General features: G+C 35.6%; 2 protein-coding genes across 2 annotated transcripts; one reads left to right on the plus strand and one right to left on the minus strand.

Moving 5' to 3' along the window:
• Positions 1-15,085: 15,085 nt before the first annotated feature.
• LOC103453789 (disease resistance protein At4g27190-like) lies at positions 15,086-47,103 on the plus strand. The gene is made up of 7 exons (XM_029091120.2): positions 15,086-15,425; positions 34,302-34,386; positions 34,495-37,180; positions 44,382-44,771; positions 44,857-45,504; positions 45,675-46,531; positions 46,743-47,103. The coding sequence occupies exons 3-6, from the start codon at positions 34,538-34,540 to the stop codon at positions 46,422-46,424; spliced, it is 4,431 nt and encodes a 1,476-aa protein (XP_028946953.2). The 5' UTR covers positions 15,086-15,425; positions 34,302-34,386; positions 34,495-34,537; the 3' UTR covers positions 46,425-46,531; positions 46,743-47,103.
• LOC139190825 (protein FAR1-RELATED SEQUENCE 5-like) lies at positions 24,162-26,603 on the minus strand. Its single transcript, XM_070811313.1, has 7 exons — positions 26,333-26,603; positions 25,886-26,063; positions 25,555-25,690; positions 25,287-25,452; positions 24,974-25,189; positions 24,569-24,736; positions 24,162-24,235 (listed from the first exon to the last, which is right to left on the minus strand). Exons 1-7 carry the CDS (start codon positions 26,601-26,603, stop codon positions 24,162-24,164), a joined length of 1,209 nt encoding a protein of 402 aa, XP_070667414.1.
• Positions 47,104-72,089: the final 24,986 nt, after the last annotated feature.

Consider the following 72,089-nt stretch of genomic DNA (forward strand, 5'->3'; position numbering starts at 1 on the left):
CAGCCGCAACCCAGCTTTAATCTACCTTAAATCTGTTCCAAACTCCAGCTCTCTCTCTCTGCCTCCCTTCCCCTTTCTTTCCATTTTCAATGCGTGCAACAGCCAACCCCTCTTTCCCGCTTGCTCTCTGTTTCCCTCCCCCAGACAAAACATCCCAACTGAATAAAAAAAATTATAAATTAAATGCACCAGTCACAATAACTCGATTCTGCTCGTGAGCTCGTCCATTCTCAACCGTAAGATCCTTGTTCACATGGATGGTCTGCTCGCTTTGTCCTCACCTTAGAAACAACAATGTAACTCTCATTTTATATAGTGAAACCAGATTGACACCAATGTGAACGTAGCCGCAACTTGGGGTGAACCACGATATATCTGTGTGTTCTTGTGTGTGTGTGTGTGTGATTTGCGATCGAATTTTACGTTGTTCCAAGAACGTAGCCGCAACTTGGGGTGAACCACGATATATCTGTGTGTTCTTGTGTGTGTGTGTGTGTGTGATTTGCGGTTGAATTTTACGTTGTTCCAAGATCGATCGATTTTGTGCATCAACACTTTCAGTTGCTTGCAACATCTTGAACTTTCTGATCTACCAACTCTGCAAGGCTTTTGCACAGGAAATTGCATTGTCAAAGTTCCACCCTAACACACTTTGATTGTCGAGGACTGCCAGCTGATCAAGTTAAATATTTCTTCTAATGGGTTATTCCAAAGTGATCAAAAACCAAAAAGACCACAAGTAGCAAAGACATTGGGGAAAGAGGAAGAAGAAGAACATGATAATGACGGCGATGCATGATTAAGATGGCAATGATGATGAAATGGTTAGCTTCCATATGCTAACTTTGATAATTCATAGTTTCTATTACCACTTGTTAGTATTCACTTACCGACACAAAATTTGCAATACTCCGTACATATAGAGTGAGTACTGATAGGATTTTTACCACCTATAAAAGTAGGGATAAAAACACAAAAATATTTGCAAGAGTACAAGGTTATCATAGTATAGCAACTCAAGAAAGTCGTTCTCCATAGGAATTGAATGAATAATTTGTATTTAAACTAATTCTTAATTAACTATTTAAAATAAAGTTTAGAAACAGTTGATTTTGGAATTTAAATTATTAAAAACGATTTTAATAAAAACAATTTAATAAATTGGTAAGAAAGCAAATTTAAGGAAACCAAATTAAAAGAAAATTGTTTTTTAGAATTAAATTGTAAAAGTACTAAGGTTCCACCGTCATCTTAACAATTCTATATAGTTTTACTAATTACTTATGACTTATAGATACATATTTTGAATGTTAGGTTTTCCTAAAGTATGCCTACTTGGACCCTCAACATAGAGCGTATATCAAACATGCAACCTGTACGTGGTGTCTAGATCGAATGTAAACATGAGAGACTCATTAAACTTTGTAAAAACCTTTTGAAAAACCATGCAACTTTTAAGACATGGTGTCCATCCTAAGTGAAGTTACACATATTAACCACAAGAAGCCTTAGTCAAATTCAAGGACAGCCCTCCGCCAAAATTGTATCAAACTACTTTTCTAAATATCCTAATGGTGGCCAATCATCAAGACAATTAGATAGTTTCAAACACGGTGATTAATAATTCAAAACATGTATGCATAATATCATAAGTAAATTGAAAAGAAACTACATATTCTTGCTAAGGCTCGTAGCCTCGCCCTAGCAAAAGGAATTAGTTACTAACAATCATAAAACAAAATATTCTCAAGAACATGGATAGAAAATACATTGAAAGAAAAGTACAAATCCTTAAAGCCTAGCAAAGTTCTCTAAATGGATCTCCCCTTTAACACTACTAAAAAGGGATATCACTGGAGTTATAAAACCAACAAAAAACACCACTTACTGTCAGATTTTTGGTAAAAATCCGACATTAAATCGTGCAATGTTAGATAGTGGAAGCGACGCCAATACTACCATCACAAAAGGGTATTAACATCGCTTATCTCCCTTAATCCGCCACCAAGAAGGAAAGTAATATAAAAGAACAACAACGTCGCTTAAAAGCGACATCGGTTCTTACGTCGCTTAAAAGCGACATGGAAATCTGATATAATGGCGGTCCAAACCGACATTAAGTAACAAATAAACAATTAAAATATCACACTTACTGTCGGTTCAAACCGACATCACCTAACTTAAATAAATAAAATAGTCAAGCTCCTATCGTCGTAACCGACATTACCTACCATCTAGATAAATAAAATAATTAAGCTACTGTCGTCCATAAGCGACACCAAATATATTAATAATAAAAAAAAATTCCGTTTTTAATTAATAATAACCAAAATGACCAAACCCATATGAAATTGGTAGCCAAAACCAGGTCTATTGCTGGCTAGGTTTTCTCATAGTGGGTAAAGAACAAAACCCAACAATAATTCACAGTAAATCGCAAAACCCATATGAAATATAGAATCTTTAACAACATTTCACAGAAATTCGAACCTAATTTCATAGAAAATGAAAACCCATTTCTTAAATTTTGAAGGGAACAAAGAATCTAAACAAGAAAACCCCATCGGAAGCAGATTGAAGAAGAACCCGCATGGGGAACCCGCTGACTTGCTCAAAATGAGTGTGAAGTCGAAATGGGTTCACTTGAAGTTGTTCGACGGGGACAGGGCTATGCCGCATTTCTTCGAGTTCGTCTTGTTGTTGGGCAGTCTTCTGATTGCTTTGCTGCTCCATTGCTCTGCTGATTGTAGCTCCGCGAAGACGAAGACGATGATGTCTACTGACGCGAAGATGCAGAAGGAGAAAGAGAATCTCGCTGACTCTCTGAGCTATACTCTTTCAACAACATTTATGCAGTAAAAACAACAACAGATTGCTCATCGCTTACCAGTAATTTGAAGAAGCACATTTAACACATAAATTACGCGTATGCTTCGAAAAAGTTTCAAAATTTAAGATCTAAGCTTATATGATAATCCACCCCTCTTAACAAAAGTTCCATGATTCTATCTTTGCTAGATTTTAACATTTTACTGACATTAAACAATTAATGTGAATTGGGTCAATTAGCACTAAATCCTCAGTTAATTATTCTTAAAAAACTCAGAAACTCAATTCCGATGAGCAATTCCCAATGCCATGCAGAGCCTTTTCGATCTCGATTTCGAAAATTTTTCCATATGGGTTCTGATGAAAAGAAAATTCAAGCACAAACTAATCTGGAAATGCAGTCACATTGAGCTGGAATCAGTTTAAATTTATGTTCTTTCAGCTCCCAAATTACTAATATAAATGAAAAAAAAAACCCTTTTATTTTCTTCTCAATTTCTTTCATTTTCCCGCATTTTCTCGGCAACCAAACAGACCACGATTTTAAAATTTCACCGGCAACAAACGAAAATCAGTTGAGATATTGACGAGGGTGAAAATATTGGATCGAGGATTCTATTCATACCTTGGATGTAATATCCTGAAAATTTTTAGTGGGGATTAAGAGTGAATCACTTGTGGTCTTTGTTAGCAAAAATTGATTTGCCATATTTGAGGTTAGATCAATTGGCCTTTGGCCATTAAAAAAAAACAAAAAAGATATATATATATATATATATATATATATATATATAAAGAAAAAAAAAAGAAGGTAAAGTTGACGTTTGGGATATAAAAAAAAAGGATGCGTTCTAGAAATCCCTACTTTCCCTTCCTGCCTTCCCTCCAGCCGAAAGTAATGAAAGGGGTTTACCCCTTTTAGCTCTTCACTTGTCAAAAAGGAAATTTAAGGAAGAGGAGTTTAGTTTTCTTCGCTTGTGAAGATTAGAACAAGTGAGGATCTTTCCTTTGTCTCCATTTAAGGTATCTATTTCTTACCTTTGGGATCTATTTGATTTTTTTTGTTTGTTAACCCATGAATTAGTTTGGGTGGGAGTAAAAGAACATGAAGGTATCATAGTTCATGTTATAGTTTTAGAGTTGAGCACCAAGTGTTTGATTTAAGTCCCCAATTAACCTTGAATTAGGGTATGTTGTTAGATATTTGTATAAGTGGTGTGTGATGATTTTTCTTGTTTATAGATAAGGAAGAGAAGGACAAGGGGACGACACAAGTCGACGAACACCCTGGAAGTTGAATATCAAGAAATTGTGTCGAGGTAGGGGAGTTTTAATCAAAAAATAAAATATTTTGGTTTTTCATTTTAACTTGATCAAGGATTGATGGCATTTGAACATTTTTTTGAAGCTTACTTAAAATGTTTTCTTTTTCGATTATGTGAAAGAAGTGGAGAAAATATTTCACTATGGTTTGATCTTAATGATTCGAATTCCGTTACTTCAACTTTGGTGAGTTTAAAGTGATTGAAATGATTTTTCAAGATTTTGTTTTGATGAGCATGCCTCTTATTTTACTCAATACCAAATACTGAAGCATCTTAATACGAATGTTCAAATTGTAAAAGTAGATGGAAAGTAGTGTAATACCTGTGCAGTTGAGAATGTTGAGAAATGTATGAATGGGCACAATGACCCGTGAAGTTGTTTGATTATGGGCACAATGACCCAAGGTTCCCCGGGGAAAGCTCCATGTGTGGGGGCTGTGAGAATGAGTTACGAAAGTGATAAATACATGTGATATGTGTATTGGCCAGGTATATTATGGTTCTTTCCAATCTGCTTGTCACTTGTTTGGGATAAAAGAAGATCTTTGTGATTTGGTGTGCTAGTGATTCTTTAAATGATAATGGCTTTGTTATCCTTATGACAAAAGAAGTGATTTTTGAACTTGTGTGTGTACCATTGTTATCACTTTTATTACTTTCGGCATGCACTAGAGATTTTAAATGACTACGGACTTACCCCTACTGGGCATTTTATGCTCACCCAGTTTTTCTACACATGTCCTTTTAGGTGTGTAGAGTCGACTAGCTGATTTTCAAGTGGCAGTTCTAGTGTGGGTTAGTTGACGGGAGTCCAGGCATACACTTCTTTTGGGTGAGCTGCCAAAGTGTTTGTATAGTTAGTTTCTGTTTGTAAATGATCCTTTTGTGGCGTAGTAGACTAAAATGATGTCGACCTCGGTGGGTTGGAGATTCTACTTACCTGGGCTAAGAAAAACATGTATATATAACTACTCGTCTTTTGGCTTGTATAGTTTTGCTCATGTACATTTTCCTCAAATAGCCTGAAAATGTTTTCTTTTTAGAAGCCCTAAAGGTCTTTTGTGAACTTATTTTAATCTGTAAGGTTTTATGAATGGCTCTTGAAGAACCACTATGAACTTGGTTATGTTTAAAATTGTGGGTGTGTATCTATTACCTAAGTGGTATGTTGCAAAAATTCAGATTTTTGTTCTTTGGAATATAGATAGTTTTATTTGCAAAGTAATTTGGAGCTGCTGAAATTGTTCTTACAGGAAAACAGCAGCATGCCTGTTTTAGTTTTAACATTTTCCGATACTTCCCGAACTCGAAAATCAATGAAATTTTGACACAACTTAGTTTCATGGGTCTACTTTGGATCTAGAAATTTTCACGCATTTTGGTTGAACGAGCTATTTTCGGTGAATTTTATGGTTCAGGTCGCTTTTGTAGTTTGTATTACCATGAGATCTTTAACTCTATTTCTTTAAATTGACTTTTGTAGTTTAACTTTATGGAAATTGGGGGATTTATAATTTCGTCGACATAATCTTAAAATGAGATTTGTTTTGCATCCTTAAACGACCACTTTGTTCTATTTATTTTACTTAATCTCACACCTCAAGTTTTGGGGTGTGACATTGGACGACGACGTTTTAGTCATTTCTCGGCTGTCCATTTCGTGCTTCGCCCTCCACATAAAAATTCTCTCTTTTTCCGAATCTTGCCGAACAGCCGGAGGAGGAGGATGACACCGTATGTGCTCAATTCGGTTCCTCCGTTTATATTTGGGAAGAAGGTGGAGGGAATTGGTATTTTATTGAAAATACGGCGTCGGTTTAAATAAATGTTGGTGTCGATCTTAACCGACAATAACTTCTGACACACTTTTTGTGATTCATGTAGCGTCGGTTAAAACCGACACTAAGTCTGACACCCATTTACTCGTTCAAAACAAGCGGGAATTTCTCGCCGTTCAACCAAAAGAAAAAAAAAATTCAACCCAAAGTTTAAATTTCCTGCCTAGTTTAAAAAAAGAAATGTTCAACCCAAAGGAAAAAAATAACCAGCTCTTTTTTTTTGTGTTATCTCATATAACATTTTAAGATTTTAATAAATAAAATTTAACTTGAATAAAATACGTAATAAAAAACATAAATATAATTTTATTATAAAATATCATCACATACTAATTGAAACATAGTCTAATTAATTCTTAAAATACATAAAATAATTAATATATTTATTCCAAGTCATCATCTGTTAAGTCGTCTTCGGTATTGGCATAATTAACGAACTTAGTAGGCAACGGTAATGATTCATGAAAATGAGTCTCTTCCATGCCAACCCTTGTAAGGAAATTTTCATTGTCAAGTATCTGATCATCCAAATTGGGTATGACATAATCATCAAATCTCTCAGCTGCGTTCGAACAACTAAGTGCCAATCTTTTTCAATTGTGTCGTCGACGTAAAATACTTGTAATGCTTGTGATGCTAATATGAAAGGATCCTCTTTAAATCCCAATCGATTGAAGTTCACCATAGTAAATCCATATTGATCGGTCTTCATTCCTCGTTGACTTTCACTATTAACCCATCAAAACGATATATTCAGTAACACTTAGAGTTTATTTATACTTTCATTAGCTAGTACTTGTTTGAGTTGGTTTTTATTTATTCGTATTCTCTATTATTGTTATTGCTTCCGCACAGTGAACATGGCTACGTCACTCTCACGTGACGGCCAGCATGCCTCGATCTCGGTCGGAGTGTGTCACAAGGAGTGTTGCTATAAAAAAATAATCAAAATCGGAGTTAAAATAACCGTTAAATCATGATTTTTCGTTTATAATCGTCAAAAAGTTTTGTCCCATTACTTGATCTCTGAATGTTTGTTTTTTGTGGTATCCACTAGTGTAAATATTTTAAATTGAAGATCGAATTCGTTCATTGTATTCATATAGGGTCAAAGAGTGTAGCTATAATTATATATATATATATATATATATATATAATATTAGAAATATTAAAATATTAAATATTAAAATTAATGTCGGTTATAAGCGACATTAGTATTAAAAATATTAAAATAGTTTTTTTAATGCGACACTAGTATTAAAAGTATTAAAATTAATGTCGGTTATAAGCAACATTAGTATTAAAAATATTAAAATAGTTTTTTTAATGCGACACTAGTATTAAAAATATTAAAATTAATGTCAGTTATAAGCGACATTAGTATTAAAAATATTAAAATATTAAAATAGTTTTTTTAATGTGACACTAGTATTAAAATTATTAAAATTAATGTCGGTTATAAGCGACATTAACAGTTTATGTCGGTTGACAGTAACTCCGACACCATATTAAGTGGGTGTCGGAATGTCTAATCCGCCACTATGTTGTATAAAAGTGACACCACCCACCGACACAATAAGGCCCTTTTGTAGTAGTGTAACCTAATGGCTAAATAGTGTTATATATATTACTACATTATTGATGGGAATTGAATATGTCCAGCCTCTCTCCATGATAGTTTACATCTTATTTGGGGTCAAATTTGTTCAATTTGTTTGCCTAAGACTACTAAAATTGATGATACTTTGATTTTGACTAATTCTTCTGATGGTCATATCACGCTTTCTCGTGCCTATGATATTAAACGAAGCAAGCAACCTTTGGTGGTTTGGGACCTTTGGGTTTGGAATTCTTGTTTTCATAGTAGAAATTCTCTTTTTCTATGGAAATTCATGCATGGGAAAATTGTTACAGATTCTTTATTACATGATAGAGGTTTTGCTTATCCCTTCATGTGTTCGCTTTGTTGCTCACATGTGGAAACCCCGAGACATTTGTTTTTTTAATGTTCTTTCTCACGTCAGGCTTGGTCTTCATGTTTAAATTGGTTTGGGGTGATCTCTCCTTTTGATGATATTATGACCTTCTTCACTTATCCTATTCGCAAAGGCTATGGCTCCTAGATTCAACTTCTATGGTGGGGTTTAATTGGAGCCTGTTTATATTGTCTATGGATAGCACGTAATAAGCTTTGTTTTGACGATAGTCGACCTTCCATTACTGTTATTGTTCACTCAATTAATGTTAGCTCCTTGAAATTGATTCGCTGAGCAAGGGAAAACATGAAAAATTCTATGGAAGAAATTTGCACACTTCGCGCGATTGGTTTGTTTGGTCATCCTGCCAAGTCACCTTATGTTATTGAAGTTTTATGGAAACCACCTTCTCTACATTGGGTCAAGGTGAATACTGATGGTGCAACTTGTGGATCACTAGGATTGGCTGGTACTCGCGATATCTTTTGTGATCATTTTGGTTCATACGTAGGATGTTTTGCTACTTCTTTAGGGGTGGCTACCTCTTTTGAAGCTGAATTACATGATGTAATTCATGCGGTAAACTTAGCTTGGGAGAAAGGTTGGCGTTCCCTTTGGATTGTGTGTGATTCATCCTTGGCTGTTTTTTTTCATTCCTGCTTCTAATAATCGTGTTCCCTTGCATTTGAGGGTTCATTGGTTGAATTGTCGAGCGTTGCTCTCTTCTATGTGCATAAGAGTTACACATATTTTTCATGAAGGGAATCAGGTGGCTGACTGTTTGGCAAATTTTGGAGTGGACCATCTCGGGATTTATTGGTGGGACTCTTGTCCTCCTTGTGCTATTACTGCGTATCATCATAATCTTTCTCTTCACCCCAATTTTCAATTTTGTTATGATGGGTTTTACATTTTTTTTTTTTTTTTGTAATTGGGTTTTCTTGTTTCAAGCAGTTTTCTACTTCTTGTTAGGGTTTGGCTTCAAAAGTTGTTTTTAGCGGGTATTGGCTTAGTTCCCCCGCTTGTATTACTTTTCCTTTTTTTTCTTCATATTATTAATAAAATCTAGTAGAGAGGGGACGGGAGGGGGGTTTCTGGGTGCAACGGTCCTTTCTCCTTCGGGAGAGGGTTGGTGCCTCACACACGACTGTTGACAAAGAGCTAATCTAGCCTAATCCATCTCTACAAATTATAATAAAAAAATTAAAAAAAAAGGATAACTATGAAATACATTCCTATTCTAACTTTGGGAAATCTGCCCAGCCACAAAGAATCCCAGGTTTCTGGATCTTCAAGGCTTCAAAACAGGCCCAAAACAACTTGATTATAGCTTGAGATGTCCCGAACATAATTGCAGAAGGCTTCGAACCCAAAAGACACCATCTTAGATGCCAAAAGCCCAAATAAGCCCAAAACGTCACTTTGACAGCATTGCGCGCTGCTCCTTTATTTCATCGCCATAAATTATCCGCTTGGTAGAAAAATCTGAAACTTTGATATAGACAAACTGAGAGAATCACGAACATCCTCCAATTAGAATCACTCCAAAATTCATCAGTTTGATCACTTTTTGCTCAAGAAGAAGTCGCATGTCCTACATTGGAAATATACTTCAAAGTATCAAAATTCATACCAAATAACCAATAATTAATACTAAGATTATGGTAAAATATATAGTATAATATCGACTCATCAAGTACCATCTAATTTCTCTTATTACTTTCTTTGACAATTCTATGTTCTCCCCTCAATGGTCTGTGCCCAGCCTTGCTTCCGTGGTTGATCTCATCCGGTTTGATATAAGCCTGCAAGCTGCGTCCTCAATGGAAAAGCTATCCCAGAAACTTGTGTGATTTGGGTAGGCACATATGCATATTCCGAGTCAGTTTATGCTTGTGTTGACTTGTTAGTGTTTCGTGGTAAAAGTGTGATTTGTATTTGGAGCTTTACTCACTACATTTTCGGTTTGGTGTTTGGGAAATAATGCTTGTGTGGTTTCTGTAAACATTGATGCATTTGAAGTGGTGCTTGTGTGCACTTGTATACTGAAACTACCTTCTTATTTCAACTCTTTACTAAAAAAATTTCAACAACCAGTATAACAAGTATCTCGGTCCTCTGTAATTCGAATCAATCAATCCGCATCTCTAACTGGATTGTTAATTTCTATTATGTGTGTATTTGTGTACATATTCCTTTTTCTTTTGGAAAGAAAGCTATATTTTGTGTATATAATGCAGGCTGAACTCATTTAAATAATTTTGGGCCTCTCTATCCATAAATTAGTTATGGGGTGAACCTCAACTTCCATAAATTTCTTCGAACTCTCTCCCAAACTTAATGAAATACTCATTTTATTTCTTCCCATGTTGTTTTGCCACCTTTTTTTCTTTCTTGTATTTTGCTTCCTGTGACATATGAAAAAAATATCATTTCTAATCTTCTTAAAAGCATCTCCAACAGGCTCCCTAAAAGAGCTCCTAACTAAATTTAGGTAAGATTCCAAAAAAAAAATCAACTCCAATCATGCTCCCTATCTACCTTTGAAGATAGGGATTCATCTAGGAGCTCTTAAATATAGGGAGGGAGAAAATAGCTCCTAGTGACGCTATAATTAATGCTAACTGTTTTAAATAAATAATTAATTGATATTGGCTAATTATTGTGTGACAACCCATCCCAGATTTTATTAATTTATAAATTTTAAAATGTGAAATTACGAAAACGCCCTAGAGACAAAAGTTTTTACTTTCATTGACTAGCGTGTTATGAGATGTACTAAATATTCTTTTAGCGTATTCTTGAGGGAATTGACGATACGAACGAGTATGCGCAAGCGGAAGTGAAATTGGAGTGACAAACCGAAAGTATTTTGACGAAATAACCTTTCTAATTATATTATATTATGGCATACTAATTAAGAGGACAAGTGTATGTGTGTGAGGGGGTGGGGTGTGTGTATGTGACGGGAAAGGGGGAAGAAAAGAAAAAGAAAGAAGAAGAAGAAGAGGAAGAGAGAAAGAAGAAGGGCTGATGCCCAATCAGAGGGGAGGAAGGGAGAGACTGCCCAATCAGAAGCAGAAGCGAGGAAGGGAAGGAGGGAGAGTGGCATGCGGGGGAAAAAGAGGGAAACGGGTTCCCCAACCCGCGACCCGTGTACACCCATTCCCATTTCTTCATATTTTTCCGGTGGTTTTCCATCGGATTTCTCACGAATTGGACCAAGTTATCACTCCCAATCATCATCTAACTCTTCCTTTTTCCCATTATCATCCAAAATTGGAAGGAAATTGAGGGTAATTGAAGGGTTTTTCAAAGGATTGCATCGAAGGTGGGGTGGCGACAATCCACCATTTCTGAAGCAAATCCCATCAACCACCACCACCATTAGACCCCCCCCCTTGAACCCAGGAACAAAGCCCAAGCAGTGGTGGAAGCGTCGGAAAACGTTTGGAGGTCGAATTGAAACACACCCAGTTCTAGGGTTCTGACGGGTTTTAATGAAATTGGAGCCTTTCCAGGCCAAATTGGCCTTGGTCACAGGCGCCGATCGTTTATGACGCCTCGATGTTCGTAATAGGAAGTTGTAACGCGGATTCCAGGTGAGTGGATCTTTCCTTGCTCATCTTATGTTTCATGATTGATAATTCTATAAATGCTTTTAAATAAAACTGAGAACTTATGCCATGACATATATATATTTATATGTTATAAAATACTATGAGATGGTTGAGTTAGATTTCATTGTGATCTATCCATATGTGTATTACTATAAATGATTAATGCGAACTCCGAATGGCTTGATCCCTGTTTAGGGTACGTAGGCAGTCTAACGAGACGTTAGATGCAGCCATATAAGAAATGAGATTAAATAGTCGAGACCATAACCTTGTTTAAGGAATTGAACAATAGGTGTGGGCTTTTGGTTTTTAGGTATATATGTATCCACTTGATGTTTTTCCCAGAAAATGCGATTATATGATTTAAACTTTAAAAATACCATGCCTATTGAATAATGCATAAACGATGAGTTGAATTGATTGCATATATATATAATTGTGGTGTTGTGAATGCTCTGAAGTGCAAAGGTGAATGTAGGACACTCAGGTAAGTTCATTTAAGTTCAAGTAAGTTTAGGTAAACTCAAGTAAGTATATGGTATTAAATTGATTGATGAGATATGTGATGAGATATCAATATGTCGTATAGGTCACTAGAGGTGACTCCGACTATTATATGCTAGCCATAACTGATGAGATATGTGATGAGATATAAATATGTTGTATAGGTCACTAAAGGTGACTCCGACTATTATATGCTAACCATAACTGATGAGATAAGTGATGAGATATGAATATGTCGTATAAGTCACTAGAGGTGACTTCGACTATTATATGCTAGCCATAACTGATGAGATATGTGACGAGATATCAATATGTCATATAGGTCACTAAAGGTGACTTCGACTATTATATGCTAGCCATAACTGATGAGATATGTGAGGATATATGAATATGTCGTATAGGTCACTAGAGGTGACTCCGACTATTATATGCTAGCAATAACTGATGAGATATGTGATGAGATATGAATATGTCGTATAGGTCACTAGAGGTGACTCCGACTATTATATGCTAGCCATAACTGATGAGATATGTGATGAAATATGAATATGTCGTATAGGTCACTAAAGGTGACTCCGACTTACATGCTAGTATATTTAATGAATATATGTGATGAGCTAACATATGTGGTGAATACGTGATGAGTTAGTAGACGTGATGAATATGTGATAAGTTAACATATGATTATAAATATGTGAAGCATGACTTGAATCAATATATGTATATAAAGATGTATATTTTTATATTCTAAGTCTAGAAATTATACAAGTGTTGTAGCGAGGGGTTATAGCAATTTATATGATTTCTATTAAAATTTTAATTACTGGGCCACTCATCTTTGTTTTATCTTCACCCCCCAGGTCTTCTTAGCTGAGTTTTCTTATCGTTGAGGAATCGTGGTGATTCTTAGTATTGAAGATTATTCGAAAGTACAATTCTTAATTCACTCTTCTGTACTTGCTTATGCTCTAACGTCACATGTGAAGTAGATTCATTCCTGCTCACCAATGTACTCTGGTATTTAGGCACTCTTAGGTTTAAATTTATTCACAATATTTCCACATCATCACACTTTATGGCTTCATCACCTCCCAGGTGTCGGTCAGCACAGCTCAATTCAGAATTCTAGTGGACATTCCGGGTCGGGGTGTATCATATTGACTCGTAGTCACTACGACTCTCTAAAGTACTATTGTTGGACTTGTTGGAGTACAACTTTTATAGAGAACTCCCAAAATAACCTTTTAAAAGTTTTAGCTAAAACTTTGCTATAAAATAGAGAGCCAAAATTCACACAAAAAGCAAGATTCGTATGAAAGTTGTTAAAGTGAGAAAGGAATTTCCATTAAAAAAAAAAAAAACCAAAATTCACAAGCGCAACTTCTCCTTGTCAAATCTCGAACATCGCGTAATTTTGAAAGCTTGAAGAGACAAATTCGTATGCTAGTTATCAAAATGAGAACGGAATTTCACACAAGTAGTGGGTGCATGGTTGGAGTGGTCGTGAAAGCAAATAAACACATACAATGGAAGAAAGGAATTTCACACGAGTGTAGAATTTGTTTGATGTTTTGAATAGACAAGTTTGACCTTATTACGCTGGCCGTTGCGAGTGAGGATTTTGTCTATGTGTGTTTATGAAACTTAATGGCACTACAGTGTTTATGAAATTTACTACACTGTTTATGAAACTTATTACACTGTTTATGAAACTTAACTATATTATACTGTTTATGAACCTTAACGGTACTACATTGTTTATGAAACTTAACGGTATTATACTATGTATATACGTATATTATTTATTTTTCCTTAAGTAGGTACAAGCGAATTCTACATATATCACATATATATATTATTTATTATTTATTATACATATGAAAATACACCTTACGAGATTATAGTACTAAACGTGTGTTTGTGTTATCTTACTTTGTCAAAGGCTAAGTTTGTGAATGAAAGTGACATGTTTTGCAATGCAAGATAGAAGTTAATTCCAAGTATTGTTGAAGGATATTGAATGGTCAAGTACACGTACGTTGGAATAAAAGCTTGCCTACTAAGGAAAGTTGTATCTTGTAATATATGAGACAAGCCAATTTCCTAGAGATTGATGTAGATATTGGACCATAATTTGTGGCAAGGATATCATCATTACTAATCATCTTTGATTTTTATCAAAAACTTGATCACTGCAATGACGAAGAAGAAATGTGGTTTTTTATTGATGGTGGGGTGGGGGAGTAATGGTGGGAGGCGCTGGGCCAACGTCTCTTTTTTTTTTTTTTTTTTTATTCTCTAATCTTTATCATTATATAAAGTTATTTAGGTGTTTTTTTTTTTTGTTAAAATGTAAAGTTTTGAAGTCCTTTTAATTAGTTTTATTTATTTATTATCATTGGTGAATAGAGTGGTGAATATCATCATCACTTAGGAGGTGAGCAAATATATGGATTTTGATCCTCGCCAGATCTCCTCACTGGGGATCCTAGGGATCAACGCACGTGGACAGTTGATCTAAAATCGTGAGGCCATAATTTTTTCTTTTTTTATATCTTACACGGAAAACGAGATTACTTTACTTTTAAAAATATAAAAAGCATTTAATTGTGATCGCACGATTTTTAATCAACGATTTATGTGCGTTGATTTTTAAGATTCCCATGAAAGGGATCCGGCAAGGATCCAAATCCCAAATATATTCCCCCGCTCACAAAGGACACGAAAAACGGGGCAAAGATATTTTTGTGCCGAAGAAGAAGACGTACGAAAAGCAAGAGACAGACAACATGGTAGGGATGGTGTAGATTCCCACGCCAAAGTGCTAAATAATTGCCATGAAAATTAAGTTATCCTTTAAGATTGACGTCAACTAATACAGCCATTTCTTACCAACCAAATACCAGACTTAAGTCCTAACTTTTTGTCCTTTTTAATTGCATTTCTCTATCGTGCCGCGTTATCTCTCTCTGCATTATATATCTCATCTTCTTATGCTAAGAGAGTTCTTCCCATTGCCCTTCTCATCTTACTCCATCTTCTAATTACACACACTCGTCTGTTTTTGGTTTATTCATCACAGCAACCTTCTTTTGCTTAATCTACTTTCCTTTACTTCTAAAAAGTGAAAAATCGACTCAGAAGTCAGAATACCAAAAGGACAAAAGAAATTATGTTTTGCCATTTTCGTTGTTTTCTTGTGTCTCTTGATTGTATTTTCTGACAATTTCAATTTTCTGTTGATCGGTTTTACTTGGAAAGGGAAAAAAGGCATACAAACCAATTGTACACCGGCATTTTGTAGGCAAAGGAATCTGGAGAGCTAGGTATAAGGTACGTCTTTTGATTTTTCCTTGTTTTTATTTCATTCCTCTGCTCTTTATGAGTTTTTTTAGTTGTTTATATGCAGATTTGTCCATTTTGAACCCAAATTATTGCTTTACAAGTCAAGTTGAGATTCAAGTCTTACAATTGTCAAATCTGAGTTTTACACTTTAACTATGACATACTATGATGCTATGATGAACGATGATAGGGAAGTCAACCTTTTGGTCGAAATGCGCCCCTAGGGTCCTAAACCCTAAAATATTTGATCTAAAGTCTACGAATGACATACCCGACCTGAAATGTTTACCTGAACTTCGAATTGAGTTGTGTTAGCCAACACCAAGAAGGTGATAAAGTCATAAAGTGTACTGATGTGGATAAATATGAATAAATTAAAACCTAAAAGTGACTAAATATAAGAGTGCGCATGTGAGCAGGATTGAACTCATTTCACACGTGATGTCAGTGCGTAAGTAAAGTACAATAAAGGTAAAATAAGAATTATACCATCGGAAGTAATCTCCTACATCAACATTTGCCAGGAATCCTTGTTGACACAAAAGCTTTGCCACTAAATTTTGAAGGGGCGAAAAATAAGGGTAAGTGGACCTAACCTTTTCAAAAAACGTATAACCCCTCATCGTAAAACAAGTATAGTTTGAAATATATATATCATACTACATATAATATGAGAAAAACTACTGTAAGCAGCAACATTTTTGAAATACGGTAAATCACAATATTTCACATATAAAACATATAACATCTTTTAACCACACTATCTCACATAAACGAACATATAATATCTACTGCACATCGACATATGCTGATACACAAGCTCATGTAGAGATATTCTGACATGAACAGGACTGGGTGTAACAATGATTTACACTCTAGTACTACAATCACGTGAAGATTGACGTCATTCATGTCACATTCAAGGATCCAAAGTGAGCATATTGGTGCGATGTGAACTTACACGAGAAGATGCCCGGGCAAGTACTAACACTAGTGTAGCATGCATGATGAGCAATTAGCATAAATATGACCATGTTGCGGTAATTCGATAATTCTAATCAACATAATACTATTCATTGCTATAAATATAAATAAGGTATTCAATAATACTATGGTTAATAAAGGAACTATATTAAAACGATCAAATTTCAAAAAATGGAGGGCTGATTCGGATTCGACAAGTCGAGAAACCTAAAGAGGGACCTCAGGTTCCTCCACGCGTTGTTGCTTGAACCAACACAAGGTGGCTGCACTGGCAGCCACGCACCGACCATCCACGGGCATCCACTCGCGCTCACGGGCCCACGAGTACAGGCGTACTCGCCTTCCTCGCGAAGCATAGGTTTGGCTTGTTTTCTAGGCTTATTTCTAAAGCTAATTTCTAGCTCGATTCACCACCTTTTTTCACGTTTTAAAAACCAAAATGAAGCTTGTAACTAGGTAAATAGATCCATACCAAAGTAAGGTGTCATAGTCGGTGTTGGCCGAAAAAATGGCCTGAAGATGGCCTGACAACTACGGTTTTACTATTCCAAAAAGTTGGGAAATCTTCCTCCAGGTGTTTCTACACTTAAATGCTACCAAAACATGCATGTAGGTTCAGAGATAGACTCAAGACAACGAGAAGGGAATGATTACGGAAGTCCTAAGGCTTACCTTGGTCAAAAACTCGAGAAACTCGCAGGGAAGGTGGTTCAATTTACTTTGCAAAGGAGAGAGACAAGCAAGCTCAAAGCTTTACACCTCGATTATGGTCGTACAAATGGGTGGTGATGGCAACAATGTAGAGGTGTTCTGGATTGTTAGGCTTGCCGGAGTAGGCGAGTGGTGGTGGCTCAATGTCTTTGTTTATAGAGAGCAAGGAGAGAGTTTGAGAAGGAAAGAGTTTAAGATGAGAGAGTTAGGAAGAGAGAGTGAAAGGAGAGTGTTAAAGAGAGAGATCGAGAGTTCTTGAGGAAGGGGACACGAGGACAAGGTAGGAGTAGGGTGTGGGCCCCACATGGCTCATAAAACAAAACACAGAATATCTCCCCAACATGAAATTACCAATTTACCGTCAGTATTTGGTACTTCGTAAAATCTTCATGATAGATTCGAATTTGGTTCCACTTGAGCCTACACGTTCATATCATCGAATACTATAAGAATATGTGTGTGTGTCTTTGGGTCAAGCCCAAATAATATTAATTAGGCTCGAGACCTAATTAATAAAATACTAACATGGACGAGCCTACTTGCCCACTTGTTTAACGAACCCAACGAATAAGCCATCGATATTACAGTCTGTAGCTCGCAATACCGATAACTCACCGTTGTCTTGGTAAACAAGTAATAAATTCTTGAGAGTGCAAAACTGTCATTTTGCCCCTCATTGGGAAACATGCATAAATCATTTGACGCCTCGTTCACACTCATGTGTTTGTAAGAACACGTGCTACTGCTACCTAGGAAGATGTGCGAAGAACCAAAGAGTGACAAGGACCAGAATGCCCACGAAAGATTTCCACTCATCAGGGGCATTTTCATAATTTTTCAAGGATAAGGAATAAAATAATATTAAGTTCGGGACAGGATGTCAAAACGAACTTCAGGTTCACAAACGTAAGTTTTTGCAAGTCACACATAGCACCATCAATAACATTTTTAAAATTGAAAACTGCATTTTAATCCATCAAAAATATAACTTTTAGACTAAAACCTTGCGTGAGATTAAAATCTAATTTAGTTCCTTGATACATTTAATAACCTTATAATTATATTTTGATGTCCACATTAAATATGAAAATGAGTATATTAATAAATTCAATATTTAATGGGAGACACTGAATATTGTACACATTAAATATTAAAACAAAATATGAATTAGAATTTGATTATAAGTACACATCAAAGGACTAGAATAAATATGTAATTTAACACCAGATTTTAATTTGGATAATGCTAGAGAGATCAAATTATTTAAACTAAATTTGCAAATCAAATAACGTGGTTATTGATGATTGGATTATTACTAAAATGTTGATTAACGTGCTTATTTTCTAATAGTAACACAACATTTGGTTTAAATTTTGGTCTCCCTAACATAGTACCCTTTTAATTAAATTTCAATTTTTCAAATGATTAAACTTCATAAACCCCTATTTAAAATTCATGACAATCCAACGATTATATGCCACTGTTCACAAAATGGAATGGCGGTCAATTACTATTTCTCCGACCAAATATTTGGATCTGGAAAAATAGTTCTAAAAATAGGTTCATAATATAGAGCGCAATTCATTGACACTGGAACATGCTACAATTATTAGCCCACGCATCACACAACTTGCAGTTGTTTGGCGATCGGGGTGAATCCTTGCCATTTCCAAATTAGGATTCTTTGAGTTTTCACGAATTACTGAAGCCCCCTCTCCTGAATCTTTGCTCCCGCTCCAATATCTCTGCTTCATAAGGTTTTTCTTTTGGGGTCGCATGTTTCACTTTGGTGGTGGTGACGCTAGTCGTCTTCGCCGAGAAAAGGCTGGTTGATGGCTAAAGAGAAGAGAGAGAGATTTGTATTCAATCTTTTGAAGCACTACTTTAGTTTTGATAAGGTGTTATCACCCTAGACTCTTAATCTTATTCACCCCAGACTCTTACTCTTAATTCCTATACACCCAAATTGAAAACCCACTAGGCTTTTTATACAAAGAAATGTGTTCATTCAGTACAACGTCGATTTCAACTTCACTCTCCTCTTTGTCTATCTCTCCAACGTTGATTTCAACTTTTAATTTTAAAAACCAATTGAAGCTAAGACAAGTTAAGGAGACTCCCACAAAGTAAAACTCTCTATGGACTCTCCGTCACCTCATATTTTTGCACAATTCTTGTGTCAACATTGTGCCAAAACTTGACTAAACCAAGTTTGTAGCTAATCAACAAGACAAAAATCAAACGTATAATGAAAACAAAAGAGACTCAATACAACAACAACAACAAAGCCTTATCTTACTAAGTGGGGTCTACTGTATGAATCCTAGTACGCTATTGCACTCGCGACTGTGCCACGCCTTCCATTAGATCCAAGTACTCCAAGTCTTTTCTTAGAGTCTCTTCCAAAGTCTTCCTAGGTCTTCCTTTACCCCTTCGGCTTTGAACCTTTGTCTCGTAATCGCATCTTCTAACCGGAGCGTTTGTAGGCCTTCGTTTCACATGTCCAAACCACTGTAACCGATTTTCTCTCATCTTTCCTTCAATTTTGGCTACTCTTACTTTACCTCAGATATCCTCAATCATAATCTTATCCTTTCTTGTATGCCCACACATCCAGTGAAGCTTTTTAATCTCCGATGTACTCATTTTATGTATGTGTTGATGCTTCACCACCCAAAATCTGTGCCATAAAGCATTGCTGGCCTTATTGTCGTCTTATAAAATTTTTTTCTTGAGCTTTAGTGGCATACAACGGTCACATAACACACCCAATGCACTTTTCCACTTCATCCATCTAGTTTGTATTCTATGGTTGAGGTCTCCATCCAACTCTTTGTTCTTTTGCAAGATAGATCTTAGATAGTGAAAGCAGTCGGTCTTTGGTACTTCCTGATCTCCAATCCTCACCCCTAACTCATTTGAACCTCCGTTTGCATTGAACTTGCACTCCATATACTCTATCTTTGACCGACTTAAGTGAAGACTTTTATATTTCAACACTCTCTCCAAAGGTTAAGCTTCGCATTTACTCATTCATGAGTTTCATTAATCAACACTATATCGTCTGTGAAAAGCACATACCAAGGAATATCATATTGAATATGTCCCGTTAACTCATCAATTACCAATACAAAAAGGTACGGACTTAAAGATGAGCCTTGATATAACTCTACAGTTATGGGAAAGCTTTTGGTTTGTCTTTCATGAGTTCTTATGGCAATCTTTGCTCTATCATACATACCCTTTATAGCTTTGATATATGCTATTAGTATTCCTTTTTTCTCTAAAATCCTCCAAAGAATGTCTTTTGGGACCCTATCATACGCTTTTTTTCCAAATCTATAAAGATCATGTGCAAATCATTTTTCATATCTCTATATCTTTCCATCGATCTTCGTAAGAGATAGATTGCCTCCATGGTTGAGAGCCCTTGTATAAACCCGAATTGGTTGTCCGAGACCCGTGTCTCTTGCCTTAATCTATGCTCAATTACTCTCTCCTATAGTTTCATTGTATGACTCATTAACTTAATACCCCTATAGTTCATGCACTTTTGTACATCGCCCGTATTCTTGTAGATAGGCACCAAAGTGCTATTTCGCCACTCATTTGGCATCTTCTTCGTTTTCAAAATCTTATTGAAAAGGTTTGTGAGCCATGCTATACATGTCTCTCCCAAGACTTTCCACACTTCGATCGGTATATCATGTGGGCCCATTGCTTTTCTATGCTTCATCTTTTTCAAAGCTACAACCATTTATTCCTTCCCAATTTGGTGGTAGAATGAGTAGTTTTTACACTCTACTGAGTTACTCAACTCGTCCAAATAAGTACTCATTTCAGGTCCTTCACTGAAAAGATTATGAATATAACCTCTCCATCTGTCTTTGACCGCGTTCTCTGTAGCATGACCATTTCCATTCTCATCCTTGATACACCTCACTTGGTTCAAGTTTCTTGTCTTCTTTTCCCTTGCTCTAGCTAGTTTATAGATATTCAACTCTCTTTCTTTGGTATCTAGTCGCTTATACATATCGTCAAAAGTCACTAGCTTCGCTTCTCTTGCAGCTTTCTTCACCTCCTTCTTCGCTATTCTAGACCTTTCACCGTTTTTGTCGGTTCTATCCTTGTATAAGGCTTTACAACACTCCTTAGCCTTAACTTTTGTTGTACCTCCTCCTTCCACCACCAAGATTCCTTTTTGTGTGGAGCAAACCCTTGGACTCTCTTAATATCCGTTTTGCTACTTTTCGGATACAACTAGCCATAGAATCCCACATTTAGCTAGCTTCCCCCTCTCTATCACAAACGCATTGGGTGATTACTTTCTTTTTGAAAATGACTTATTTCTCCTTTTAGATTCAACCATCTAGTCCTTGGGCACTTGAAGGTTTTGTTCTTTTTTCCCTCTCTTTTGATATGTACATCCATTACCAACAAACGATGTTGATTAGCCAAGCTCTCCCCCAGTATAACTTTGCAATCCTTACAAGTTATATGGTCTCCTTCCTCATTAGAAGAAAATTCAGAAATAACAAAATTGAGGAATTAAGCAATCATAGTTAGGCTACATCGTAGCTCTAGCGAAAATAATTATTTCCAAAATATAATCATGTTGTCACTAAATCCATAATAAAATTAAGAAAACCAAGTTTAGAAAAAGCCTGAATCTTTCTTGCTCTCCGGCACCTTTGTTCGTCGAACTTGTCCTCTCATGAATGATGATCAGTCGTTCTCTTCTTTCCCCTCTTCTGTTTCCATTTTCTTCTATGTAATCGAGAACGGCTTAAAGCCCATTTATTGACAACATTAGAAGGGCAGAAATGGAAAAACTCTTCAATTATCTGCTTGCCACTTTGTACATTAAACACGCCTTGATTAATTTTGTATTTGCCAATGTCTTCTCTTGTGCCTTTGGTCTACTTGCTGCTGATTACCTCAATGTTGCCTTCTTTAATTATCCGCTGCTCTCCTTCTCTGTGTGTGCTTGCCTTCCCCTTCTTTCATCTTTTCTGTGTGTGTTCGCTCTAGCTATTAGTGGATCTCTCTTCTATATAACTTTCCTGTGTCTTGTACCTAAACTTGCTCTACAAAAGGGTCCTATTTATACTAGGAGAACAAGATAATAAAGGATTGCATGCAATACACCTCCTGCTTCTAAGTTGGTAAGTATTGCATGTAGCTATTCTTTGTCATCGGCTACAGAGTGCTGATGAAGCATGCACCTGGATACAATGCCACCTTAACCCAAATTAGATAGGAAGCTATGAAGATATCTAATAACATAATACTATGTTTGGTCCTATCCTATGGAACAAAGTATCACGTGGTGCAAACAATGGAAAACAAACACACACATCTATATTTATGTAATATAAAAAAAATCAAAAGGCTTTCGTAAAGTAATAATAAATATGTATTTTTTAAGACACAAATCTCACAATCATAATGGGGTTGTTTTATAATAGGGGTGTGATATCCACACACCCCATTTTACTTCTCACACACCCTTTTAATTTTCGGTCGTCGGATCGGATGAATTGAAGAAGATCAACGGACAGAAATTAACAAGGGGTGTGTGGGAAGTAATTTGGGGTTTGTGGATAGCACACCCCTTATAATATTCAACACTATAAAATTAATTTTTAAGGTACAACTATAACTGCTATTACTACCACCACCATTGCAACTCTGCAACCACCACCGCCGCTGCTATCTCCACGCCATCACCTCCGCCACCATGTCTACCACAACCTTCACCATCTTTGCCATCATCACCAACCCCACCTCTCAATCAACGTTGCCGATACCAACCCTCTCCATCATTGTTACCACAACCACCTTCTACCACTATCATCATCACCACCACTCATACCCCTTTCCCACCCCATTATAGCCACCACCCAATCGGCATGTCCCCACCACTACCACCACCAATCCAACCACTGTTGCTTCCAACACAAGGGTGCATTTTTGCTCACCCACACTAACTCTAGGGTATGCTCACCACCCCTCTCAATGCTTGCCATGTGTAATTCATACTAACTCTAGTTAAGCCTTATTTTTATTTTATTTTTACTTTAATTAATAGGTGAGAGAATCCAACTTTTATTTATTTACTTCCATATATATCCTTTCTTTTTAAATATTTTATTAAAACTTTAAACTTCTTTTTGAATACAAACCGACTCAATCTTCTCTCCTTTTTGAATACATACCAATTCAACCTTGCATGCGTATCTGGATTTTCCATCTGCTATGCCTTTCCATCTGCTACATATCTGGATTTTCCAAAATCGTAAAAATACAATTGTTTTAGATGAAACTCGTGAAAATAAAATTGTACAAAAAGCTAGTCCAAAAAATACAATTGTTTGATATGAAACTCATCAATATCCAACAAAATACAATTGTCTTAGATGAAACTCATCAAAATAAATTTGTACAAAACTAGTAGGATGAATATTCTCCACTTCAAAGGTTGTCGTTCCAAAAAAATTTCTCTAAATTCTATTACAACTTGATCTAAGATGTTGATGGATTTGAAAATTTCAGTTCAAGAGTGGTTCCCAGAGGTATCGGTTGAATGTTTGATGTTGATGGATTTGAAAATTTTAGTTGAGGAGTGCTTCCAAGAGATATTGGTTAAATGTTTTCCTGCAAATTAATAAAAAGGAAAAAATTACTTATGAAACTAGAGAACAAAAATATAGTACACTATATATAGTACACTCAGTGAAGATACAAACCCGAGGATTCATAAATGAGTAATTGGACATCATGGGACTTATAGCTTGAAATCCAAGTTGGTGATTTTGAATCCCTTGAACACAAGGAACAATTGGAAATCCATAAGGAAAATGTGTGACTTGACTTACGGGTGCCATATTGAATTGGTTTTGACTTGGCATTCCAATATCACCCTAGATATCAATTCCAATTGATCCATCAGAAATATATTAAAACAATGGTAATGGACAAAAATATAAATAAATAAATAAAACATTCATGACAAAAAATTGCTAAACTTTAAACTTGAGTTTGTGCATATCTTGTTGATGGTCCGTTCATCTCGTATGCATTTGAATTGGATTTTTTAAAAGCTATTAAACAATTAAAATAATAATTACATTGACAATTGCAAATTGTGAATCAAATAGTAAATAAAAACAAGCCAAATATGTGCTAACCTTTTCTCTTGTATGGACCTTTCTTTTTAGGTTGATTAGATTCCAAAGCACTCTTCATTTTACCGTTGCCCCGACCTTTGGACTTCTGAACTTTTGGATCTTGGATCTTAGATTTTTCTCAGCTTCAGTCACATGCTTAACATAATTTACATCATCTTGTTCTCCAAAATTGGCATGCTTTTCCATTTTTTTCTCCAACTTTAACAACTCAAATTAAAAAACTACAATTTTGACTATTTTTTGCACCTTTTACTATGATTCTTTGTGCTATATTAGATAGCTCACTGTAATGAACCAAGGAAGATGAGTCCAAATTACTCACAGCCAGTTCGCCATAAGAATCAAATCCAATACCACATTTAGCATCCTTGCTCAATCTTTTCAAATAATAATTGGATGGTATACTTGATAAGTCTAAATCATAGTATAACTTTAGAGCATGTGCACAAAGAATCCCCTCAAACTCAAACTTTTTGCAACTGCACAAAACTATTTGATTTGCAAGGTCATATATAAGTGTTCTATTAATTCTTTGTTTTCCTGAGTTCATTACTGTGTATGTACGTGTTAGCCCATCATCACTTTCTAATTTCAGTGGCCTCAAATTTAAAACTTTCTTAACCTCCTCTTGGAAATAATAAAAAATCTTACTTGTATACTGCTTTGATGCTTCAATCTCCACATTCCAATCAGAATACAAACTACGCCATTTCTGTTTAGTTGCATTTTTTGCTTGCCTTTCATTTTCTTTTCGATCCGCTATTGTTTTATCATATTGGATGACGAACTCTTGCACAAGGAGGTTTCGACCAAAATACTTTTTCAAAAACTTGTTCAAGCTTTCAATTCTTTGTGTTGTTGTCATACCTAAGAAAAAAAATGGAAATTGATCATAGTATAGTGGAAAAAGAAACTTGTGAATAATATATATAAATAATATAATAGGAATTGATTAGAGTAATACTTGCACAAAAATGGTCTCGACCATAAACTTGTGCCCATTTTTCACGTACTAGATATATCCCTTCTAGCCAATCATTTCCTCTCAATTCATAATCATCAAGTAATTTATTCCAATTTGATTCAAATTCTTCAATAGTCTCCGGATCATATATGCATCTTTTGAAATCCTGTGTAAATGATTTAAACTCACTGAAAACACGATTCAAGTTCCTTGCAGCATTCTGATATATGTGCCACAAACAAAGTCGATGGTGGCAATTAGGAAATACTTCACTTATCGCAGCAGCAATTGATTGGGCTTGATCTGTAAATATGGTTCCTGGTGTTTTTCCATCCATGGCTTGTAAAAAGATCTTGAAAAGCCACTCACATGCATCTGTTGTCTCTCCATCTGGCAAACCACATCTGAAAAGTATGGTTTGACCATGATTATTGATACCAACTATTGGGGCACACACCATATTATATCTATTCGTTTTGAATGTCGTATCAAAACACACAACATCACCAAATATAGTATCGCGCCTCGAATTTCCATCACAAAAAAAACAACCACTTATTTCATTCTCCTCGTTTGTTCGAAGAGAATAGAAAAATGACTTGTCTTCATATTGCTTTTTCTTAAAATATTCAAGCAAATATTCTGAGTCGCCCTTTTTAAGAATCCCGATGCGCTTTCTCATTATCAAATTGTTACAATCAGACTGAATAAAATTTAGTTTTTGAGACCCTCCTGCTTCTGTGGTAAAGTATGAGAAGATTTGAGATGGCTGTAGTCCTGCAGAATGCATTTGATCTATCAATTTTGCTTGAGAAGACTCTATTAATCGTTGTGACCTCAATAAATGGGAACTTGATGCCGGAACAACAACATGACTATGTTCAGCAACAAAATTTGTCACAACAAACTTCCTTTCTAAATTAAGTTTGATTTCAAGCATCACCTTGCAGCCACATCTTGTTTCTTCTCTTTTCTTCTTTGGAGTTCTTTTTTTATTTTATAAAAACCTTCACAAGAACAACAAAATTGTTTTTTCTTTAGCACACCTGACCTGTCCTTATTTTCTATATTCTTTCTCACGCTAAATCCAACCCTTCTAGCATATGCATTGTAGTAATTATATGCATCGTCCTCATTATCAAAAGTCATCCCCAGAGAAATATCACCAACTTTGCTTGTAAATTCTCCTTTTTCTTCATTTTGATCCAAGACTTCAAAGGTTTCGGAATCTGAATCTGAATCTAAGTGTATACAATCAACTGCTTCTTTGGCATCACTAGAAGATGGAGTATGAAACTCATCATCTTGATGTTCCATCCGTATAAGTATCAAATTACTTAATATTCAATTAAATTAACATCCTATAATAATCCTAAAAAGCATATATATTAACACCCTATAATAATCATAAAAAGCATATATTTTGACACTCTATAATAATCCTAAGAAAAGCATATATATTTATATATTGACATCCTATAATCCATGATGGAACATAATTTAAAGTATGTATGATGAAGATGAAGATGTAGACTCTGGGTAGTACTATCTCGTTCGGTTACACCACCACTGCCTCATCCTCAACACGAAATGGGTGTTCAATGCCCATCCTTACCTATAATAGTCCTAAAAAGCAAATAAATGGGTATTGCATACCTTTTTCTAGTCGGAAAAAAAATTGCAGATGGAAAACCCAGAAGATAGGTAGCAGATGGAAAAGCCAAATACGTAGCAGATGGAAAAGCATAGCAGATGGAAAATCCAGATACGCTTGCAAGGTTGAATTGGTATGTAATAAAAAAGGAGAGAAGATTGAGTCGGTTTGTATTCAAAAATGAAGTTTAAAGTTTTAATAAAATATTTAAAAAGAAAGGATATATATGGAAGTAAATAAGTAAAAGTTGGATTCTCTCACCTATTAATTCAAGTAAAAATAAAATAAAAATAAGGTTTAACTAGAGTTAGTATGGATTACACATAACAAGTATTGAGAGAGGTGGTGAGCATACCCTAGGGTTAGTGTGGGTGAGCAAAAATGCACCCCCAACACAACTCTTGCCGCAACCATCATCTCCACCAGCACTGTGTGCTACTATCATATACATTACAAACATATTACTACCAAACACAAAATTATTATTTTTTGACATTATATATATATATACACACACACACACACACACACACACACACATATATATATATATGAATAATAGAAACATTTCAATATTTTCTTTAATAAAAAATTATAATTTAATTAAACTAATAAACACATTATCTATTAAAAGTTGTATGTCTTTTGAACATCTTTGTCTTTTTGTTTCGTTTTAAAGATGTTACAAATACTAAATTTACAGATTAAATGATATATCATCAATAAAAAAATAAGCATATTAATCAATACTTTTATATCATAATTTTATAAAATTTGGCCTACAAATTTATTCTTCTTTCCACCTCCATTCAGTTTCCCAAATATTGTTTGTAGAATGTTACGAGGCAGGCAGGTCCTTTGTTTCTTACACGTTTGTCTGCCTCCCTTGCTCTGCTAGACCTTTCAGAGCGAGGTTGTCTCTGTTCCTGACCTCGTGTTGCTCAAGCTCATGACTGCCTGCATTTTGCGGTTGATGGTCTCAGATTTCTTTCGTAAACTAGAGCTCGTCATGAGCCTCTGGAACTTGTCGAGCCTCGACAGTGTTAACTTGGTCAGCTTGCCAAGATCGGGGGTTGACCCCATCGACCAATCTAGCTAGGCAGCTCTGTGATACAATGTTCTTCAACGAGCAAATCGTTCTACATTTGGTTCTCTGCCTCATGCACCGACTTAAAAATGTGCAGATATGGTGTTTGTTAAAATGTCTCAGTGAAATTCAAGGCAGATTATATATGTCTCGTAGCTTTTAAGATATGAAAACATTTGCCTAAGTTCCGTACCAAGCAAGTTTTTTTTTAGTATAAAAATTTTACATGAAAACTTGTTCATCATCTCAAGAGTCTTTTGTAAGACATATTCTGAAATCACAACAACAAGACATTAGGATCACGAATAAATCAAATCAATATAAAATAGAGATTAACTAATTATATTAAACTTATCTGTAGAATACGGAAAACATTGCAGATTTCTAGGTTGTCTTCTACTTCCAGTACTTCAATAATATCTCTCTGCTATATGAATAGGGTTCAGCGTATCTGAGAGATTAAGCGTATGGAAGCAGGGACTTAACCATAGTATTTATATCATTAGGGTTTAATCACAACCAGCCTATTATTGGTTGTGAAAGTCGAACCCTATCACTTAAGTGATTAAGTCCCACCATGATACTGTATCTTTGTAGTGAAATCCATCAGATTTCTTTTAGGTCAATTGCAAAGGATAAGACTCCATAATCCTTATTTCGTTTGGACTATCAGATTACTTAAGTTGTTAACAACTCAATAAACAAGTGGCCTACAACATAAGTAATTCAATACATCATTCATTGTCATTCACAACCTTACATTCTCCCACTTGAATGTCAATGATTTATCCTAACAAATAAGAACTCATGGTGATCACTGAGTCTTCATAAGTATGCAACAACCTTTCCTAGCAACCTGTCACTTTGAATCGAATGCAGAACCAAAGAAAACAAAGAACAACTTGGTTTGTTCCTTGCACTCCAAGATCACATACACATTCAACTTAAAGCACTTTGTTGCTAACAAAGTCATGGTGTCAAGAGCTAATAGTCAAAACATTAGCTCACAATAGTTGAATTGAAAATATGAAAATATATTTCAGTACAAAAGTAGTTCACAAAAGAACTCAACAACGTTGGTAACAACATCCAACTTTTCTGTCAATTTAGAATATGATAAGAGAACAAATAAAATACGACATACTATTTACAAAATCAGGATCTCTTATTAAAACTTATGAACAAAACTTAAACAAAAAACTCTTAAAATATCAGTCACTAACACTTCAAAATTTTTAACACAACAGGTAATCTCTTACTCCCACTGATTAAAAGAGACAAAATTATATAAATGATTATTACTCCCACTGATTAAGAGAGTAAAAAAAAAAAACTTTGTAAATGTCTACAAAATGAAACATGCCTTTTAAATACTCCCATTAGCAAAACATTAGTCATGGGATCTAAAACATAAAATTTGTGAGCTCAACATCTTTATTCTAGATATCTGTAGGGAGGTGACTCTTGTGACTGAAAAACTATACAAAATCATTTGGTCAGTTTTGTTCATCTAACATCTGACAGAAATAGAAAACTTTAACTAAATGTTTTCTAATGCATCAAAAGCATATAATTCTAGAATCATCTTTGGACAGAAACTAATTATATTAGGTTTGCATAGCTAAAACATAAAATACAAGGGTAAACCTATATAGCTTCAACACTTTTGAGCAGATGAAGTATATACTATCTTGTCAATTCCATGCTTCACTATACATTGATTTATAGTTGTACTGAATAAGAAAACACTTTTGAGCAGATTAATTATCCATCAATAACATATAAATCACAAGTCCAATTTCTTGAACAACATACAAGAATTAATAAGCAAAACACTTTTGAGCAGAATATACTCATTAACCCTTCTTGAATTTCCTACAAGATTAATTGCATATATAACAAATAAAATATAAACAAATATGATAATGGACGTTTTATCTATCAAAACTATGACCATGAAAAGCATGCAAAATTGATGAGTGTGAAGCCCATAATACATTATTTCTCCCACTTGGGCAAACACTCAAAATTGCAAGATTAAACACTAGAGAAAGTGGTTTTCATATAACAAAATATAGGCTACTTGAATAAATAAAGATACTATACACGATCCATTATATAATATAAGATGACAAATTTTTACAAAGTTTGGAGTTAGAAAATCTATCAAAATGGTAATCAAATAGGACACGTTGCAAGGTATGCAAAATTGCAGCAGTATTTCCCAAGCTCTACCACAATTTCAGATTTAATCATAATTTAAATAAAACCAATTTACAATCTTTAATATGCTCAAAACACAAAAAAAAAAAATTTCTTAAATAAATTTGTTGAGTCACAAAATAGTTGGTTTGGACATAATAAACCAATCTATATGTATCAAAATTAGGCTTATATAAGGAACAATATCTCAACATTATTAATCGATCTAAAAGTGACAAGTGATTAGATAAACCAATGGCTACAAAATTTATTTTAGTGTATGAGAGAAGACCCACATATGTGTTAAATATTAGATCATAAATTAAAATGAAACCTAATAAGAGAATCCAAACTCAAAATTTATGTTTTAATTCTAAAACAAAGTCGATTAAAGTAAACACATAGATATCTCAACAACATCAATTTTTTTCAATAATAATTTTAATCCAATTTAGAACTCACAGAAAATTAAGGAAAAAGATTGGCAAATTTACCTACTCATTCTTGATTCTGCAAGATTCATCATGGAAGTAGTGAGTTGTGGAGGATCGAACCAACTCCAAATTGCATGATTGTTACACCTTTGGGCAGAAACTAATCATGCAAAGAAAATACCTGCATAGCTAGCCAAAACATAAAATACACAAAATACATATAGCTTCAACAGCTTTGGCCAGATGAAAATATGTTAGAAGTACTTTATGATTTGCTATAATACTAATTTATAATTGGTGAGTGATTTCCTGAAATTCCCATTGGGACAAAGTATTCACCATATAAATTAGAATTCTGATTTTTCAAAATAATCCTTTAGAACAGTATTAAATAACCGTTTTGTTGGATATTCAATGATTCTCAAAAGATTCAATCAGACACAAAAGTATGTCGTTGTTAACATTGAACAATAGAGTTCTCGAAAGAGGAAACATGGTTATTCAGTTGTTCGATAGGGACCAAAATGATCAATTAGTAAACTGATGCCACTTTCCAATTTTCTCTCAAAAGGCAATTATCATCATAATCAGAATTGATGACCAAACAAAACATTGGTTTAAGCAAAACAAACCAATACATCTTTAAATCAAAATTTAATCAGTGTTGTCTATAAAATTCATTAGTGTTGATAATTTGCATAAAATAAGGACATATTGGAACCATAAACTTGTATAATAACCGGTACCAATAGATGTGCACAAATCAGTGAAACAATATCACATAACAAAACTAGTTTTGAAGTACCAAAAAATTCAGCAGTACTATTTTAGTTTGCAAATTCACCAAACACTCAATTCTCTTTAGATTGTCATGAAAATTTTTAGGTATGCACTAGACATATATGGCTACTATTTCTCAAAATTTCATGATTTTTTAAAAATTTTAAGCAAGCCAAAATGAATTCGAAAAGAAAAGTGCTTTAGAAACTGCAGAAAATGTTCATTACAGACTTGAGATTACAAATTCACCAAATATTCATAGTTTATCCGATATGCATGAAATTTTTCAGACATAAAGCAAACATATAAAGCTGTTAATTCCCAGAATTCCATAATTTTTGAGACTTTACAAGTGTACTAAAAGAAAATTATAAATGGGATATGCTGCAGAAACGGAAAAAATTCTGCAGTACATACCGGAGACTAAATAATTCACCAAAAATTTAATTTTTCTCCAATATGCATGAAAATTTTCAGAAATGAAGTAGACATATAAATTTACTGTCACCCAAAGTTCCATTATTTTTTCAATCTTAAAAGTGGGGTAAAATTAAAATCGAAATGAAATGTGATGCAGAAGCTGAGTAAATTTGCAGTACAGGCCCTAGATTAAAATTCACCAGTAACTCATTTTAAGACCAATGCTGGTGAAAATTTCCATACTTCAAATAAACATCTCAATGTATATCATACTAAAATTTCATGAATTTATGAGTTACATTGATATATCAAAATAATATCACAAACAAACTATTCTGCAGAAGTCTGCAGAATTCCAGCAACATGGTATCACACTTAAAAATTTACCATAAATCCATTTCTTGTCCAAAAAACTTGAAAAAATACCAGCGTCTACAATCCATTTAATATTACGAAATGACGGAATTTCATAATATTTGGAGTTATGGAAGTCTATCAAGCACAGGTTATTGAAATGAATGGGTTTCCTTTTAATGAGACTTTAATGGAGTCATACCACTATAATATTATAGTTTGAAAAGACTATAATGTAGGACGATTAATTTTGACAAAAGTTTAGGCAATAAATAATTCACACCACAATTGAATCAATTTATTAAAAAGTTGAAAACCTAATACGAACCGTCTGAAAGCAATTCATGCAATTCATAATAATGTAATTAACCACACATCAAAATTATGACAGCAAGCAATCCTTCATAATACAATAATTTGTTCATATATACGTAAGTTGCCAAATAGTTTCACCATTATCGGTTCATCAGAAAACAAACAAATTGGAAATGCCTTTTAGAACATGTTAATTAACAAGGCTAAATCCAAATTTTAAATCATGAAAGCATGAAATCCAATACAATATTCATCCAGAAAACTCACATCTGGAAGGGTTAATTTAATAATTTGACAGAATCGTAACAGAGAACAGCCCAAAATACAAGCAAACTAACCAAATTTTTTTTTTTTTTAAAGGCTAGATTTTGCAACGTAATAAGCGGAAGCATAAATTCTCAACTTAATCAATTTTGAGATGGAAAAATAAATAAGAAAATAAAGGTTGATTGCCCAGAATCAACAATATCTTGATCAATTTAGTTGAAACCAAAAGCTTAATTTTAACTCAACCAAATTAGGTAGATTAAATTGTATGATTTCATACCTTTCCGGAGAGAATTCTTACCGGAAAACACCAAATAGATCCAAAAGCCGCTATTGAGCTGTTTTGCAAGAGAGCTAAAGACTTCACACGCAAGGGAGAAGACCCCGTACTGTTTCAACGGCCTATCTCACCTTTTTTTTTTTATTAATAATAATGAAATAGAATTATCGCAACTAAATCAATCATAAGAGGATTATATAATAAATCCAATTATCATCCAACATTAGGTTTGGTCAAACGCCATCAAAACCCTGCACTTAGTTTACAAAATTTCAAGCAATTCGAAAAGAAACCATGTCATATTGCAATTTGAAAAGAAGTTTTCTTTTAATGGTGAAGTACTAGAACAATAGTGACTTTGATTATATGTGTGTGTGTATATATATATACACACTTTTATTTTTCCGTACAATATAAACATAATAAACTTACGAAAAAATTAATTGATACAAAATTTAGAATCGCGGAAGCATGTTAACTGATTTCATAGGATAGAATGATAGAAATCAGCCAACCAAAACAATATTCTGTAATCAAACAATTACCTTTAATTCGAATCATAAACTTGTTGTGTGGCTCTGATACCACATGTAAGACATATTCTGAAATCACAACAACAAGACATTAGGATCACGAATAAATCAAATCAATATAAAATAGAGATTAACTAATTATATTAAACTTATCTGTAGAATACGGAAAACATTGCAGATTTCTAGGTTGTCTTCTACTTCCCGTACTTCAATAATATCTCTCTGCTATATGAATAGGGTTCAGCGTATCTGAGAGATTAAGCGTATGGAAGCAGGGACTTAACCATAGTATTTATATCATTAGGGTTTAATCACAACCAGCCTATTATTGGTTGTGAAAGTCGAACCCTATCACTTAAGTGTTTAAGTCCCACCATGATACTGTATCTTTGTAGTGAAATCCATCAGATTTCTTTTAGGTCAATTGCAAAGGATAAGACTCCATAATCCTTATTTCGTTTGGACTATCAGATTACTTAAGTTGTTAACAACTCAATAAACAAGTGGCCTACAACATAAGTAATTCAATACATCATTCATTGTCATTCACAACCTTACATCTTTGTCGTTTGATGATCAAGAAATATCAGTTTTATAGCAGACAGCCAAGTGTTGCTGTTATTTTTTACTTCTCTTAACTTCTACTTTGCAAGTGTGATATAACCTTCCTTTTGCCTTTTGTTATGCAGTTTTCTCCTAAAGAAGCAAAAGAAAATGAAAATATTTTCATACTGCTATGTTTTTCTTCAAGTGTAGTCTCGATCACGAGCTAAGGTATGACCTATTGTTTCATTCTTTAATTTCATCCGCTTTGAAAAATAGGATTCCTTTCTTGTATCCTGAACTTCTTGTTTGGAATCTTGGATTCGTATATATTAACAGATAGAAGAAGCAGACGAATTGGTAAGCTGAAGGTGCCGTGGCGATGGAGATACTCACTGCGATTATTCCTAAAATAATTGACTACACAATTAGACCAGTTGGACGCCAAGTGGGTTATATCATTTTCTACAAAAGCAACCTTGAAGATCTGAGGAGTACATTGAAGAATTTTGATGCTGTCAAAATCAGGATGAAGCATGCAGTTGATGAAGCCGAAAGAAAAGTTAATAAAAAAGTGGAAGCTGATGTCCAGAACTGGCATACAGAAGCGGATGAGATCACTCGAGAGGCAGAAGCATTATTGAATGACGAAGGGCATGCAAAGACAAGGTGTCTCATTATATGTCCTAATCTGATATCCTATCATCAGCGTAGCAGGAAGTCGACAAAACTGATGAAAAAGATTAAACTCCATGAAAATAAAAAAGACTTTTCCAGTGTTTCTTACAATGCTCCCGTAGAAGACATATCTGCCATAGCATCCGATGAGTACATGGCCTTTGAATCAAGGATTTCAATGGTGAAGGATATCATTGCAGAACTGAAAAAACCTGATATCAACAGGATTGGGGTGTACGGATTAGGGGGTGTTGGGAAGACAACACTTGCCAAAGAGGTTTACAGAGAAGCTATGAAAGAGAAGTTATTTGATGACGTTGTTATAATACTAAATGTCAAAGAGAAAAAAGATGATGAACAAATTCAAAAAGAAATTGCTGAAAAGTTTGATATGGACGTTGATGAATCTCAGAAAATGGGAACAAGGGCGAATCTCCTACGGGCCAGGATAAAAGACAGGAAGAGTACTCTTATCATTTTAGATGATATTTTGGGAATAATTGACTTCGAGGCTGTGGGACTCGTCGGCGTGCCGACTTGTAATTTATTGTTGACCTCTAGAGATCAAACAGTTCTTTCTGAGATGCGCACGCAAACGTTTTTCCAACTTGGCCTTTTAAGTGAAGAAGAAACTTGGAGTTTGTTTGAGAAGATGGCAGGTGACGTGGTTAAAGACGACCGTATACGGAAAATAGCAACCCAACTAGCACGAAGATGTGGAGGTTTGCCGGTTTCAGTTGTTGCAGTTGCAAGGGCTTCAAGAGAAGATGGTCGTTTAGAGGTATGGAAAGATGCCTTGAGGCGCTTCAAAAGTTTTGACAAGGAAGGACCAGCAGAAATAGCAAAACTTGCTATAGAGTGGAGTTACAATCGGTTGAAGGGTGATGAGCTTAGGCCATTATTCTTGCTATGTGGAGTTATTGCTGGGGGGAGCTGCAGTATTTTTCTCAGTGACTTGTTCAAGTATAGTATGGGTTTGGGTTTGATTAAAAATTGTGATACAGTGGAAGATGCAAGCAATTCATTGCATGCACTGGCTGCAAAACTAAAAAATTCTTGCCTATTGCTGGACAGTTACGATGATGGGACTGTTAGAATGCACGAGCTTGTTCGAGATGCTGCTATCTGGATTGCATCTGATGAGCAAATGGCATTTTCAAAAGCATATGGAGATGAGGTGAAAGAATGGCCCATTGAGGATTTATTTAAAAAGTACACTACAATCTCGTTAAAATCTTGCAAAATCCCCAGACTTCCTGATGTATCTTGGGAATGCCCAGAATTAAAATTGTTGATCTTGGAGAATGATAATATTGGCGACTCCCAGGAAATCCCAAGCAAATATTTTGAAGGGATGAAAGAACTCAAAGTGTTGGATGTAACGAAATTCTGTATTCAGTCACTACCTCCATCTCTTCAATCCCTAAAGCATCTCCACACATTGTGTTTAGATCAGTGCGAGTTGGTAGACATAACTCTTGTTGGACAGCTAACAAACTTGAAAATTCTTAGCCTGATAGACTCCAAGGTTAAAGAGTTGCCCAAAGAAATAGGGAAATTGACTCGTTTACAATTATTGGATTTGACCGGTTGCTCTGAACTTATTCTGATCTCACCTGATGTTATATCAAGCTTGACAAGACTGGAAGACTTGAGGATGGGAATAAAAAGCTTCAAGCAGTGGGAGGGTAAAGGTTTGGTCGATGGCAGACGAAGTAATGCTAGCGTTTCAGAGCTGAAGCACTTGTCTCAACTGACTGCATTAGACATACATGTTCCAGATGCTAACATTCTTCCAACCAACTTGTTCTCCGATAAGTTAGAAAGATACACAATACTTATCGGTGATTGTTGGGAATATCCTGACATCTATGGAACCTCCTCTAACATGCTAAAACTGAAGCTCACCAGGAGAAATCAATTCGACAGAGGTATAAAGTTGCTGGTAAAGAGATGTGAGCAGTTGTACTTGGATGGGATGGAGAGTGTGAATATTATTTCCTATCTATTTGACAGTGAAGCTGTTAAACAAGTGAAGCATCTCCATGTCCAAAACAACGACGAAGTTACATATGTCATTAACTCCATCAGTTGGAGTTATTCTCCTAATGCCTTCCCCAACCTGGAATCATTATCTCTTCACGACCTTGTTAGTTTGGAAAGTGTATGTTATGGGCAACTTATAGGCGAGCCTTTCCAAAAGTTAAAATCTTTGACACTGCGGAATCTACCAAAACTTATTGGTTTCTCTTCCAAAGGCAAGCAATTAACGATTGATACAGAAACCAACGAAATCGTTTTGGAGGATGAAGTTGGTGGAGCCCCGAAACTGTTCAACATTGGTGAGGTACGTACTTTCTAAATTGCTTTTATAGCAAAATGGTTGCATGTTTCTTCCTCACTATAATTTTCTTCCTCGAATTTCGCCCATACATTTGTTTCATTTTTCAATACACATGTTAATCAACACTAAAATAATAATCTAATTATCAATAACTATATGCCATATAGATTACAAAATTTGATTTAAAAATTTAGTATTCCTAGTATTACTCCGAAAAAACACACATGTCCAAACTTAATTCTAAAATCACAAATGTTTAATTTAAATTAAGTTGTCAGTGATGTTTATTTTGATGGTTGAGGACCTTTTTCTGATTTGAGTTCAACACTACTCTTTTTTTAGTGTGGAATATCGTTTTTGTTTGAAAAGAAAAATAAATTAGTACTATTTAATATAACTAATATCAAATTAAAACATAAAATTAGGTTGTATAGTAGTAACATTTCTTTTTTACTTTTAAGTAAAATTGTTTCAAATTCGAATCAAGTGACCAATAGTAACGTGAGAAATTGTTTTGGGTCCGGGTCCGGGCCATGCCCTTACACCACACTGAGAAATTGAAAAAAAACAAAAGTAATAAATAGTGGAAAAATAAAAAGAAACAATGCACAAATAGTAAATATTGAAAGAAAAAAAAACCTGAACCGTTGGACTCCTGCATTTTCCATTATTTTCAAGCGTTTCGATCACATTTTCTACTTTTGTGCTTCACCCCATACGGTATATATCCTTTAAATATCAGATACGTGTAACAATGCAATTGTTTCCATGAAACAAGAAAAAAAAATGAAATAATGCAATCTAAATATGCAAATTAAAAAGTTTCCAAAAAGAAAAAGGAAAATTAAAGGAATTATTGAATGGGATATACAGTTTATGTTGTGCTAGGATAGCACCAAACCCGTTGGAACCAACTCAAGCTAACCCACATGAAATTTATCAAATGAAATGCAAGAACAAAATATTAAAGACACCAAGATTTTAACGAGGTTCCTCAACAGTCAGTGTAACTGGAGTACGTCCTCGGAGCAGTAGGAGCTCACCCAATAATCCACTATCAACCAAATGGGAGTTTACAAAGTGTTGACAATCTCACAACCCAAAAGCCCAATACACCCAATAGCTCTCACACACCAAAGAAACAAATAGAGAGGGAAATATAGTGAATAATTTCCTCTCTATACAAAGCTCAAAGCTAATACACAAATACAACTTTGATTGAGTGAGTACCAACAAAGAAAGAAAATCACCTTTCTTTCTTCTCTTCAAAATGGGGCTGCAGCACCTCTGTTTTTGCTCTCATTTTCTGCTACGTTTTTTCCTCTCTTATGGCTTCATTACTACACTTCATAAAAAATAGCAATTATTTCTCTTTCAAAGAACTCATCCGTGACTTCTCATGGACCAAGACAACTTTAGACCAATTCCCTTTTCTTTTCCCCAAAACAAGCAAGAGACATAATTATTTTGTCTTTTTTTTTTCTTTTTGATTTGTTTAATTAAAAGGTGGCCACTTGGCCACATACTCCAACAATCTCCACCTTGGCCAAGTTCCGAAAAACGTCATGATAAGCCAACCAACACAATTAACACACAACATCACTCCCAAACACTAGCAAGAGAACAACTCATGCCGAGCCAAATACTCCAAAACTCCTACTGCTCAACGCCTTCTTTATATAGGCATAATGTGAGCCAAGTTCAAACAGTGAACAAACTTGGCTACACCAACAACCTTAGTCAACATATCAGCGGGGTTGTCTTTCGTTGGAATCTTCTGGAGAATGATTTCCCCTTCACCATCAATTTCACGAACAAAGTGATAACGCACATCTATGTGCTTGGTCCTCGCATGATGAACCTGATACTTAGCCAAATAAATGGCACTCTGACTATCACAATGTACCTCCACCTGCTTCTGATCAACCCCCAAATCTCTAATAAGCCCATGTATCCAAATGGCCTCCTTTATAGCTTCAGCAACTGCCATATATTCAGCCTCTGTAGTAGACAAGGCAACAGACGACTGCAAAATGGACCTCCAACAAACTGGCCCTTTAGCCATAGTAAACACATAGCCTGTAGTAGACTTCCTTCCATCCAGATCACCTGCATAATCTGAATCAACATAACCAACTGCAAAATGACCAATACCAGAGTCATCTCTCTCAAAGCATAAACCAACATCTCGAGTACCATGGAGATACCTCAATATCCACTTAGCTGCTTGCCAATGCTCTTTACCTGGATTATGCATATATCGACTCACCATGCCAACTGCATGAGCAATATCCGGTCTAGAGCATACCATTGCATACATCAAACTACCAACCAAATTAGCATATGGTATATTTTTCATTTGCAGCTTCTCTTTATCAGTTTTAGGACATTGTAGAGAACTCAATTTAAAATGAGGAGCCAAAGGGGTACTAACCGGTTTGGTTGAATCATGAACTCCAAACTTCCGAATCAACTTCTCAAGGTATTGTCTTTGATTCAAACTGACCAAACCTTTCTCTCTATCTCTAGTGATCTCCATGCCAAGGATCTTCTTCGCTTCACCAAGATCCTTCATCTCGAACTCGTTCTTCATTTGTTTCTTCAATTTCTCAATCTCTTCAACATTCTTTGAGGCAATCAACATATCATCAACATATATCAATAAATAAATGAAAGACCCATCTTGCAACTTCTTGAAGTACACACAATGATCATATTGACTTCTAGAATAATTTTGGCCTCTCATAAATTTATCAAACCTCAAATACCATTGCCTTGGAGATTGCTTCAAGCCATAAAGCGATTTCTTCAATTTGCAAAACAAATTTTCCTTCCCTTTCACTATATACCCATCCGGTTGACACATATAGATCTCTTCATTCAAATCACCATGTAGGAAAGCCGTCTTCACATCAAGTTGCACAAGCTCAAGATCATACTGTGCAACAAGAGCTAACATAATGCGAATTGAGGAGTGTTTCACAACCGGAGAAAAGATTTCATTGTAGTCAATGCCCTCCTTTTGTGCATACCCTTTAGCAACTAATCTTGCTTTAAATCTCACATTGCTTTTCTCATCAGCATCTTCCTTCTTGGCATACACCCATTTGCAACCGATAGCTTTCTTGCCCTTAGGCAATTTAGCTAATTCCCAAGTCTTGTTCTTCAAGAGAGAATTCATCTCATCACCCATGGCATTGCACCACCTTTTCTTCTTCTCACTCTCAATAGCTTCCTCAAAATTGGATGGAATCTCATCAGTGATAATAGGAAGAGCAAAAGCAACATAGTCACTGTACCGAGCTGGCTTGGTAATTTGTCTCTTTCCTCTGTTCTTAGCAATAGACTCTTGAGGTGAAACTTGCTCTTCAACTTGAATAGAATCTTCAAGTTCAACTTCTTCAACATCCTCATGGTCTCCAACTTCTTCACTTGTAGTGGCTTCGACATCAGCGGAAATAGGATTTGAAGTATCAGAGGCAACTTTCTCAAGCTCCACCTGTTGGACATCTTTCACATTCTTCTCAGAGACTTTGTACATACTTTCTTCATCAAATGTCACATCTCTACTAATTACCAGTTTCTTCATCTCTGGACACCACAACCTGTAACCTTTGACACCACTACTAAAACCAAGAAAGATAGCCTTTTTGGCTCTAGGATCAAGTTTATTTTCAGTCACATGAAAATAAGCAGGTGAACCAAAAATACGGATATAGTCATAATCAGAAGAAGGTTTTCCAGTCCATACCTCCATTGGTGTCTTACCCTGAATAGCAGCTGAGGGTAACCGGTTGATGATGTGACATGCATAATTAACTGCCTCTGCCCAAAATGACTTGCTTAAACCCGATTGAGACAACATACATCTAACCTTCTCAAGCAAGGTTCGATTCAATCTTTCTGCAACTCCATTTTGTTGTGGAGTTCCCCGAACACTGAAATGTCTCACAATTCCTTCCTCTTTGCAAACTTTAAAGAAAGGATCAGATGTGTATTCACCACCATTATCCGATCTCAAAATCTTAATCTTTCTCCCAGTCTGGTTCTCAACCATTTTCTTCCAACCCAAGAAAATGCTTAACACCTCACTCTTGTGCTTCATAGTGTAGACCCAAGACCTTCTTGAATAATCATCAACAAAGGTCACGAACCAATGTCTACCACTCAAAGAAGGAGTCTTTGTAGGACCCCAAACATCCGAATGCACATAATCAAGAATGCCCTTCGTCTGATGTACAGCAGTACCAAATTTCACTCTAGTTTGCTTCCCCAAGACACAATGCTCGCAGAAATCAAGCTTACAAGTCGTGGCACCTTTTAGAAGACCTTTTTTCACAAGCCCTTGTAGAGCTTTCTCACCGGCATGGCCTAATCTCATATGCCACAGACTAGTAGTATCTGAATCAGATGTGCCCATATTTTCAGAGACTACAGATGCTTCACCTGTCACAGTGCTTCCCTGCAATAAATACAAATGGCCACATCTAGGAGCTTTCATCACAACAAGTGCACCATAAGTAACTTTCAATGTTTGTCCATCTGAATGAAACCTGAAACCCTTAGATTCCAAAGTACCCAAAGAAATAAGATTTTTCTTCAAATTCGGTACATACCGAACACCTGTCAACTCTTTAACCATGCCATCATGCAACTTCAAACGAACTGTACCAATCCCTTTTGTTGTGCAAGGATTGTCATCTCCCATGAACACAACGCCACCATCAAACTCTTTCAAGCTTGAAAACCAATCCTTGTGAGGAGTCATATGATGAGTACAACCCGTATCCAACACCCATTTAGTAGCACAATCAAATGATGAGGAAGTGGTTAAAGCAAAATCAAAAACATCTGTTTCAACCTCAGCAACATTGGCTTCAGAACTTTCTTTTCCTTTGGTCTTCAACTTAGGACAGTCTTTCTTCCAATGGCCCTTATTATGACAAAAGGCACATTCATCCATTTCTAAAGTTTTTCTACCTTTAGAGTTTCCTCTAGGTCGAGACTGTGATTTTTTCCTACTAGAAGATGATCTTCTCTCCGATGATCTACCTCTAACAAATAAAGCTTCAGAGGTACTATCATGATTTTTATCTCTATGCCTCATTTCATAATTCATCAAGGCATTTGACACATCTTCAAATTTCACAGTTTCTTTACCATGCATAATAGTGGTAACAAAATGCTCATAAAAGTCCGGTAATGAATTCAACAATATTAAGGCCTTATCTTCATCCTTAATATCCTCATCTAAATTTAACAAGTCGGCAATCAACTTATTAAAAGCATCAAGGTGTCTAATCATTTTTGTACCTTCTTTGTATTGGAAGCGGTAGAGCTTTTTCTTCAAGTGTAGCCGGTTCTCTGCACTCTTTGTCATATACTTGTCTTCCAATTTTTGCCACAACACACTTGCTAATGTCTCCCGCATCACAAAATACTTCTGAGTTTTTGCAAGGCACAACCGAATTGAAGAGCAAGCCCACAAATTTAATTTTTCCCATTCCGGCTTTGACATAGTTTCCGGCTTCTCTCCCAACGCGGCAAGTAGATCTTGTTGAGCCAACACATCTTTGACCTCACATTGCCACATCCCGAAGTTATTTGTGCCATCAAACTTTTCCACTTCGAACTTTGCATTTTGCACCGTAGTTCTTGCAAACCCGGAGCTGCTTCCAAAAGGATTTTCATCTTGCCCGTCTGACATCTTTGGCAACTAGACAGTACCCAAGAGCAACCAGTGCTCTGATACCAATTGTTGTGCTAGGATAGCACCAAACCCGTTGGAACCAACTCAAGCTAACCCACAGGAAATTTATCAAATGAAATGCAAGAACAAAATATTAAAGACACCAAGATTTTAACGAGGTTCCTCAACAGTCAGTGTAACTGGAGTACGTCCTCGGAGCAGTAGGAGCTCACCCAATAATCCACTATCAACCAAATGGGAGTTTACAAAGTGTTGACAATCTCACAACCCAAAAGCCCAATACACCCAATAGCTCTCACACACCAAAGAAACAAATAGAGAGGGAAATATAGTGAATAATTTCCTCTCTATACAAAGCTCAAAGCTAATACACAAATACAACTTTGATTGAGTGAGTACCAACAAAGAAAGAAAATCACCTTTCTTTCTTCTCTTCAAAATGGGGCTGCAGCACCTCTGTTTTTGCTCTCATTTTCTGCTACGTTTTTTCCTCTCTTATGGCTTCATTACTACACTTCATAAAAAATAGCAATTATTTCTCTTTCAAAGAACTCATCCGTGACTTCTCATGGACCAAGACAACTTTAGACCAATTCCCTTTTCTTTTCCCCAAAACAAGCAAGAGACATAATTATTTTGTCTTTTTTTTTCTTTTTGATTTGTTTAATTAAAAGGTGGCCACTTGGCCACATACTCCAACAGTTTACACCCAGAAAAAGAGAATTATTTATGTGGTCGAATTTCGAATTTCAACCGTATAATTCTTTCGTTTTCGTAAGCCAAAACCATTCAATTATAGATATTAAGATTTTTTTTCCGATCATCAAATGAATCAATAATGTGGAAGGAGTACGATAGAAGGGAGAAATACACAATGAAAACAAACAACTGCAAATGTAAACCTCTTTAAATTGTTTCCATGTTATGTATCATTTCATCCTCATTTCTTCTTCTAATTTCTTCCTTTTAACCAAAAAGTGAAGGTAAAAAACAAAATAGTTATCACACCGCTAATCTCGAAGTGGATTATCTTTTACTAGCTAGTATCTAATTTTATATTGTTTTCCACCAAAGATCTTTCATAAAAGTTTCACTTTGTTAATTTACACTAAGGGGAAGGGGAAGGGTTTGAACCCAGGACACAATGGGTTGAAGAGAAATATGCCCTAAGGCCCCCTAACCACCAGGGCTGTTCCTCCGCCACCAAAGATCTTGCACAATAATGTGTTTTTCCCCATCAATTTAATTAAATAGTTTAAATTTGGAATTAAATTGACATAAATTTTGGCCCTATATTTCTTTTTTCAGATACTTTTTTACTCCAACTTGTTCTATGATAGTTAATGAGAGTACAAAGACATAGCAGCTGTCCAGTAGCCTATTGTTTTCATATATGACCTATTTTATATCTACACATTTGGAACATATAAGGCTAACAACAATGTAACTTGCAATTTTCTAAAATATGCATGAATTTTGTTCTGTACCATGCAGGTTTTGATGCCCAACTTAACAACCTTGATTGTGCATCGATGTGATAGTTTAAGATTCTTGTTTTCGAGTTCCATGGCTAAATGTCTTGGACAACACAAACATCTCACAATATCCAAATGCCAAATCATGGAAGAGATAGTAGGGAAAAATGAGGAAAATACAGATGGCATGTTTTGTAAGCTAAAACATCTTTGGCTACAACATCTTCCAAACCTCACTAAATTCAGCTCAGGAAGTTACATTGAATTTTCGTCATTGGAGTTGTTGGATCTAGACGATTGTCCTAAATTGGAGATATTCATCTTTGATGCTAAGAGCGAAAATATTACAATCAACAAAGACAGAAGAGAGATTGACTCGAAGGAGAATTTTGAACTCTTTGATGAAAAGGTGAATTGTACCTTCACTTCTTTTCTTTAATTTCCACTTATATGAAAAAAGGTTGCTCAGAAGTTCTAAAATGAATATGTGACAGGGAGGATTTCCTAGCTTGGACAAATTGATCATCCATGATCTACCTCAGTTGGAGACAATATTCCACAACCAACTTCATCCAGACTCTTTCCGCAGGCTTAGAAAAATAGATGTTTGTAGATGCCACAGTCTGATTAATATCTTTGGGCCAAGTATCATGGGAAGATTGAATGCTCTTGACACCTTAAAAATAAAGCAGTGCCAGTCACTTCAAGTGGTATATGACACATCATCTACCACTCAGTTGAATGGTTTTGAGTGCCCAAATCTAAATTCAGTTCACATACACTCATGTGACAGTTTGAAAAATATCTTTCCAACCTCAGTGGCCAAAGGTCTTAAGCAGCTGCTATGGTTGACAATTGAGAATTGTGGTTTGATGAAGGAAATTGTTGCGAAGGAAGAAGGATCAGAAAGGACGCATGAGTTCGGGTTCCCTAAAGTAGAAACTCTGGTTTTTCATAATATGCCCCAACTTCGGAATTTCTATCCAGGGCTGCATGTTTCTCATTGGCCATCACTCAACAAATTGGGCTTCGTTAAATGTGCTAGTGTGGAGATTTTTGCTTCTGAATTTTCAACATATCACGACAAACTTGAGTTGGGCCACCCAACACCAATGAAACAACCTTTCTTTTTAATTGAGAAGGTAAATATACTTGTACACAATTTTTTTGATAATTGAATTTTTATGTGATTTTTACGTACTGGTTTTGTTTAGAAAAGTAAATACCTTTATTATGTTTTTAATATTAAAGTTATTATGTGGTGTGCACTTTTTCAAAATATTTTAAAGCATGACCGTTGATAATATTTCAGGGTAAGTCATTTCTCAACTTGGAATTCTTGAGGTTGGATAAGAATACGGAGATTTGGTATGAACATTATGGTCCACTCCCGGCAGAGATGTTGAGCAAACTTAAATCACTTTATTTTGCTACTTCACTTCCCAAGTCATATGTTATCCTTGAGAATTTACAGAATCTTGAAATGCTGCATGTGATCTCTGCTCCTTGGAAAGAATTATTTGTCCACGACCACCAAGGAAGTAGTAGCGGGGAAATACATCAGGTTGAGACCCTCCAACATGTAAAGGATTTGTGGCTTATCGATATGTCTGAGCTGATACATCTAGGAAAGGCAGGGGGCCCTGTTTTTCCAAACTTGGAAGTTCTATACCTGAACAAATGTGGCAGATTAGAGAATCTAGCTTCAGCTTTAATATCCTTTCGGAATCTAACCACTTTGGACATATGGGGTTGTCACAGACTGCAATACTTAATACCTTATTCTGTGGCCAAGAATTTGCAGCAACTCAAGAAGTTGAAAGTTAAGTCCTGTGAAGGAATGGTAGAAATAGTGGCAAACAACGGAGATGATTCAGAAAATGAGATTACTTTCAGTTGCTTGCAACATCTTGAACTTTCTGGTCTACCAAGTCTGCAAGGATTTTGCGCTGGAAATTGCATTGTCAAAGTCCCATCCTTGCACACTTTGTTTGTCGAGCACTGCCAGCTGATCGAGTTAGAGATTTCTCCTGATGGTTTACTAGTGATCCATGACCAATAAAGACTATAAATAGCAGATATTGGGGAAAGAAGAAGAAGAAGAAGAAGAAGAAGAAGAACATGATGACGACGATGATACATGATTAAGATGGCAGCGATGATGAAACAGTAAGCTTCCGTATACTAAATATCAAGTAAATATGAACTTTGATAATTCATAGTTTCTATTACTACTTGTTAGTATTCACTTACCAACAAAAAATTTGCAATACTCCGTACATATATGGTGAGTACCATCAAATAAATAGTACTTCTTTCTAATTTCTCTTGTTACATGCTCTGACTAATCTCTGTTCACCCCTCAACGGTGTGTGCCCAGCCTTGCTTCCGCAGCTGATCTCATCTTGTTTGATACAAGCCTGCAAGCTGCGGCCTCAATGGAAAAGCTATCCCAGAAGCTTGTATGATTTGGGTAGGCAGTATTCGAAGTCATGTTATGCTTGTGTTGGCTTGTTAGTGTTTTGCCGTAAAAGTGTGACTTGTATTTGGAACTTTGTTCACTACATTTTCTGTTTTGGTGTTTGGGAAATAATGCTTGTGTGATTTCTGTAACTGTAAACCTTGATGCATTTTGAAGTGGTGCTTGTGTGCACTTGTCTACTGAAACTGCTTTGTACTAGAGTGTGCTCCTTACTTGAGCTCTCTACTAAAATTAAATCATTCAAATCCGCATCTTTTAATTGGATTGTTAATTTTCTCGATGTGTGTATGTGTGCATATTTTTCTTTTTCTTTGGAAAGAAAGCTAGATTTCAATTCATTCATAAAACGCAGGCTGAATTGGTTTAATTGATGTTGGACCTCTTTATCCCTAAATTGGTTTTGGGACGAACGTCAACTTTCATAATTTTCTTCTAACTCTACTAAATGAAATGCTCATTTTACTTCTCCCCATGTTTTGCCTTTTTTTATTTTTCCTTGTATTTTGTTTCTTGTGATAAATGAAAAATAACACTTTCCAATCATCTTCTTAAAAGCATCTCTAATGGGCTTCTTAAATGAGCTCCTAACTAACCACTTTCTTGCCTCCTCATATCAAATCCTCGTCATCCACACCTTAATTAAATTGTCCGTACGATCTCCATTACCTTCCTAAAGAAAAATTATTTCAATAAAGAATCCAAAATTCAGAGGCGCAACTTCTCATTGTCAAATCTCAACCATTGCCATCTTTCTACAATGGCGGGAAGGAGTAATTTTGAGAGCTTAAAGAAAAAGATTCTTAGGCAAGTTATCTGACATTCGATTTGGGATACAGAAATGAGATGGATATTGAGCATCAATAAACAATGGGATTTTCAAATTGAATACTTGTAAATGCCTAAATGGGAAAACATTCAAAAAAGAAATAGTGACAGATGAAATTAGTTTTGGGGTTTCAATCTGTTTTTCCATATATTCTACTCCCTCTTGGAGGTAAAATATATACTAGCGTATCTCTTGTAATACAAGCAATAATAAAGGACTCCTAACTAAACTAGGAAATACAATTAATTATATTCCTAATCTGGGCTCACGCCAACGGTGACAACATATGATAATAAATTAGTGTACTTAAATAAGAAAACATTGTTCCTACTCAAAATTATAATTAAATAGTGTACCTACATGTTTGTACCCTAATATTATATTTTCTAAAGTTCAAGAGGAATTGGCTACAATCAATGAATTGTCATCCAATTTCACCTTATTTACAACAAAGCCGTCAGATTTGGGCTGGGTTGGGAGGGTAATTTTGTCCATATGATTGGGGTGCCCTCCTATACACGTGTTGGGCCGACCATCAAATGAGGTTGCATTGAGTGGGATCAACGGTTGTGTGGGATTTAGTGAGGGTTTGGGGGATGGGAGCTATTAGACCTGAAAATTTCTTACACAATCCGTTAACACGACACGTAAATGACACGAAAATAATGAATTTCTGGTCAACATGATAACTAATCGGGTCGTTATCGGGTCACACGATAAGAACCTGATAGTAACGGGTCGTTAACAAGTTTACACGAGAATGACACGCATGTAACTTGTTTCGACATGATAAGAAAAAGATATTTTGATGGTTTTAATTTTTTAAACTATTAAAAACAATAGACTAGTTAGAGTGGATAAGTATATATTGTTTTGTTTATTAATTATTATTCTATCTAATTTTAAAAATTTAAGTTTTATTTATTTTTATAGTATTCTATATGCAAAGAGTGAGATTAAAAAATTACAAAGCATATTAAAAATAAAAATATCAAGTAATTTTAAAGCTTTGAGGATGGGTACATCGTCTTTTGAATTTTTAAAACTATACAAACCCTCATGAATATTATTTTTAAGAGAGTTCAAAATAAATAAAATTCATAATTATTAATGTTCAAAGATATGCAAAATGAAGAGAGTTGCGTTTCAATGGTTTTATTGTAAAAAAGGTGCAATGTTCCTCAAATTTGAAACGCAACTCTCTTCATTTTGCATATCTTTGAACATTAGTATTTAAATATGTTTTTCATTTTTATTATTTATTGATTTAAAATATATTTTCTTAACGGGTAACAGGTCGGGTCATATTACCTGAAAATATTAACGGGTCAATTTCGGGTCAGGTCATATTTCCCGTTTATTTTAACGGGTGTTACACGACATGACCTGTTAAGCTATCGGGTATGACACGAACATGAGAAACACGACACGAATGCCAAGTCTAGGAGCTATGCTGCCTTTGAGAAACAGAGACAGGGTGAAGGGAGGAGTGGGGGAGAGAGAAGTTGATTGAGGAATTGAGAGAGAGAGAGAGAGAGAGAGAGAGAGAGAGAGAGAGAGAGAGAGAGAGAGAGAGAGAGAGAGAGAGAGAGATGGGAGGATTTGTTGCAAGGAATTTTAGGGATTGCATAGAGAGGGAAATGGGACACAGGTGTCCGTTGCAGACGGAGGGATTTCAAAAGTTGAATGTGGAGAAGGTTTTGACACACTTAGACCTGCTGGACTCTCAAGTTTGATGTAATGAATTTATTGAGTTATATGTATATTAGTCAAATTGCATTTTATGTTCTGTTGAATTTAATTTACTGATTATACTTTCTGCTGTTAGGACTTACTACTCTTAAGTTTTACTTCGAGTAGGATTTTTTGAACGACAAACCGCAAGAAGGTTTTCTTAAATGATATGCCATGAAACCTGATGATCTAATTGCCTAATATTGAGTTTTTTCGTTGAGGGATTTAGAGTTTTCCACCAAGTCTTTCTCTTATTTTTAGTTTTTGAGTTTCAGGTAATACTTTATGGTCAAATTTGATCCTATGTCTATTTAATTAATTATATTCTTAGATCATGTAGGAAAACTAGCAAGTAGCAATGTTGCTGCTTTTTAAGTTGTTTATTCCTCTTACATGGATTTGATGTGGGATATCCATGATTGGTTGTTCAACCCAAAATCTAGGATTGTTGTTTTTATGGTTTTAAAAGGTGAAAATTAGAGGTATTTAAATGTTTTAGTTGAAGAAGGAAAACTGTACATATTCATGAATGACCCATATTGCTTCCTCTCTCTTTCACCTATCTGATCTGTTGGGAGTTTGATATCCACCATTACTAATATCCATCTATGTTGCCATTGTGTCTGTGTCTGTGTGTATATATATATATATATACAAGGAATGAGGATTCTCTCCGGATCCTCCAATCACATTCGTTCATCGTACATTGAGCAGTCAGAAATCATTGTATATTTTTTTATTTAAAATTGAATATAAACAGTACCCAACGAAAACTGACCGCACGATGTACAAAGGATCCCCGGGATGAACGAATGTGATTGGAGGATCCCCGGGATCTTCATAAAGAGGATCCAGAGAGGATCTTCATTCTATACAAAGGGATCCCCAATTTTGTCAAAAATGGGGATTAGGTATGGGGCACACTCCACATCAAACTTTAACGATCCGAACCATCTATTTTATAAGTCTCAATTCATATATCATCCTTGCAAAAATTCAATTCAATTCGAAACCATTTGCCTATTTAAGTATCAAGATAAAATTTCATTGTTTCATATATAACAAAGTATTTATTAATTTCTTTGAACTCAATTAGATGTCATAAACATTTCGGATTTGGCTAATATTTTGTAAGGATGATCTATGAGGTGCAACTTGAAAAATAGACGTTCGGATTGTTAAAATTCGATGTGATGTGGACCCTACATCTAATCCCCATTTTATAAAAAAAAATGAGAATCCTTTTCCTTAAAAATTTCCTATATATATATAACTTAGAACCTAGAGTGAGATTGAGCACCTGTTGTGAAGTGTCCCAAGCCAACATTCTTTCGCAAATCTATTTCATAGAAAATCCCGCTAGACCGTCCCTATTGCCTTCCCATGCCTCTCTTCTATAAAGAAAAAAAGAATGTTTGACTAAAAGCTAAGCATTTCAATGCTTTTCTGATTGTATCCTAATATCACCAATACTTCCCTTTCAACCCTTTCAGTTGTCATTCAATTGCATAGCATTTCACAATTTCTTAGAAACCCCTTATGTGATGAACCATATGAAAATAATCGGTTTAAATCAAATGATTGTGAGATAAACTTATCGAATAATGACTCTTATCAACTGGTATTTTCTATATGTGGCATGATGGGACAGTCACATCAAAGTTCCATCGTGCTTGAAGTGGGCTCCTCATAGAGCCATGTTCACCATATGATATTCAAGGTTTGATTTTCTGATGCAATTGCTATACACATTAACCACAAAATTTATTTAAAAATCTTTATTATTGGTTTTTGCATTATTTGTTGGGAAATATCCATTCTCCTCTGTACTTAGAATTTTTTTTTTTATGCAAGGAAAACAAGCAAGTTGGGAAATATTTTTGAGTTATAAATACAATTAAGATTGCTGATTTATTTCCCTTATTTCAATGTGAATGCAACTACGTAAAATCTACTTAACTAATGGAAAGGACCTAGCGTTTGGCTGCGGTAAAGTTTTAGTTGGTAAGTTCCTACTGCGACTCATGTGAATTAGTTGCAGAGTGGTTTTAGAGTTCGAATTTCATCTTTCAAGCATTATCTAAATTGCTTGAGTGCTTCTATGTTTGAATTTGATCTTTCAAATTGTTACTGAATTGTAGTTCATTAGGGAAATTTTTATTAAAATGTAATGGATGCCTTTTGGGTAATAATGCAGATCAAGACCTTTAAATCTGTTGATTCAGATGTTTGAACATAGTTGAAACTCACTATGTTGTTTTTGCAGTTTGATTAGCAATTGTTAATTAGAGTTGGCTATTTATTTATTTTTTTTGCTAAGAGTTTAGGGTCAATTAACAAATCTATTGTGTGATTTGTAATAATCTAGAAGCAAACCTTCGGGAGAAGTTGAAGTCATTTGGAGTAAATTGATGAAATTTGACTATCCTGGCCAACATGTATTTTGACTATTGAGAACTTCTCAACCATATTTATTGATTGCAAGAACTAGTTGCATTTGAAAGCCGCAGCATCGCGCGGGCAATTTTTGCTAGTACATAACTATTATTGATGCTACTTAGACACACAAAATTAATACTTTTGTTGACACACTCTCCAATATTAAATGAGACTTACATACAATAGTAGAGCTCACATGTGTTAGAAAAAAGTGTCAACAAACATGTTAAATTTTTGTGCCCAAATAGTTTTATTGGACTATTATATTTTAGACCAATCTTTACATCATGATGAAAACAATCAAGTAAAAACTTAAAGAGTCATATTATTTGGATATACAAAACTAACACGTGTTGACATACTCTCTAATACAAGCGTGGTCCACAGACAATGGTAAGACTGACCTTTATTGGAGAGTGTGCCACCAAGTGTGTTAATTTTGTGTATCCAAATATTTATATTGAAAATGAAAAAACATATAATAAAAAGTAGAATCTAGTCCCTAAGCTTTCTTTTCGTTATGGCCATGCACACTGCCATCTGAATTTTCACATAGAGTGAATCTTGTACATTATCAAGAGACTAAAAAATGTGTGCCTCCATGTCTTCTTAAGAACTAAAGAACTGCAAACTACCCAAAATCCGGACAATGAAACCTAGGGCTGCAAAGATATAAAACCAGGGAAGCTCATCACTTTCATTGTCCACACCTTGGTCGACGTTCTTATTATTCGCATCAATTTCTCTGCACTCATTTGGAAGTGGAGCACCACAAAGTTTAGGGTTCCCATCAAATGCAGAAGCGTTGAAGCTCTAGAGTTGTGTACCCGACGATATTCGTCCTTTGATATTATTGTATGAGACATTAAGTTCTATCAAGAAATTAAGGCTCATCATTGACCAGGGGATTTTTCCGGACAAATAATTCGTGGAGTGGTTCAAAACCTCTAAATATTTTAGGTTAGATATTTGGTTGGGAATGTCGCCTGAGAAATTGTTGCTGCTAAGATACAACTAACCAAGAGACTACAATTAGCCAATCTCAGTAGGTATACTACCACTAATGTTACTGAGCCCAAGGTTTTTTGTTCTAGGAAAATTAGATAATCTATGTGGCCAAAAACGTGGATTTTTAATTGGGACACTGAAGAGGGGAAGTTCGAATTCATAATTGTCTACTCGAGATTCATCCATCATAAACATTGGTAATCTACAAAGTCGTTTTGGAAATTCACCTGAAATTTGGTTGGATGATGCACTCACAAAAAAAAGATATTGGAAAAGTTCCCAACTAACCTGGAATTGACCCTGTGATTTGATTAAAACACAAATACAACATCTCTAGATTCTTTAGGTTGGATAACCATCCAGGTATCTAACCAGTAAGCCCACATCCACCCACACTCAAGACACGAAGATTCTGGAATCCATGAAAATCAACCATGTCATCATTAGTTGGCATTGCCTCACGGTTAAATGAACAGACAAGGAGGAGTGTGAAGAATTTTGCAAAGCATTAATATCTTCATTGCTCCTATGATATTGGTCAATCATACACTAACAATCAAGAGAAATGACAAGGATTTCAATGAAAGAATCTTAGGATGTATTAGTCCTTTTAGATAAGGATTTTCACTCAACCGAATTGCTTTTAGGGACCTACATGAGTAAAGCCTTATCAGCAAGATACCAATGAAGTTATTCCAACCTTGACACAACCCGACCCCAATAACGCAAGTTAAGAGGCCGTGATGTGCTGGCTAACACTAAATTAACCATATAACTCCATTGAAAGATGACGTCACTAGCCAACTTAATGACGAAGTCATCGTAAGATATCTATGATGTGTAAGAATTTGAACAAAAACATTCATTTAATAATAAATTAAAAGCTGCTACATAGTTAACTTTCCAACCTCACCCCTTGGAGACGCAAATTGTTTTGGGTTAAATCCTGTTATTATCACATCACATCATAGCAGCTAAAAGTTTCACACAATAGTAAACACATAAAAGTGCAGTGCTATGACACCCAATAAGCTTTTGAACTTTTGAGTTCTCATTCTTATGGTCCTAGTACCGTATACTATTTGTTTATTTTCTTAAGCTCCAAAGCCGCACGCTCGTTTGTTTCCATGAATGCCGAAAACAGTCCAAATACGCACTCTAAGGAAAAACAGCGTACTTTTGACACCCAATAAGCTTTTGAAATTTTGTGTACTCATTTTTATGGTCCTAGTAGTGTATTATATGTGTTTGATTGCTTAATTTCCGAAGGGTGTCAAACGCATGCTCGTTTGTTTCCATGAATCCCAAAAGTAGTCCAAATACACTCCAAAAGGACAAGTTTTGTACTTTTGAAACCTAATAGGCTTTTGATCTTCTAAGAACTCATTCTTATTTTCCTAGTACAATATTATACGTGTTTATTTGCTTAAGTTTCATAGAGTGTTAAACACAAGCTCGTTTCATCACAAAAATACCGAAAACAGTCCAAATACACTCCAAAGAGACAAACTATGTACTTTTGACACTCAATAAGCTTTTGAACATTTAAGTACTCATTCTTGTGGTCCTAGTAATGCATTGTATGTGTTTATTTTCTTATTTTCCAAAGGTTGTCAAACTCACGCTCGTTTGATCACATGAAAGCCAAAAACAGTCTAATACACTCAAAAGAGAAAAAATGTGTACTTTTGACCCCGAATAAGCTTTTGAACTTTTTAGTACTCATTCTAATGGTCCTAGTAGAGTATTATATATTTTTATTTTCTTAAGTTCCAAAGGGTGTCAAACGCACACTCGTTTCTTTCCATGAATGCCGAAAATAGTCCAAAAACGCTACATAAGGAAAAACTGTATACTTTTGACACCCAATACGCTTTTGATCTTTTGAGTACTCATTCTTATTTTCCTGGTAGCGTATTTTATGTGTTTATTTGTTTAAGTTCCAAAGGGTGTCAAACACACGCTCATTTGATCACTTGAATGCCAAAAACAATCCAAATACACTCCAAAGAGAAAAACTATGTACCTTTTACAACCAATAAGCAATTGAAATTTTGAGTACTCATTCTTATGGTCCTAGTAGCATATTGTATGTGTTTATTTGCTTAAGTTCCAAAGGCTTCCAAATGCACACTCATTGGATCACATGAATGTTGAAAACAGTCAAAATGCAGTCCAAAGAGAAAAATTGTGTATTTTTGCACCCAATAAGCTATTGAAATTTTGAGTACTCATTCTTGTCATCCAAGTAGCTTATTGTATGTGTTTATTTGCTTAAGTTCCAAAGGCTATCAAATGCACACTCGTTTGATCACATAAATGCTTAAAATAGTCCAAATACACTCCAAAGAGAAAAACTGTGTACTTTTTGCACCCAATAAGCTTTTGAAATTTTGAGTACTCATTCTTATGGTCCTAGTAGCGTATTGTATGTGTTTACTTGCTTAAGTTCCAATAGGTGTCAAACGCACGCTTGTTTGTTTCCATGTATGCCGAAAACAGTCCAAATATGCACTATAAGGAAAAACTGTGTACTTTGAACACCCAATAAGTTTTTGAAATTTTGTGTACACATTTTTATGGCAATAGTAGCGTATTTTATGTGTCTAATTGCTTAAGTTTCAAAGGGTGTCAAACGCATGCTCGTTTGTTTCCATGAATCTCGAAAGCAATCCAAATATACTCCATAGGAAAAAACTGTGTACTTTTGACACCTAAGGCCATCTCCAACTGAAAGGGGGCCAAAGGGCCATGTTTAGCCCTATAGCCTAGCGATAAATTATTTTTAAATGAACAATGCCAACCATATTTTATACCATCTCCAACCGGGGGGGGCCAAAGGGACATAGACCAAAACATAGCCCGTGTTTATCAATTTTAGGCAACCAAGAACCGTGCTTATAATTATAATAAAAAGTAATAAAAATTTCAATAAGGCTTTATAGCCAAAATGGTCCTTGAGATTTGCATAGCACATCACTTTGGTCCCTGAGATTGAAAATCAATAAAAATGGTCCATGAGATTGTCCACCATTCATTCTCTTTGTCTCATCGAGAAGTATGATTTTCGTTTTTGTATCACTCGATTTCATTGAGTATTGAAGAAGTTATGAACGTTTAAAGTTTATCCCGTTTTCTAGTTTTCCCATGGACCAGTCACCCTTCAAGCTATTTTTAGGCTAAAGCACGACGAGTTAGCTGTAAAAAAAGGCAAAAGTTTTTTTAGACTTTTTGGTAGTTTTCCTTTTATTCTAATCAGACAACTATACACATGCAACAAGAACGCATCTACAAATAAAAGGCTACTATATCAAAATATTTTCGTCTTTCTTTCGCGTTATATAGCCTCAGTATCAAACACCATAAATTGGAAAAAAGTTCCCAATCCCATATTTTCCATGAAAGTGAGTCTTAAAACAACTACAAACAAGTAAGAAATAAATTAATTAAATAATTATTCGATGAGCACGGTGAAATTACACGATAGGTGCAAAAAATTCCATACAATTTACCAACAGATACAGTAAGGCATACAAACCCAAACTTACAAACAAACTATAAATTAAGCATGCTTAAGGCTAATAACCTCGAGATTTAACTTCACAATTTCGTCGCTAAAACCAGGGTTCTTATGGATCGGGGAAGTCGAACCAGAACGTGATCGAATTGCTTCAAATTTCAACTAAAGAAAGCATAATTCTTTCTTTTCTCTCTCCTTCCAATAAACCCAAGAACTCACGCTACTCTGAACGTGCTTCCACTGCAAAGTCTGCACCTGTGTCTTATCGAGAAATATGATTTTTTTTTTAATCATTCGATTTCGTTAAGTATTGAAGAAGTTATGAACGTTTAAAGTTTACCCAGTTTCCGGCAAGTTTTCCAGTTTTACCGCGGACCAGTTACCTTTCAGACTATTTTTCGGCCATCTCTGGCAACCATTAGGCTTCTAAATAGGTATAATCTTGTTCAACACTTTCCTATTTTCATTTTGATACATTATGGGTCAAATTTGGTTAAGAAGCGATTGAGTTACGAAGCTTTGAAAATTGCCCAAACTTCCAGCAAAAAATCTCAGTTTCCGGTATGAGCTTCGGGACCACTTAACGAAGGTTTTAATGGAATAATCAAAATAATGGATGGTGTACAATCTCAGGGACCACTTCTATTGATTTTCAATCCCAGGTTCCAAAGTGATGTGTTATGCAAATCTTAGAGACCATTTTGACTAAAAAGCCATTCAATAAATAAAGTGCGCGGATTAGGATTTGTATAAAAAAGGACGAGACCTTTTAGAACGAGATACATGTCAAGATTTGAACTTTCATCTTCCTATTCCTTTGCACCGCACTACTCACTGTTTCCTCCTGACTATTCCTCCATATCGATTTCTAGAATTCATGGCCAGCTTATTGAAGTCACTGGTAAGATTTCAATTTCCCATTATTTTTGTGTCAAAATACACTTTTTATTTATTTATAAATATTTAAGAAAACCCATCAAAATTTCTTCTTTTACTTCTGTTTTTCGGTTTTTGTTTTTCAAATTCTGAGTTGTTGTGAAGCGTGTTGATGCACAAAATCAGTGGGGACTTTGGTACAACAGAAAGTGTCAAGTTTGTGACCTTCGCTAGATTGCTTCAGTCACTAGTGTGGATAAGTATATAAATGGATGGAGACAGGGAAGCAAACACAAGATGTACGTGGTTCACCTAGATTGATTACGTTCACGGAGTAGAGAAGTTCTCATTAATTGTGAAGGGTTTACACAAGTACATAGGTTCAAGCTCTCCTTTAGTGAGTACAAGCGAATGATTTAGTACAAATGACGTTAGGAAATATTGTGAGAGAATGATCTCTATTTATAGAAGAGAGTTTCTAGTTTCATTCTGACATTGACACGTGTCGTGTTGTGATTGGCTTCTGATGTTGACACGTATCGCGTTATGATTGGTTTCTGATGTCGACACATATCGCGTTGTGATTGGCCTCCTAGTTGGAGGGAAACTCTTCTGGGTCCTTAACGATATAACGTTGACCGGTGCTCAGTAGTTTCGGGATTGGTCAAGTATGGTACAAACAGTGCTCCCCTAAGTTCCTGAGTGAGGGATTCGGTTGGGGACTTGCAAGATCCAAGCCATTGAGTAATCACGAAACTTCTAAGTACCGAAGTGTGGTATTATTTTCACTTGCCTTATCTGTCTCATATGTAGATGTGGCATCTTCTCTGGAAGTACTTTTCTTCTATCCAGGGATGGTATCTTTAACCGATGAAGATGCACAAGGTAATGTATCAATTTCACTTGAAGCTTACTTGTAGTTTCGGGCTTGGTCAAGTGCAATACAAACCTTATAGTAGGAGTCCCCCAAGTCGTCGAGCTAGGAGATTTGCCGAAGGAGGTAACAGACAAGGTAAGCAATCAGACTTCCAAGTAAGCAACCTAGATCGGAGGTTCGACTTCGGCTTCCGGTTGATTGTTCTTCTTCTCCTTGTGTCGTAAACAGCAACAAGGATAAGGAGAAGCAAATGGAGAAGAGACGATATGAGATACTTTTGCTTTTGAAGAAGTAACTTTCCACATGCTTATTCTTGAACTAGGCTGTAGGGTTTTTTGGTTTCCTCCAGAGTATAAGGCCGACTCAAGAATTCGAGGGTTAAAACAAGTCCATCAAATCTAGAGTAAGTTCGACCCTGATGATATGGGATACTTTTGCTGGTGACAAAGTAGTAGATGTATCGGCACGTGTTCTGTTACGTTTGTCTTCACATGCTTCCTTGTATCCTTCTCACTTGCCTTATTTGTTCCTCAGGCAGATATGGTATCTTCTCTGGAAGCATAAGATGTTGAAGATGAGTACTCGAGAGCAATGCCAGGTAAGTAATCAGGTAAGGGGTTCCAGGCAGTCAGTTCTTGAGTGGAAGCTTGATTCCAAGTGTTGACTGATTGCTCTCTTTCTCCTTGTTTTGCAGGTAAGAACAAGGCCAAAGGAAATGACAGGGAAAAAGCATGATATGTGATATTCTTGCTTTTAACCCTGATGATATGAGATACTCTTGCTCTGGTGTGGCTTGTTTGCAGAGGTATTATCCGGGGGAAAATAAGCTGAGTATTTCGAGAGACTCTGCTGAAAGTGCCCTCCCGGATGTGAAGAAAGTTGAGCATTTTTTTATTTGCAGGTTTGCTTGGCTGTGGAGGATGAATGTCGACATATATAGGAAGTGTCCCAACAGTGATAGGAGCATATTTATGCGACTTAGTTAACATGTTTTCTTGCATTTACTTAGTTAGTTATTGCTTATAAGAGTGTTTTAAGCTATTTTCATGTGTTTGTAGGTCCTAATAACAAAGTTGGAAAGAAAGTGCATTTTGGTGCAATTTGGAGCAATTTTGGGCCAAAATGGATTGCATGCATATGGAGCAAGTGGGATGGACGTTTTTGGTGTTTTAAAAAGGGTTTCAACACATGCAAAAATCTGAATAATGAAGTTGAAGTGTGGAAGTGTGCAGATACATACACCTAAGGAACAATTTGAAAGGAAAAGAAGTGAAAGATGCCATTTGTTGGATTGCTTTACAAGATGTATTCACATTTTCAGCAACTACAAACATAATTGCAAGCTGAAATGATGCATAGCATGTGTGTAGAGGTGTAAAGTGGCCGAAAGTTGATGTTTGCAAGATGAAATGATGCAAAACATGTGTGTGAAAGTTGTCTAACAGCTAGTACATGTGGAAAAGGGATGGAATACAAGGCAAATGCATCAGAAATTGAAGAATGAAGGCACATGGACAGCTACAAAGGAGTTGAATTAGCAAAAGAGGAATGATTGCCTTTTGTTAAAGGCAAGACACAATGATAAAAGAGCATGTAAACTAGCTGTTTTTGCATCATTTTGGTCTTTGTTTGTATTGTTTATTGAAGCCACTTGAGTGATTCTTTACTTTGGAGCTTCTATAAATTGGGAGTGAAGGGAAGAACACTACACAATTACACTACATCAAAAACACATCAACCACCCCTCCATATTCAGAATTTTCGCCAGAAATCATTCCCTCTCTTTGCCACAGCCTTCCTTCACCATTCTTCCATATTTTTCTGATTCTTTTTACCCTAGCCGTACCCCCCATCAATCCTAAACCCTTCCATACCATTCCCTACCCATTCTCCCATAAAAATATCACCCTAGAACCTGACTTTAGACCAAGTGCCGCAACAAGGAGGAAAGAAGACTTGTGGATGCACCTGCTGTCCAAGTTGGATCATCTAGGTGTTTTATTTCTTTGGATTTTAATGTCTAAATTTATGTATCTTTGCTTTGTGAGTATGAGGAACTAAACCCCCCTTGGCTAGGGGGGAATTCGAAACCATGTTTATGCTTGCTATATGATTTGATTACTTCTAATTGCGTTTCATAAGTTATGAATTCAATTTACTTATCTACATGAATTAAAACTGATTTGTGTATGTTGGTTGAGAGTGCACGCTTAATTTTCATGCATAAGTTTGATGCTAGGATATAAGGGAGTTTCATCTAATCGTTATGAACTTATATTCACAAGTAGTAAAGGTTGTTGATCACAATCGTGTTAAGTAAATTCTTGGCATGAGTTTCATGCAATTCATAGTAACGAGTGCTTCGCCAATGCTTATGATTTTCATAGAACTTAATGATTCTTGCTTGTATCTCTATTATGCAATTCATGTAGGGAACTTGTGGGGAATGCTTTGGGTTGTCGTATGCAATTCATCCAATTCAACAACTTAAGGAAAATCTGAGGGTTAATTAGTGCAATTCACGGTTAATCTGGGGTGTTAGGAATTCATGGTTTATTGAGAAGCAATTGGAAATCGTTTTGTATGCAAGTGTGATATGTGTGGAGAAGAACCCCTTAGCTAGCTTTCCATCCATTCACTTTTATCAAATTCGTTTTAGAATCTGTTCAATTTACAAAGTTTGTTCTTGTTTTCAATTTTCGTCAAAACTCAATCCCCATTTATTTTGAAGTGTTAGATTAGTTAGAAATCAATTTAGGTTGTTTTTTTAAGTGTCTTGAGTCAAGTCATAACCCAATTTCGTCCAATTTAGTGTTAGGTGTTCAAAACTGCCCAGAAAGTGTTTTTAAGGCAGTTTTGAGTGTTTATTTGCTGTTTTGAGTCTTTTGGTTTGTTTTGGTGTTTTATAGTTTAGTTTTGCATTCTTTGAGTCTAGTTTAGTGTTTTAAACTTTGTTTTTACGTTTTGAGTCAGTTTCAAGTGATTTGGCAATCCCTCCTAATCCCCGGCCTAGAACGATCCCTACTTACATACTTTGCTACAATTGATAAAAAGAGGGTTTAATTTGTGTGCTTATATATTTCGCATCAAACAGCGAGTAGTAACACTGTTCCTTTACCCTTCTCGGTCATAGCAATGTAGTGGGAGCTGCAAGATTCACGTGTTTTAACTTTGTCAGAGCACTTTGAAAAAGTGGTCTGTGGTATCTGGAAAGCTGATGTTGCGTGTGAAGATTGCAGATAAGCTTTATCCAAGGAAATTTGGCTCTCGAAGTTCGGAGAACAGTGACTCTTTAGTTTTCGAACAAGCAATCCTGTAGGGGATCTGGCTCTCGAGATTCGGAGAACGGTGCCTCTTTGATTTTTTAGAAAGCAATCCTGTTGGGAGTCTGGCTTTCAAGATTCAGAGATCGGTGCCTCTTCGATTTTTGAGAAAGCAATCCTGTTGGGAGTCTGGCTCTCGAGATTAAGAGAGCCGTGCCTATTCGATTTTTGAAAAAGTAACCCTGTTGTGAGTCTGGCTCTCGAGAGTCGGATAGCGGTGCCTCTTCGATTTTTGAGAAAGCAATCCTGTTAGGAGTCAGGCTCTCGAGATTCGGAGAGCCATGCCTCTTCGATTTTTTAGAAAGCAATCCTATTGTGAGTCTGGCTCTCGAGAGTCGGATAGCGATGCCTCTTCGATTTTTCAGAAAGCAATCCTGGTGGAAGTTTAGCTTTCGAGATTCGGGGAGCGGTGCCTCTTCGATTTTTTAGAAATCAATCATGTTATGAGTCTAGCTCTCGAAAGTCGGATAGTAGTGCCCTTTTGATTTTTGAGAAAGCAATCCTGGTGGGAGTTTGGCTCTCGAGATTTGGGGAGAGCGGTGCCTCTTCGATTTTTGAGCAAGTAATCATGTTGGGAGTGTTTTCTCGATGTCAGTAAAGATTGGGCATTTTTACAAGTCTGCCTTGCCACGGAGCACAGAGGTTGACACACACAGGGACTTTCCAGTTATCAAGCAGTGGTGCTATTCCTTTACCCTTGTGGGTAATGGTAGGGTAGTTGGACCTTCAAAATTTATGTGTCTAAACTTTGTCAGAGATCTTTGGCAAAGTTATATGTGGTACTCGAGGAGCTGATGTTGCGTGTGGAAAGTGGTGCCTCTTTGGAATCCAGAGAGTGATGCCTCTTCGATTTTTGAACCAACGGCTCTGTTGCCCTTTCTTTTATAAGGGCACCCATTGTGTGCAAGAAGTACATTCAGAAAGTTATTGTTTGTAGGAATTTTCCTCTTACTTCAGAGATTTATTGCACCTCATTTCTCTTTCATCATTTATGAGAATGTCTGGCCCATCCGACCGTCGTTTTGACTTGAACTTTAGTGAAGAAGCAACCATGCCTTCTCAAGATAACATATAGCTCCCATCCTTCTTATCCCCTACTGGTCATCTTACCGTTGGAGACTCTGTGATAAAGAACGATATGACCGCTGCGATGATGGCCAGAAACCTTCTCACTCCTAAAGATAACATACTACTTTCCAAACGGTCTGATGAGTTGGCTGTCAAGGATTCTTTGGCTCTTAGTGTTCACTGTGCAGGTTTTATGTCTAATATGGCCCAACGCCTATTTGCTCGAACTTGCCAAGTTGAATCATTGGCGGCTGAAGTGATAAGTCTCAAATAGGAGATCAGAGGGCTCAAGCATGAGAATAAACAGTTGCATAAGCTCGCACATGAATATGCTACAAACATGAGGAGGAAGCTTGACCAGCTGCAGGAATCTGATGGTCAAAATTTACTTGATCATTAGAGGTTTGTGGGTTTGTTCCAAAGGCATTTATTGCCTTCGTCTTCTGGGGTTGTGCTGCGTAATGAAGCTCCAAATGATCAACCTTCAGTGCTTCCTCCTTTTGGGGTTCTGCCTAGTACTGAGGCTCCGAATAATCACCCTCTGGTGCCTCATCTTTCTGGGGCTCTGCCGACTGTTGAGACTTCTCTTGAGCAACCTTTGTGAAGGCTCCCTCTTGTTTGTTTGTGTTGATTCATGTATATGTAGATATTTGTAACTTATCCGAGATATCAATAAACAAGCTTTGCTTCATTTCAACGTATTGTGTTAAATACACCAAGGTCTTCTCACTAAGTTCTTTGAATTTTTCCTTTTGTTGAAACTTGTATGTTGAAGCTTTGTGAGTGAAGCATGTAGGTTGAGGTAGTGCTCCCTTAATTTCCCGCGTGAGGAAAACTTCTCGTTTGGAGACTTGAAAAATCCAAGTCATTGAGTGGTCGTGAAACTTCCGAGTATCAAGGTGCAGTAGCATATGGTAGGAGTCCTCCAAGTCTCCGGTCGAGAGTGTTGACGAATGAGGCATTTCCTTTCTAAGTGGTAGCCCAAAACTCCTTCTTCATATATATTTGTTATGAAAGTTGTTAGGCCTAAAGAAGATGAGGCCCAGACAATTTTTTTTTTTTAATTTTCGAATTTTGGAATTTCCGAATTTTTGAATTTTCGAATTTCCAAAATTTTGAATTTTTGAATTTCCGAAAAAAAAAAAAAAAAAATATATATATATATATATATATAGTTTAAAGCTTTGTAGGTGAAGCTTTAGTGTTGAAACTTTGTAGGTGAAGCTTTGAGGTTGAAGCTTTGTTGGGCACCATGAATTTATTTTGCTTCACACTATCTTGATCAAGATAGTGTGAAGCTTTTGTAGGTGAAGCTTTTGTGTTGAAGCTTTTGTGTTGAAGCTTTTGTAGGTGAAGCTTTTGTGGGTGAAGCTTTTGTAGGTGAAACTTTTGTGGGTGAAGCTTTGGAGTTGAAGCTTTTGTTAGGTACCATGAATTGATTTTGCTTCACACTATCTTGATCAAGATAGTGTGAAGCTTTTGAGAATTTGTAGTTGTCCTCCATTGATGAAGCTTTTGTTGGTGAAGCTTTTGTGTTGAAGCTTTTGTTGGTGAAGCCTTTGTTGATGAAGTTGTCGTTCCCACAGACGGCGCCAAATGTTGATGCACAAAATCAATGGGGACTTTGGTACAACAGAAAGTGTCAAGTTTGTGAACTTCGCTAGATTGCTTCAGTCACTAGTGTGGATAAGTATATAAATGGATGGAGACGGGGAAGCAAACACAAGATGTACGTGGTTCACCCAGATTGGCTACGTCCACGGAGTAGAGAAGTTCTCATTAATTGTGAAGGGTTTACACAAGTACATAGGTTCAAGCTCTCCTTTAGTGAGTACAAGTGAATGATTTAGTACAAATGATATTAGGAAATATTGTGAGAGAATGATCTATATTCATAGAAGAGAGTTTCTAGTTTCATTTGACATTGACACGTGTCATGTTGTAATTGGCTTTTGATGTTGACACGTGTCGCGTTATGATTGGCTTCTTATGTCGACACATGTCGCGTTGTGATTGGCCTCTTAGTTGGAGGGAAACTCTTCTGGGTCCTTGACGATATAACGTTGACTGATGCTCAGTAGTTTCGGGATTGGTCAAGTATGGTACAAACAAAGCGGGTTTTGATTATCTGTTGATGCTGAAGTTATTGGTTGTAACAAGTTGAAAAATACAGACTGGATTTCATAGCAGGACCCATATGTCTGCCTTGAATATTCTAACACCAAGCATCGCACCAGAACATGCACATGTGACCGATTTATGCCCTGTTTACTTAGAGCCAACGTGTTGGCTGGCTCCTTTTAGCCAGCTCGCTGGCCTGGTGGATGAATTATGGTCTAGTGGGGCCCATAAACCCTTTGGCCTAACCCTCGATTGGAGATGGTTTTCGTGCCAAAACGGGCTATATTTGGGCCTATGACCCTTTGGTCGGGTCGGTTGGAGATGGCCTAACAGGCTTTTAATCTTTTGACTACTCATTCTTAGTGTCGTAGTAATGAATTATACATGTTTATTTGCTTAAGTTCCATAGGGTGTTAAACACACTTATGTTTGATCAAATGAATGCTGAAAACAGTCCGAATAAAATCCAAAAGAGACAAACTGTGTACTTTTGACACCCAATAAGTTTTTGAACTTTTGAGTACTCATTATTATGGTCCTAGAAGCCTATTGTATGTGTTTATTTGCTTAAGTTCCAAAGGGTGTCAAACGCACGCTTGTTTGTTTCCATGAATGTCGAAAACAGTCCAAATACGATATATAAGGAAAAACCGTATACTTTTGACACCCAATAAGCTTTTAAACTTTAGAGTACTCATTCTTATTGTCCTTGTAGCGTATTTTATGTGCTTATTTGCTTAAGTTCCAAAGGTTGTCAAATGCACACTCGTTTGATCACATGAATGCCCAAAACAATTCAAATACACTTCAAAGAGAAAAAACTGTGTACTTTCGAGACCCCATAAGCTTTTAAACTTTTGATTACTTATTATTATGGTCCTAGTATCATATTTTATGTGTGTATTTTCTTAAGTTCCAAATGGTGTTAAATGCACACTTGTTTGATCACATGAAGGCCGAAACAATCCAAATACACACCAAAGAGAAAAAACGTGTACTTTTGACACCTAAAAAGCTTTTGATCTTTTGAGAACACATTCTTAGGGCCCTAGTAATGCATTATATGTGTTTATTTCTTATGTTCTAAATGGTGTCAAACGTACGTTCATTCTATACTATGAATGCCGAAAACATTGCAAATACAATTGAAATTGAGAAACTGTGTACTTTGACACCTAATAAGATTTTGATCTTTTGAGTAATCATTCTCAATGTCCTAGTACCATATTATATGTGTTTATTTGCTTAAGTTCCATAGGGTGTCCAAATACACCCGAAGAGACAAACTATGTACTTTTGACAACCAATAAGATTTTGAACTTTTGAGTACTTATCGTATGATACTTGTAGTGTATTATATGTATTTACTTGCTTGTGTTCCAAAGGTTATCAAACGCACACTCGTTTGATCACATGAATGTCGAAAACAGTCCAAATACAATCCAAAGAGAAAACTGTGTATTTTTTACACCTAATAATCTTTTGAACTTTTAAATACTCATTCGTATTGTCCTAGTAGTGTATTGTATGTGTTTATTTGCTTAACTTCCAAATGTTGACAAACGCACACTCGTTTGATCACATGAATGCTGACAACAGTCCAAATACACTCCATAAGGAAAAAATGTGTACTTTTGACACTTAATAAGCTTTTGATCTTTTTATTACTTGTTCTTATTGTCCTAGTAGCTTATTATATGTTGGCTTAAGTTCCATAGGGTGTCAAATGCACGCTCGTTTGATCACATGAATGCTGAAAACAATCCAAATACACTCCAAAGAGAACAAATGTGCACTTTTGACACCTAATAAGCTTTTAAACTTTTGAGTACTCATTCTTATGGTCCGAGTAGCCTATTGTATGTGTTTATTTAATTAAGTTCCAAAGGGTGTCAAACCCATGCTCGTTTATTTCCATGAATGCTGAAAACTGTCCAAACATGCTACAAAAGGAAAAACCACGTACTTTTGACACCCAATAAGCTATTGAATTTTGTGTACTCATTTTTATGGTCCTAGTGGCGTATTATATGTGTTTAATAACTTAAGTTCCAAATGGTGTCATACGCAAGCGCGTTTGTTTCCATAAATCTTGAAAGCAGTCCAAAACACTCCATAAGGAAAAACTGTGTACTTTTGACACCAAATAGACTTTTGATCTTTTGAGTACTCATTCTTATTGTCCAGAGAGGGTTAAACACACGGTCGTTTGATCACATGAATGCTGAAACAATCCAAATACACACCAAAGGGAAAAACTGTATACTTTTGACACCAAATAGGCCTTTGATATTTTAAGTACTCATTCTTATGGTCCTCATTACATATTATTATTTTTTACTTGCTTAAGTTTTGAAGGGTTTCAATGTTTGATCACACGAATTCCGAAAACAGTCCAAAAAGAAAAACTGTGTACCTTTGACACCGAACAAGCTTTTGAGTACTCATAGTTATGGTCCTAGTAGCGTATTGTACATGTTTATTTGCTTTAGTTTCAAAGGGTGTCAAACGCACACTCGTTCAATCACATGAATGTAAAACTGTACGAATACACTCCAAAGAGAAAAACTGTGTACTTTTCACTCCCAATAAACTTTTGAACTTTTGAGTACTCATTCTTATGGTCCAAGTAGCGTATTTTATGTTTTATTTGCTTAAGTTCCAAAGGGTGTCAAACGCACGCTTGTTTGTTTCCATGAATATCGAAAACAGTACAAATACGCAGTCTAAGGAAAAACTACGTATTTTTGACACCCAATAAGATTTTGAAACTTTGTGTACTCATTTTTACTGTCCTAGTAGCATATTATATATGTTTAATTACTTAAGTTCCAAAGGGTGGCAAACGCACGCTCGTTTGTTTCCATGAATCCCAAAAGCAGTCCAAAAACTCCATAAAGAAAAACTATGAACTTTTGACAGCAAATAGGCTTTTAATCTTTTGAGTACTCATTCTTATTGTTGTAGTAGCATATTGTAGGTGTTTATTTGCTTAAGTTCCAAAGGGTGTCAAACGCAAATTTGTTTGATCACCTGAATTCCTAAAACTGTCCAAATACACTCCAAAGAGAAAAATTGTGTACTTCTGACACCCAATAAGTGTTTAAACTTTTGAGTACTCATTCTTATGGTCCTAGTAGTGTAATGTATGTGTTTATTTTCTTAAGTTCCAAAAGGGTGTCAAACGAACTCTCGTTTGATCAAGTGAATTCTGAAAACATTCCAAATACTCACTCTAAGAAAAAATTGCATACTGTTGACACGCAATAAGCTTTTGAAATTTTGTGTACTCATTTTGATGGTCCTAGTAGCATATTATATGTGTTTATTTGCTTAAGTTCCAAGGGGTGTCAAACGCACTCTCGTTTGATCACATGTATGTCGAAAAATGTCCAAATATGCACTTCACTCTAAGGAAAAACTGTGTATTTTTTACACTCAACAAGCTTTTGATATTTTGTGTACTCATTTGTGTGGTCCTAGTAGAATATTATATGTATTTAATTACTTAAGTTTTAAAGGGTGTCAAATACACATTCGTTTGTTCCCATGAATCTCGAAAGCAATCCAAAACACTCCATAAGGAAAAACTGTGTACTTTTGACACCTAATAGGCTTTTTATCTTTTGAGTACTCATTCTTATTGTCCTAGTATAGTATTATACGTGTTTATTTGCTTAAGTTCCATAAGGTGTTAAACACAGGGTCGTTTGATCCCATGAATGCCAAAATTGCCCAAATATACTTCAAAGAGAAAAACTGTATACTTTTGACACTCAATAAGCTTTTGAAATTTTAATTACTCATTCTTATGGTCCTAGTTGCATATTATTTTTGTTTATTTTCTTAAGTTCCAAATATTGTCAAACGCACACTCGTTTGATCAATGCCGCAAACAATCCAAATACAGACCAAAGAGAAAAATTGTGTAATATTGACACCCATTAAGCTTTATTTATTTTGATTACTCATTCTTATGGTGCTAGTAGCGTATTGTATATGTTTATTTTCTTAAGTTCCAAAGGGTGTCAAACGAACACTCGTTTGATCACATGAAAGCTGAAAATAGTCCAAATACAATCCAAAGAGAAAAACTGTCTACTCTTTTGTATGTGTTTATTTGCTTAACTTCCAAACGGTATCAAACGCACGCTCGTTTGTTTTCATGAATGCCAAAAAATTGTCCAAATACTCACCATAAGGAAAAACTGCGTACTTTTGACACCCAACAAGCTTTTGAAATTTTGAGTAGTCATTTTTATGTCCTAGTAGCGTATTATATGTGATTGTTTGCTTAAGTTCCATAGGGTGTTAAAAGCACACTCGTTAGATCACATGAATGCTGAAAACAGTCCAAATACATTTCAAAGAGAAAAACTGTATTCTTTTGACACCCAATAAGCTTTTGAACTCTTAAGTACTCATTCATATGGTCCTAGTAGTGTATTGTATGTGTTTATTTTCTAAAGTTCCAAAGGGTGTCAGACACACGCTCGTTTGATCTCATGAATGTCGAAAACAGTCCAAATACACTCCAAAGAGAAGAACTATGTACATTTGACACCCAATAAGCTTTTCAAATTTTGAGTACTCATTCTTATGGTCCTTGTAGTGCATTGTATGTGTTTAATTTCTTATGTTCCAAAGGTTGTCAAACGAACACTCGTTTAATCACATGAATGTCGAAAACAGTCCAAAGAGAAAAATTGTGTACTTTGACACCCAACAAGCTTTTGATCTTTTGAGTATTCATTCTTATGGTCCTAGTAGCTTATTATATGTTTTTATTTGCTTAAGTTCCAAAGGGTGACAAACGCATGCTCATTTGTTTCCATGAATGCCGAAAATAGTCCAAGTATACTCCAAAGAAAAAAACTATGTTCTTTTGACACCCCATAAGCTTTTGAACTTTTGATTCTTATGGTCCTAGTACCGTATTTTATGTGTTTATTTGCTTATGTTCCAAAGGTTGTCAAGTGTAAGCTATTTTGTTTACATGAATACCGAAAACAGTCCAAATATACTCCATAAAGAAAAACTGCGCACTTTTGACACCTAATAACCTTTTGAACTTTTGAGTACTCATTCATATGGGTATAATAGCTTATTGTATGTGTTTAGTTTCTTAAGTTTCAAAGGGTGTCAAACGCACGCTCATTTGTTTCCATGAATGCCGAAACAGTCCAAATACACACCATAAGGAAAAACTGCATACTTTTGACACCCAATAAGCTTTTGAAATTTGGTGTTCTTATTTTTATGGTCCTAGTAGTGTATTATATGTATTCGATTTCTTAAACTCCAAAGGGTGTCAAATGCACGCTCGTTTGTTTCCATGAATCCTGAAAGCAGTTCAAATACACTTCCTAAGGAAAAATTGTGTACTTTTGGCACCTAATAGGCTTCTGATCTTGTGACTAGTGAGTACTTATTCTTATTGTCCTAGTAGTGTATTATATGTTTTTATTTGCTTAAGTTCCATAGGGTTTTAAACGCATGCTCGTTTGATCACATGAAAGCCGAAAACAGTCCAAACACACTCCAAAGAGACAAACTGTGTACTTTTAACACCCAATAAACTTTTGAACTTCTAAGTACTCATTCTTATGGTCCTAGTAGCGTACTGTACATGTTTATTTTCTTATGTTCCAATGGTTATTTATTTTCTTATGTTCCAATGGTTGTCAAACCCACGCTCGTTTGATCACATGGATGCCGAAAACAATCCAAATACACTTCAAAGAGAAAAACTGTGCAGTTTTGACGCACAATAAGATTTTATACTTTTGAGTACTCATTGCTATGGTCCTAGTAGCATGTTGTATGTGTTTATTTACTTAAGTTCCAAAGGTTGTCAAATGCACACCCGTTTGATCACATGAATGCCGAAAATAGTATAAATACACTCCAAAGAGAAAAACTGTGTACTTTTGACAACCCATAAGCTTTTGAACTTTTACGTACTCATTCTTGTTGTCCTAGTAGCGTATTATAGGTTTTTATTTGCTTAAGTACCAAGAGGTGCATGTGAAAGCTAAAAACAGTCCAAATACACTCCAAGAGAAAAATTGTGTACTTTTGACAACCCATATGCTTGTGAACTTTTGAGTACCCATTCTTATGGTCCTAATAGCATACTTTATGTGTTCATTTGCTTATGTTCCAAAGTTTGTCAAGTGTACGCTATTTTGTTTCCATGAATGCCGAAAACAGTCCAAATATACTCCATAAGGAAAAATTGCGGACTTTTGACACCCAATAAGCTTTTGAACTTTTAAGTTCTGATTCGTATGGCTCTAGTAGCATATTATATGTGTTTATTTGCTTATGTTCCAAAGGGTGTCAAACGCACGCTTGTTTGTTTCCATTAATGCCGAAAACAATCCAAATAACGAAAAACTACATACTTTTGAACCCAATAAGCTTTTGAACTTTTGAGTACTCATTCTTATGGTCCTAGTAGTAAATTTTATGTGTTTAATTGCTTAAGTTCCAAAGAATGTCAAACGCACATTCGTTTGTTTCCATGAAATCCGAAAACAGGCCAAATACAATCCATAAGGAAAAATTGTCTACTTTTAACACGTAATAAGTTTTTGATCTTTTGAATACCGTTCTTATTGTCCTAGTAGCGTATTTCTTGAATTTCTTTTGTTTTTATGGGTGATTGAGAAATTTGGGGATTAGGGTTGGGTCGGGGTCTGTTTGGTTGCCTGGAAAAATTTGGGAAGGAAAATTGGGTCATAGGATTTCTTGATTTGTTGTTGGATTTATGGGAATTGTAATTTCTGGTTGAATTTTTCTGTTTTCATGTTTTTGATTAAAGAATAATCGGAAAGCCAAAGAGGAGAAAGGAAAACTTAAACAAAAGACCTTTCCTTCTCCTTGCCGTTCTTTTGCCCATCTTCCACTTCTAAGTTTCTGACATTTCTCATGAGGCCTTCAAACTTCTTTAGTCTCATGGCCCCACATATTAATTTGATGGTAGGGTCCACTTAAAATACTGGGGACAAAGCATCTCTATGCTTATTCTTAGTTTAGCAGTTTTTGCCCAAGTTGGTTTGCTCTACCCACCTTAATGAAGAAATGAAACATCTTAATTATATTATCTGTTTTTTTATATTAGTTTGGTAGGAGCATCTAAATCCCTAAATGTAAATTTAATCTCATAAGTTCTAAATATTGATGCATGAGATTGGCCACATTTCATTTCTTCAAGGAGTCCATTTTTAAGATGTTGAAAATAAAGAATAGTGGGGGTTTCACAATTGACACTTTCATATGATGTTTTAGGGGACATGCAATTGATGATATGTGAAAACAGTTGTTAGCTAAAAAGTAAATATATGCATGTCTGAGAAAGTGGTGTGGAGCAATGCATGAATGTAAAGTTGTGATCTACTCAAACCATGTCTCATCAATTTTCACAAAGTAAATTCAAAGCAATTATGCA

Source organism: Malus domestica, chromosome 13 (assembly GCF_042453785.1).
Source record: "Malus domestica chromosome 13, GDT2T_hap1".
NCBI lineage: Eukaryota > Viridiplantae > Streptophyta > Magnoliopsida > Rosales > Rosaceae > Malus > Malus domestica.

Excerpts from the sequence above, each read along its gene's own strand:
- LOC103453789 (XM_029091120.2), top strand. The coding sequence starts at position 34,538 with ATGGAGATACTCACTGCGATTATTCCTAAAATAATTGACTACACAATT. Across the intron at positions 37,181-44,381 it reads AACTGTTCAACATTGGTGAG|GTTTTGATGCCCAACTTAAC; the intron begins GTACGTACTTTC and ends TGTACCATGCAG. Across the intron at positions 45,505-45,674 it reads CTTTCTTTTTAATTGAGAAG|GGTAAGTCATTTCTCAACTT; the intron begins GTAAATATACTT and ends ATAATATTTCAG.
- LOC139190825 (XM_070811313.1), bottom strand. The coding sequence starts at position 26,603 with ATGGAACATCAAGATGATGAGTTTCATACTCCATCTTCTAGTGATGCC. Across the intron at positions 25,691-25,885 it reads AAAAAGCAATATGAAGACAA|ATGTGGTTTGCCAGATGGAG; the intron begins GTCATTTTTCTA and ends CATACTTTTCAG. Across the intron at positions 24,236-24,568 it reads ACAAAGAATCATAGTAAAAG|CTTTTAAAAAATCCAATTCA; the intron begins GTGCAAAAAATA and ends ATTGTTTAATAG.